Source organism: Poecile atricapillus, chromosome 8, assembly GCF_030490865.1.
Source record: "Poecile atricapillus isolate bPoeAtr1 chromosome 8, bPoeAtr1.hap1, whole genome shotgun sequence".
Taxonomy (NCBI): domain Eukaryota; kingdom Metazoa; phylum Chordata; class Aves; order Passeriformes; family Paridae; genus Poecile; species Poecile atricapillus.
In genome coordinates, this window is record NC_081256.1 from 3,084,739 (window position 1) to 3,154,716 (window position 69,978).

The window sequence follows — 69,978 nt, forward strand, 5'->3', positions numbered from 1 at the left end:
GGTTTATCCCCTAAGCCTCTGACTGAAGGGCCTGGAGCTGGAGGTTTCTAACTGAGAAATCTTTTCGTCTGAAACTCGCCCTGTGATAACTTGGGTGATTTTTCTTAATGCTTGCAAAGCCATTTATCCAGGGATGTAATTGAAATCCAGAGATGCCACAGAACGCTGTGGCTGTGACTGAGACCCAATCTTGAAATATTAAATAAGTAAAGATGCTTAACGGTTTACACCCATAATGTTGACCCATTTTATGATTATTTTGACGATTTCCTCTACTTGTTTTGGGTTCATTGTTATGCTGAGAATAACTTGCCTTCCTTGTCAATCCTGCAGTATTTTTATGGTACAGCAGAAGTGATATTCCAGTATTTCAGCTATGCTCACAAATACTGCAAACTCGAAGATTGTTTGAGGCACTTATGCATATTACATATATAAAAGAAAAAAAAATATTCTAAAGAACACGTGAACATTAAGAGCATCCTGCAGGTTCTGTGCTCTCCCTGCACACAGCTCTGCGTGTCCTGGGGGCAGGCTGATGCTGCACAGGGTGCTGCAGTTCAGGCTGTGCTGGGCACGAGGTGCAGATCCTGCAGGGAGGGCAGTGGCTGCCAGGTGAGGTTTCCTGCTGGACAACAGCCAGGCTGGCCCAGCTGTGGGCAGGGGACACCCCGACACCTACACTCCAATGGCAGTCTCAGATATTTGATCAGTATTTCTCCCCACTTGAAACAGGAGATCAGTTGTGCCCTGGAGAGGACCCAGGCTGATTCAGCAGTTGACCTGATGCAAGAAAGGGCAGAGTCACACTGTCACTGCTGCCTGCTGCTCGCTGCTGGCTTGGCAATGGTGTGATGCTCTCTTCCATTTGTTGGACTCTGAGGAAATCAATAGACAAGTTCTGCCAGGAGCCCTGCTGAACATCAAGAGCCTTGCGCCTATTTCTCTCATTATCTGTCACAAATGATCTAAATATTAGGAGAGGATCCTTTACTCTCCTGACTGCAGGCTTGTCCCACCACTCCCACAGACTGACTGACTGAGGGTGAGGGCCAGAGTCACATTAGACATAAATGGAAAGAACAAGCCCCAACTTTCTTTAACTTCTGCCTTTAAACTGAAGATTTTAGTGTCAAGCTTTCTCTGGTTGTATCAGGGATAAGACTTTGTAATCACTTCTCCTCAGCTGCATCCTGCCTTTAGGTTTCTTCTCAGTGACAAGAGCTGCCCAGTGGGTCCTGGGCTGGAGGAGAGGAGGTGACACAGTGTTTGTCACACAGAGGGCTACCCCTGAGGAAGAGCGAGCTAAACAACCTTAAAAAAGAGCAGGGCAGGGCCCAGTCTGGGCAGCAGGTTGATCTGGTGGATTGAGAGGGACACAAGGGGATTTCTGCCCTATTCTGGACATTTCCTTGCTCTAAGGCTACATATGAAACAGGATAAATGTTTTTAGAAGAGTTCGAATTTGCCTTACAGCTTTAGTCAGGGAAGACCCTGGCGGGCTGTCTCCCGGTTTGCATGTTGAGTGTGAGATGTTTGAATCTGGCTGTAAACACTCCCATTTCCATAACCTCAGGACCATCTTGGCTCAGTTTGAGCTCCTGAAATTAGAGGCTATTGTGGATATGCAGCCCCTTATCTCTGTGTGAGATAAAACTTGCAATCCCTGTGTAACTTCTATCCACAGGGTGGGAGGCTGGGAAGACCAAACAGCTCCAAATACTGAACAATGTAAGTCAGCACTATGAGCAACTGTTGTGAGTCAATGTTGAATCCTTGCCAAAGATGCCTTTTACAAATAAAATTTAGCACTAATTTATCAATGGGTTAGTTCAAAATATGATGTAAAGCACTCAGTACATAATGAACCTGTCTGGATTGAAAGAAAATGCTTGAAACAACTTTATTATAAATAAATGCTATGTTTAAGTGGACAAAATCAATGTAAGGATAGCGCTCCGTTTATCCACTGACAATTTCCTACTTTCCTTATTACCTGTAGCTGGCAGAGAGGGTTTTGTTAATGTTTTTTTTTTTCCATTTTGTTACTTAACAAAACTGTCAACATGTGTTCTTTACTCCTTGCTGTGCTCCCTGCTGCTCCCCAGCCATCATCTGGTGGCACAAAGGCAACCCAACCCTCCCCCAAATTCTCTTCTGTATGCCACACTCTGCTTCTGGCAGACAGGGCATTTTCTGGATCACTGTCTCTTAGATGAAGGTAATCCATCTGTTGTGCCTGATCCTGGGGAAAGGCCACCTAAATCTCTCTGTTCCTCCACGGATTCTGCTCTGTGGCCTTCGGCTGGGATCTCCCAGCTTTCCCCAGAGTAACCCCTGCTCTCTGTACATCTGCTGCAGGCTGATGCATCCTCAGGCTCGGGGCTTGTTGGGTTTTCTTTTGTTTTTTGCCTTTTGCTGACCCGATGTCAGCAGTGCCGCGGGCAGTACTGACCGTGCTGTAGCCCAAGATCCCCGAGGTGCCGCTGACCCCGCTCCGTGTCCCGCAGCCCGGCCGGGCAGAGCGGGGCGTGCTGGGGCAGCCGGGGCCCGGGATGGCTCTGAGGGCTCTGAGGGCCCGGGGCGGCTCTGGGGACCCGGGGCGGCTCTGAGGGCTCTGAGGGTCCGGGGCGGCTCTGGGGACCCGGGGCGGCTCTGAGGGCTCTGAGTGTCTGGGGCAACTCCGGGAACCCGGGGCAACTCTGGGGACCGGGGGTAGCTCTGAGGGCCCGGGGCGGCTCGGGGGACCCGGGGCGGCTCTGAGGGCTCTGAGTGCCCGGGGCCCGCCCGGTGCCCGTGGCGGGCTCGGTGCGCTGAGGGCGGGCGCGGCGCGGCCCCTCCCCGGGGCGGTGCCGGGGCTGGCGGCGGCGGAGCGGGGCCATGGTGAAGATCGGCGTCCAGCAGCCGCCCGCGGCGCTCAAGCCGGACAAGGAGAAGGAGAAGGAGAAGGCGGCGGGGGGCGATGGGGCGGCGGGCACCGTGCTGCTGCCCCCGGGCGCTGTGAGTGGGGCGGGGGCGAGGGGCGGCGGGAGACGAGGGGTGCCGGGGGTGTGATGCTGCTTCGGACGGGCACCGGCAGAAGTGTCCGGCTTTACCGGCGGCTTCGGGGGCTTGGTGGGCAGCCGAAGTTTAGAGGAGCGGGGATGATGGGGCAGGGTAGCGGCGCCGTGGCGCGAGCGGCCGTCCCTGGGCACGGGAGCGAATGTCCAGCGCTCACAGTGGCAGCAGAACTCACCCCTTTGGGTGGTTCAGCCTGCGGGAATGCAATTTCGGATTGGTCACGCATGGGGGGATTTCGAATCCTGACATCTCTGAGGGTTTCGGATTGGCATGGGGAAGAGGCAAGAGGAGGAAAACAGATGGTGCTGGAGCAAGATGAGAAGCGAGGGGCTAAGAGCGCACAGCTCTAGATGCTTTGCAGATGGGAGTTAATACAGTGATGTGGAGTTCCTCTGCTGGCTTCAGGGGATGGGTAGGAGAAGGGGACAAGTGCTCATGGCTGCAGGGGTTGGGAACCCTTTAGGCACCAGGGGAACGAAGGCACTGGAACATCCACAGCAGATGCAGAATATGGGCTGGGGCTGGGTGGAGATGTGTGGGTCGCTCCCGGACTGTGTGAGCTGTGGCCAGGCGCTGTTGGGCAGTGCTGGGCACGTACCAGGGATGGCACATCCAGTGCCTCTCTCGAGTATGGACAGTGAGCTAGGCACTGTTGTGTTTGGCAGGAGCTGGGTGTTTCTGAAGTCTCTGGTGCTGGAGAGCCCCATCTGCCAGCCCTGCTGCGTGGGTGGACCTGCTGGGTGAATTCCACCCTCTGTAATGTGAAGGTATTGTCCTGAGCTGGGCCTGACCCATGGCATCGACTCTGCCTCGTTACAGGCTCCCATTGCAGAGGAGGAGTCCTAAATGGCATTTCTGTATTCCTCACAAATCCCTAGGCTGTGCATGTGGTCTGATCATTTATTGAACTCTAGTATCTCTCTGACTCAAAAAACGATTTGGGAGCTGTGGTTTTGCTCTGTTCCTGCAGCAGTGCAGAGTGTTCCTCCTCGTGTGCCTCACCAAACGAGTGGGAATTGCCCTGGAGGTGCTTTGCAGCAGGGGCTTCAGAAGACTGCTCTGTTCTGCAGAGTTCAGGGAGTCACACCGTGATCATCTCTCCCATCACACACAATGTGCTCGAAGCTCTCGCCTGTGCTGCCAGAGTCTGGCTGTGCTCAGTCTGTCGTGATTGTGATGTTAATCTCATTCCCCTGGGTCTCTGCAAAGCTCCTTGGTGTGAGGCCGACTGTGACCTCGGTGATTTCCTGACTCTATTTCCTAATTACAAACTAAGGTGCTAGTTTTCTTCCTGCCTCTGATGTCCAGCCCTGGAAGCTGACTATCACACTGGACTTCCAGCTCATCCTGCCATTAAACCAGCTTTCCACAGCCAGAAACTCAATTCTTCTGTTGATCCTGCAAGAGTTCAGGCAGGATCCATCTATTTCTCATAAGCACTGTGAGAAAAGGAGTTTAAAAATTGAAAAAGTAACAGAAGCTTATTTCTATCATTAGTGCTGCCAGATCCCAGCAGTCAAAATTATTCTGATTCAGGTCCTGCCAGATGTATGAAATTGGCTTAGGTAGCAAATAATAAGTTTTGAGGTTTTTATGTTGCCTTAGGCCTTTCTCTGACTCCTGGGAGGCTTGGTGGTGTTCTTTTAAGCCCACCTTTGTGAGCTACAAAGGAACCTAAAAACATGAATTTAGAACAAAGACTCCTCAACAGTCTCTCAATTCCAGCAGACAGACATGTAAGAACATCCACATGAGACCCATGAAATAGGGGAAGGAACAGGTTACAGTGAGTCTGTGCAGCATGAGGATGTCCAGGGAGCAGCACATCCACTGACATCAGGTGGCCTCTTCCTGATGATGTGTTTCACACTATGACAGTGGATTCTTTGGTGTGCTTGGGCTAAGCTGGACCTTTACCTTTGTAAAACACCCAACTTGTGGCGTTGGTCTTTCCGTAGCGAGACTTTCTTGCCATACTCCTGCTGCCAATAATTTCTGTCTGTGTGTGTCTTTCTCTAGCTGCCTCGCAGCAAAATGGCATTGGTGACATGCAAACAAGATGCTCTGCATTCCTGTTCTCTTTGATCTCATAACTTCAATCCCAGTGATAGGAGCCAGAGCTGGGAAATGATTCAGCGGCAGCTTCCGCAGCCTGTGAATTTTGGCAGGTGCTGGGTGAATGCAAAGATGCGGCAGGCAGGAAGATGTCTGTGATGCTAATGTGTCCTGAAAAGTAGTAGGTGAGGAGTCGTGACAGCAAGCTTGCATGTGCTGAGCCTTGTTTCTCCCCTGCACAGCTTGGCTTGAATCGGGAAGAATATGCAATTTAAACTCCTGTCAGAAAAATCCACATAATTTTGATACTGTTGCAAGACTTCAAGAGCTTATAGAAGAAACAATCTTGTCATTAGTAGGAGCTGTGGGGATGTAGCAGCCTTGAGCAGAAGGCGGCTTGAGGTTATGCATCCAGTAAAATAATCTGTTGTATTCATTGGAAAATATTTTTTCAGATGCAAAATAGTATTCAGTGAGTTTTAACTGAACTCCATATTTGCAGTCTGAAATGGAAATATATACACAGGCTGTGTCTTAGACTGCTCTGGGAAATACGCTCCTTGTGATTGTGATGGATGTTGAAGTCCACAGGAACCAAACAAAACTGATGGCTGGAGCTCTCCAGTCAAAACATGGGTTGGGGTTTTTGATCCCTTGTGCACCCTTCTAGTAATTGCTCATTATTTGGAAGAGACAGCAGAAGAGCCTTTGGCAGAAGAGCCAGAGGAGAAAGGGTTTCACCAAAATCTTCTGCCTCACCTGGTGTAGATGAAAGTGCTGGAGGGCAGAGGCACCTCTCAGCCCTCTCTCTGTCCAGAGTGGGCTTTGGCTGCCCCTGGCCGAGGGCTGTGTCCGCACTCGGTGCTGCTGGCTGGGGGAAATGGTGCCTTACACCAACACTGCAGCACAGGCTGGTGCTGGGGACAGGGGCTTCAGGCAGTGGGAACACATCCGTGTGATCCAGGGGCTGCTTTCACAGAAACCTGTTGTCCTGCCTCTGGGAAAGGAAGCAGCTCGTGCTTGTCTCTGGCAGGATGAGCATTGAAGGCAGGGCAGTGTTTGCTCAGGTTTGGCTGGTGGGAGAGAAGGGTTTTATGGGCCAAGCAGGACTGGAAGAGCTCTCTCCGTATCCACAGGCCTGGCAAGCCTGCTGGAAACACCTTGGCAGTGGCTCACAGACCCGGGGGCTGAGGGGCTTTCCAGGGTGCACACAATGGTGTCTGCAGGGTGTGACCAACGTTTTGCTCCTGGTTGGTTGCAGTAATACCAGGCTTTGATTTTTGTGCTTTTCATCCCATCTGCATTCCCAAAGTCTTGACAAGACTCAGTGGTCTTTGGATTGAAGCAATCTTCCCTTAATATGCACTACCACATTGGATCACACCCTTCCTGCTTGTGTGGAGAAGTTTCCCACAAGGAGCTGCTTGCTGCCTGTAACCGGATCCATCCAACCCTTCCATGTCTGTGTGGTCTCTTTGTAGCTGCACCTCAGGACCTCTCTCTGGTGGGTGCCTCAGCTCCCGGCTCACAGCTGAGCTGCCTCAGCCTCCTCCCTGTTGCCACAGCTCCCACACCCAGCGTGGTTGCCCTGTTTGGCAGAAAGAGCAGGGAAAAGCCTGGAAACCTGTGGGGAGCACATTCCCTGAGGGCCTCTCTGGTGCCCAGGAAGCTCTGTTCCCTGTGACTGCACATCTTCCCAGTGAGGAGCACGTCTGCTGTGGATGTGGAGCTCTCAAGCAGGCAGATAGTGCCTCACTGCTGGGGCTGGTGCTGTGTCCCTGCCCTCCTGCCTTTCCTGATGCTCAGCTGGCCGCGGTGAGCTGGGAATGATTTGCATTTGCCTAAGTGACCCCAAAGGGATCAGCACTTCATGGTGGCAGCAGGACAGCAGTGCCACTTGTGGCTCTCTGGGGTTTGGTGTACCTCTGATGCTCCAGAGCTGGCTTCCAGCTCACGGGGCAGGTGGAGGAGCAGTGGCTCTCTGGCCACATAAAGCAGAGTCACACCAGCCTGTGGACACTGCCGTGCCAGTGCAGTGTTGGGTTTTGTGAGCGACTTCTTTGCAGAATGTTGTGAGGTGGGAGACAGATGGCGAGGGAAGGGGATGTGAGGAAGAGTCTTTGAAAGAGGCTTTTTCACAAAGCAAGCTGTAAATTCAGAGAGAGGAAGGAAAACCTCGCTGGCAGCAGCGTGGATTGATTGATTGTGCTCATTGACATGTTTGCAGGCTTGAGTCCAGGCTTGAGGATCTTGATCTGCAGGGGCTCTCACCATGTCTAGGCTTAGCTGAATATGGTAGATCCTAATTTTAAGAAGCAGCCTCCTGTAACAGAAGGTTACTCCTGGTCTTTGCTCAACCCTTTTATAACCACATGGACTGAAGTGATGACTTTTTTTGTGGCCTGTATGGAGTTGTCAGCTTAAAGAGAAGCATTGTCATTTGGTTTTCGTTCTCTGTAGTTTGGGGATGCCTTGGAATCAGAGGAGAAGGTCTGAATCGGAAAAAAAATAATTCTCTGGCCCCTTGCAGGATCTGCTCTAGTGAAATATTAGACTTCAGTGTCTTACTGGCCTCCAGACATGAATATTTGATATTCCAGCTGAGCATGACAAAGGATCTGGCTAAAACTGGCAGAGGGATTAGAACAGAGAATATCTATTCCAAGCAGAAACGTTATAAATGCAATGGAATTTTGAAACATGTAGCTGTCTTTCACCAAAGAGATGTAGACTGAAGAGCTGGAGACAGAGGAACTGGAAATATCTGTCTAGAGGTGTGTGTTTTCCCAAAGCTGGGGGAGAACTGGAGCCAGCCTGGCTTTGCATGGGGAGCTCTTCACCTGGGAAGAGCCTGTTGCATTTACCTGCTTTGAGCACAGCAGTTTTGATGGTTTTTGTTTTGTTTTTTTTTTGGTGAAACACAGAAAACCAAGAAATACCTTTAAAAAGAAGAGTTTTAAAGGGTGCAAATGAACCCAAAGTAAGTATGGAACAGAAGCCCAGAAGAAGGGAGCTGCATCCAGCACAGCACTGCAGCCAGGTCTGAAGAGATGGAGGAAGAGATGGAGGAAGAGATGGAGGAAGAGTCCTTGCATGCTGCTCTGTAGTTCCTGATTTTGTGCTACCACATATTTGCTGATTACCAGGTTTACAGGAGATGGAAAAGGCATTTTCACTTGTAGACTTGTATTTTCTGCCCAAGTGATGTGTGAGAACCTAGGAATGATTGGGGTTTGTTTTAATGCCAGTGTTACCATTGAGGGAGGACAGTATGAGGGTACTGGTTGTTTTCATTCATCTCTCTGCACTTGCTTCTCAGAGTTTTCTTTGGTGCCATGCCCTTCCTTTGAAGTCAGTTTGAACAACAAAGAGAAGGGTAAATTTGCCTCCTCTCTCTTGCTGTTGTTAAACTAGACACTTTTTCTTTGTGGTGAATTTTCAAGTGTAGGATTGACTGTCAGAGTTTTCCTATGCTGTTGCTGGGAGAAGAGATAATAGCTGTCAGTGTTCCAGAAGGGAGCAGTGACTTCATTTTATGGTGTGACACTGTGCAAGTCCTGATTTTCAGGGAAGAAGCAAATACTGTAACCTGAAGTCTGGTTCCTTGAAGATGACTGAACTTGCCCTCCAGGAGATACTGGACTCTGCCCCTCTGCTCAGAGTGATCAGTGCAGGTTTCTGGCTGTGGCTGCCCCTCTTGTCTGCAGAGCCAGCAGAAGGCAGGACCTTGGGTGTTCTTGAGCATCTTGGGCATGGCTTGTCCTTTCTTCCAGCTTTTTGGGAATCAGTCACATCTAGAGGGAGAGTGAGGAGGGACAGTATTGGCTTCATTGGCCATAGGCAGACCAGCAGTGCTTGGTTTGTTCTTGGTGACAATCCAGAACGGCTGATCTGACCATCTCTGCCTGCCTTTACTGTGCAAGCTCTGAGATGAATGCTGTGATTTTATATTGCACTGACCCAAAAGCTCTCCAGACATGGAGCTTTCTGGGGGAAGCAGTGTGAGAGCCCAGTGGCAGTGTCCAGGTGAGTCCTGGGCCCAGCTGTTGCTCTGCTCTGGTGCTTCATTAGCATCCAAAGGCATCGCTAGAGGTGAAAATCTTCAGGTGAAAACCTGAAACCTTTTGATGTGTTTTTTTTTGTGCTTTCAGATGTGTTACTGCAGCACCCAATCCTTCACACCTCTTGCAAAATCAGCCTCTGTCTCTCTTGGCTTGTGCCCAGGGCCACTTGCCTGGGTCGGTAGGTGGGTTTGTTTTACATGGGAGCAGTTGTACAATTGCAGGCTGGGAAAAGGGGTGTGTGTCCCGAGGGACAGCTCAGTGCTCTGGTGAGGACACAGGCTCATGGCTTGCTTCTTCCAAGCCCTGCATGATGGTAGAAGCAGACAGACTGCTTTTGGTAGTAGCTTCTCTTCCCTTCACCAGGGAGGAGGAGGAAGACTCAGCTACATCGAGAGCAAGCTGAAAGCTGTTGGCATTTCCTTACCTCAGTTTTGCAGTGTTCTGGAATATTTTTGGCATTTGTGAGAGGTCTTTTAAGGAGTCAGGTGCCTGCCCACCTGCATATGTCTTTACCTTTGAGTCAAGGCTCTCTTTAAATTTGCCAACCTCTCAGTTTAAGAGCTTCCCCTGTTCCCAGAGCAGCTGCTCTGCTTCACTCTTGCTTGAGCTGCCTTTTGCCTTTCATCGCTCTGGAGACCTTTTGAGACCCAGTGCCAAAGCTTAACCTCCATTCTTCTCCTGGGGAAAATTCCCATTCTTTTAATGCTACCTCCCACTTCAGGGAGTCTTTTGTAAAAAAACCCTGAACAACCCGTGGCCTTCACGTGGCTGTGCTGGCTCCTTCCCTCTCCCAGGTGAGGTCTGCCCAGCTGCTCCAGAGCCTTTTAGCTGTGGAGCTGCTCCATGGCAGGGACTGATTTTCCCCATCACTGCAGTGAGTGGCCTGGAAATCAGGCTGTGTTATCAGAATCAGTGTTTTGGCAGTCAGGCTGTTAAATGCCCACGTTGGGATATTTTTTTGCCATTTTGTCACAGCTGTTTATTTTCTCTCTGCCTGCCTCTCTGTTCAACATGATGCTCGGGACTTCAGCTGTGAGCGTGGTAAGAACAGCCTTGTTTTTACCAGGGGCTTTGTTGGCTCTGCTAATGCTCTGAATGGTTGTACTCCTGGGAAAAAGGAGAGGGAGGCTGGAATCATTCCAGCTGGAAGTTGTTGTGCCTCTGCCAAAAAAACAAAATAAAAAAAATATGGAAATTAATTCCTCACCCCTGTGGAAAGAGGGAGGAGAAACAGCCCCTTAGTTCCAGAAAGGGATGAAAAAAAGAGAAAAGAGGGGGATTTATATCTCTCTTGCCGATGAGGGAGAAGGAAAATATGATCACTGAGTGCTTAGGAGCTCCCACATGCTAGGCTGCATTTTTAACATCGTGCTGTCTTTGTCGTATAGCAACAAAGCTGGGGGTTTTAATTAGCCAGCAGTTGTTTTTGATATTCTAATTTCCAGTGCTGTGAAGTGACTCCTGAGGCAGGTGGCTTTGTTGCTGGTCACGTGCTGTGGTGTCGCTCTAAGGTGCGATTAGATTCATTTATTGCAACTTTCTTGCCTTCAGCTGTGATAGTCTCTTAATTACAGGCTTGCTTGTGGGTTTGTTTTTTTTTGCTTCCAGGCATCTTTGAGTCCAAAAGTCATCAGTTCTCTGTGGAAATGCTGTTGGGTGGCCAGTGCAAGCACTGCTCAAGGACTGTGAGCAGGGACTTTGGTTGCCTTGGAAACTGTGTGACATACATACATACATACATATATATATATATGTGTATATGTGTGTGTGTGTGTGTGTGTGTGTGTGTTTGTGTGTGTATGTGTGTTTTCTTCTCTGTCTATGCATGCACATGTTTCCTTTTCTGACCTAGAGCATCAGAAATGCCCTTCAGCCTGGAAGGACTCTCCTTCCATGTGTGAGTTCCTTGAGAGCCCTCTCATTGCTAGTGCAGAGCTTTGACCCCTCTCAGCCAGGGCAGTCTTCCCCCACAGGCTCACCTGGTATTCTCCTCATTTTGCTTCCTCTTCTCTCTCCAAGCATCACTGCTCTTGAGGACAGGACTCATTTTTTTGTTCATCTGGCACAGGAGCCTTCTTTGGAGTGTTGGGGGTGCTTTGATGGATGCCAAGATGCCTTTGCTGTGATATTTTATCTCTGTGTTCCTCTCCCTCTTCTTGTCTTCCTTTGTCTGCCTTTTTCCTGTGTGTAGTCTCTCACCTCCCTTCTGCAGAGCTTGGCAGGTGCTCCAGTCTGGAGCCTGCCTGCCCACCCAGCTCACTCGGGCCATCCCTGGGGGCTCTGCACCACTGAGCCCCCCTGTGCTGGAATTCCTGACTACAGACATGGTTCTGTTTGGGAGGCAGATCTGGATTTCTTCACCTTACAGCTTATCCCACAGACTCTCCAGTGCTTTCCCTGGAGCAGGGGAGCAGCAGTGAGTGCTGGCAGTGCCCAGGTAGAAGGAGTGCTGGCAGTGGGTGGCTGGGTGAGAGGGCTTTTCTTCACCTGCAGAAAGAGCAGGCTCTTGGTACAGGCCTGGGGGTCACTTTCCCAAGAGGTGACACTCAAAGCTGAGCCATCACATCAGAGGAGAGGTCAGTCCCTTCCAGCTCACACTGATTCTAAGTTGCTGCAGTTTTCCAGCAATCAGCTGAGGGGTTTTTCCACTTGAAGTCAGTAGAGATGCCACTATTGCAAGTCTTTATGTTTTATAAAGCAGTAACTGATTTTGCTGTGAATATGGGACTTGATGTGCTGGAGGTAGCAACCTTGAACTGTTTTTTTTTTTTAGTTTTCCCATAGTCCATATTGGCTTTTGGCTACCAGAAAAAACAGCAAGGCAAGTTAGATTGTTCTGATGAAAGTTTCTTAAGTTTGGAGCCTGCATCCTTCGAGGAGGCCATGGCAGTGTCTGCAGTTATGTCAGTGCATCAAACACTGAGAGCTCAGGCTGCTGCTCCCTTGAACAGTGTCCCAGAGAGTGATGACATAGTTTAGATGGCACTGCTCTCCAAACTGCATCCCTTTGCATTGCATTTCTCTCCTCACTTGTCAGTCATCGAAATCACATCTACTATTTTTAGTCACCCCACGCTTCTTTTCCTGTTGGGGGTGTATATTTAGACACTTGCCAATCTCTGTACCCTGTTTGTCAGGCCCTGCTACACCTAAGATGAAAGATTGTGTTTCAGAAATGCAGGAAAAAGGGTTTTTGGAGGACTCAGAGCTGTTTCTGAAGCTGAAGAAGCAGTAAAGGCCTTGAGCTGAGCCCATCTCTGCTGAGGCAATGTGCGACTCAGGAAGGGATCGAGGCGTGACACAACACCTTTTATTTTCTCACTTCTGTCATCTTCAGCAAGACATGGGTGATGAAGGAGCAATAATGTTACATTTCTATTTTTATAACCTTCTCCTGTATTAATGAGAAATTCCAGAGGCAGGATCTCACCAGGTATGGTTCTTGTGAACAGCTCCTCCAGTGCTGTGTCCAAAGGCTTGGTGCTGTGAAGTTGGGGGGATTGGCTCAGCCATGGGTGCCTGGGAGGTTTCCCTGCTCTGACTCACAGGAGCAAATGAATGTTTGTCCTCTGCTCAACCCAGGGAGGGGAGGGAGTGCCTTATGTTCATTTTTGTGTAAAATATGTCCAGCTTTTGGAATATTGTGGCCTTTGAACTTGATTTCAAAACCTCAGACCAGACATTATGCCCAGCCAGGTTTCTATCCACCACCCCCTTGTAGAACTGTTCCTTAACCATTCAGTGCCAAACAGGATAACAGGACACCAGCCATTTTGGTCATGTCCTCAGCAAGACCTGAAATTCCAAAGAAAATCCACAAAGACTGAATTAGGACTTTTCCCCACCCTTCAGGCTCCTTTCAAGCCTCCTCTACCCCATGGTCTGTATCACACCTCCATCCTTTCCCATCTGGGTATTTGCTGCCTGAGCTCTGTTCCTGTGCTGGCCCCGTGAGCCAGCAGAGCACTGAGTCACAGTGAAGAGCATGTTTTATCCAAGGAAAGGAATTCCTTTTTATATTCCAGTGTCCTGTCTGCTTCCAGGCACTGGGCTGAGTGTCTGAAAGCAATCTTGCCTGCACACTGGAGCAGAGTCAGCATGTCTGGGAGCTCAGGCTTGTGCATGGAGCTGCCTCTGACTCTCCCAGCAGAATGAAGGACTAGCAGGACAATGCCAGGTGAAAAAATCAAGATGTGCATGTGCTCTTTGTGATGGTGGATGCTTTCTCCTCCACTGCCCACACAGGGGAAGAGCAAGCTGGGGCTTCCCCCTGGGTTACAGAGCATAAGGAACTCTACCCATGGCCTCTTCTGAAACAGTCCACTGGAAAGGGAGCTGGCCCAGCCCCTTCTGTAGGGTCAGCAAAGTGGCACTGCCAAGGAAAATGGAGCAAAGAAGAGATGACTGAGCTGACTGCGTGGAGTGGCAGTGGGATGCTCTGCAGAGCTGGGGATGTGTCTGTGCATCCTCCCTGCGTGCACGTCTGTAGTGCCTGTGCCATGCTGCCCTTCTGCCACTGCTGGTGCTTTTCCTTCTGTTCTTTCATGGAGAAGCAAATGAATGTTTGTCCTCTGCTCAGCCCAGGGAGGGGAGGAAGGGCCTTATGTTTATTTTTGTGTAAAATACATCCAGCTTTTGGAATATTGTGTTTAAACGACAAAAAGAGGAAAGCCCATTTACTCAGCTGAAATACCTGTCCCTGCCTCTGCCCAGGAATGGTTTTGACCCCAACCTTTTCCATTCCTCTTGGCCAAAAAAAACCCCAAGCTTGATCAAGGCAGAAAATTAATAGGATGGCTTGTTGCAAGCTGTGTGTCTGGTTAATGAATTCTTTGGAATATTCAGCATTTTTGTGTTTTAATATTTTGATTTTTGTCATGTGGAAATGCACACCCTGAAGGCATGAACTGCTCTTCAGGAAAACCTTGCTGCTGAGTCTGATTCTCCCCTTGCTGGGGAGCCAGGCATTCCTAGGCAAGAAGAGATGGAAGTCAGCTGTGATGGAATTTCTGGTTTTTTAGAGTACCCTGTTTGTAAACAATTCTACTGCAGGGAGTGGGGGTCCTGTGGGAAAGGAGGTGTGTAGTGGCATGAGCAGGGCAGCAGCCTGTGGAACATGTTTCTTGGATTTTTCCAGGTTGGTGCAGATTGGTTATCCTGGGTGAAGAGCTGTTAGAGCACTGCTCCATCTGTGGGCTCTCAATGCTGAGGATGCCTCCAGCCCCAAGCCGAGCTGCAGACTGACGTAGCTGCTTTTAAATTGTCAAGTATTCACAGTGATAAGGGTTGGTGGCCTTTCCATCTGCTGGGCTGGGGGATGGAGACACATTTTTGGTCAGGTTTTTCCAGGTGATTTTTATGCAGTATTTTGCAGGGCTGTGCTAACTGTTCCTCCTGGCCTGACTGGCTGCATTTTTAACCTCACTGCCTAAATTGCTGCTCCATCAGAATGCTTGCTGTTGATTTTTTTCTTTCCTCCCTCAGAGTCTGGGGGTTTGTTTAATAACTTCTTCCAGAGCAAAGCTCTGCTTTGCTTCTCCCACCTTCTCCCACAGTGCAAAGCTTGGGCATTTTTCCTGTAGCCAGCAATGTTTTGTAGGGAGCAGAACTCACCTTTGGCAGTGAGAGGTGGGATGTCTCACAGTGTCCTTGGTCATGCAGAGAAGATAGAGCTGCCCTAACAAGTAGCAAACCACTGAGGGTTTATTTGCCCTCTCTGGCATTCTTCAAACATGGCTTTTCTTTTAGTGGGAGTATTTTCTTTGCCCTTTGAGTTGCTGTGTCCTCATGAAGCCTGTCTGCAAGCCCTCCCTGGAGTCAGCACTGGCAGCCCAGGGTGGGAGCAGCAGTGCATTAACCGCCACAGCAACCTGGCACCTTTCGGATATGGTTCACTTGCTGAGCATGAAACGTTTTCTCAGCCTTGCTTCAGTGTCAGGAGATCTCCTTCCTCTTCACCCCCACCATCTGCGCTCCTCCAGTGATGACAAGTATCTGGGGAAAGCTGTATTTGTGAAACACTTGACATCCAGCATGACTTTCTTGTCCTAGCAGTTCATGTCAGAGAGCCTTTAAACTTCCTCTAGTAATGTGATTTTTTGTTTCTTTTTTCTGTTCTTTGTGGCTTGTCAGAGTTGCTGCCCATTGTCTGCAGAAGGAGAGGAAAATGTGATACTCTTCAGCTTGCTCATCCCTTTATTTGCTGGAGGAGCAGCAGCAAACTGATTACAGTGATCCTTCAGTGCAGGGAGCTGGCAGTGAATCGAGGTGCTCTGGGTCTTTCAGCAGCTGGGATGAAGGAGAAATAAATGTGGATTAATTTCTCCTGGAGGTGTGCGGGAATTGTAGATCCCCCAAAGCAATTTGGTCTTGGCAGTTACCAAGTTACCATTCTTGGCTGAATGTGGCTGGGAATAAAAAAGTCAGTATCTGGAGGAGTGGAGCAGGTAGGAGAGGGGCTGCAGGCTCCTGCCCCTGTTCCTGCATCTCAGTGGAGCTCAGGTGCAGGGGAGGAGCAGGGAATCCTCACCTGGCAGGGTCCCCACAGTCTGGGGACTGTGTCCTACTCTGGGACAGCAAGGATACCTCCAAGCCTGGCACTGAACTGCTGCTCTCCCAAGGTCTGCTCCAAGGTAGGGGAAAAGGGGAAAGAGGTGTTTGCTGCCAGAGGGGCTGGGCAGAGCTGGTCTGATGCCACCAGAGGGTGGCAGGGGCCCAAGGGCCTCTCCCGTTTGGGTTTCAGCACTGGCACCACCCTGTGGGTGTTGGCCATGTTATTCTGGAGAAACATCTCTTCCTTTATGAAGTGAGAAACCTTGGAAATGAGAGGCTGATGTTTGCTTTTCAGTCTGCTCCTCCTGTTTGTAGCAGTCTCCAAGCAGCTGTGGAGAGAGTGTTTGTCTAGTCAAACACATCAGATCCCAAACTGCACAGAGGGAGTTAATCTGCAAGAGCCCTCCCTGCTGCCTCTCTCCTCTGCCTGCCTGCTCAACTGAGGGCAGCTTTCAGCTCTTGTGTGTGGAAACTGGGGCATCTCTGAACCAGCTTCTTTCATCTGCTTCTGAAAGGCCTTACATCATCCTGCTTAACGTTTTGAAGGGTTATTTTGGTAGTAAAAACAAGAGCATCATAGGTTGGGATGAGCTGTGTCCAGGAGGTAACCCTGCCTTTGCACTGCCCTCTGTTTTCAGGGCTGTGACAAGGTGAGCTGGCTACTGTCTGTATAGATTGGACAGCACGCTGAAAAGGACAGGTGTGTTTCCTTTTGATGCTCTGTCCATTTTCCTGGGAGCTGTGCTGCAATGTGCTTGAAAATGGAGTTGGGATCAGCGCATCTGTTTGTGTCAGCTCACCCCAGCAGGGCCAGGAGGTACCTCTCTGGGACCAGTAATTCCCATCACTAAAATTTCCAATGAGAGATTCTGCCATGAGTCACAGCATTTCAACAACAACAAAAAAATTGACTATAAATACATAAATGCTGTCACATTCGGTAGCCAGGAATTCTCACCTCCTGATTTTATTTTTTATTTTTGGTCAGTCTTTAAGGCCCATTGATAAAAAGCTTGTTTTAGTTCTGAACATTGGTGGGAAGCTGATGATACATGTCTGTGTATGTTCACACACACACACGCATTTTTCAATACATACAAATATATGTGTATATAATGTATGTATTTTATGGATCTGGGGTAAGGGAGGCAAAATGCACAAGAAGTGTTTTACTGTCACCAGGTGTGCAGTAGCTTTGCAGGGCAGTGCCTGCCCTGTTCACTGCACATAGCACAACTCCTCAGGATGGGACAGCAGGGTGCTGGTGCCCTGGAGCACCCTCAGGATGGGACAGCAGGGTGCTGGTGCCCTGGAGCACCCTCAGGATGGGACAGCAGGGTGCTGGTGCCCTGGAGCACCCTCAGGATGGAGGAGCAGGGTGCTGGTGCCCTGGAGCAGATCAGGATGGGACAGCAGGGTGCTGGTGCCCTGGAGCACCCTCAGGATGGGACAGCAGGGTGCTGGTGCCCTGGAGCACCCTCAGGATGGGACAGCAGGGTGCTGGTGCCCTGGAGCACCCTCAGGATGGGACAGCAGGGTGCTGGTGCCCTGGAGCACCCTCAGGATGGGACAGCAGGGTGCTGGTGCCCTGGAGCACCCTCAGGATGGGACAGCAGGGTGCTGGTGCCCTGGAGCACCCTCAGGATGGAGGAGCAGGGTGCTGGTGCCCTGGAGCACCCTCAGGATGGAGGAGCAGGGTGCTGGTGCCCTGGAGCACCCTCAGGATGGAGGAGCAGGGTGCTGGTGCCCTGGAGCACCCTCAGGATGGAGCAGCAGGGTGCTGGTGCCCTGGAGCAGATCAGGATGGAGGAGCAGGGTGCTGGTGCCCTGGAGCACCCTCAGGATGGGACAGCAGGGTGCTGGTGCCCTGGAGCACCCTCAGGATGGGACAGCAGGGTGCTGGTGCCCTGGAGCACCCTCAGGATGGGACAGCAGGGTGCTGGTGTCCTGGAGCACCCTCAGGATGGGACAGCAGGGTGCTGGTGCCCTGGAGCAGCTCAGGATGGGACAGCAGGGTGCTGGTGCCCTGGAGCACCCTCAGGATGGGACAGCAGGGTGCTGGTGCCCTGGAGCAGCTCAGGATGGGACAGCAGGGTGCTGGTGCCCTGGAGCAGATCAGGATGGGACAGCAGGGTGCTGGTGCCCTGGAGCACCCTCAGGATGGGACAGCAGGGTGCTGGTGCCCTGGAGCAGCTCAGGATGGAGGAGCAGGGTGCTGGTGCCCTGGAGCACCCTCAGGATGGAGGAGCAGGGTTCAGGTGCCCTGGAGCACCCTCAGGATGGGACAGCAGGGTGCTGGTGCCCTGGAGCACCCTCAGGACGGGACAGCAGGGTGCTGGTGCCCTGGAGCAGATCAGGATGGGACAGCAGGGTGCTGGTGCCCTGGAGCACCCTCAGGATGGAGGAGCAGGGTGCTGGTGCCCTGGAGCACCCTCAGGATGGAGGAGCAGGGTGCTGGTGCCCTGGAGCAGCTCAGGATGGAGCAGCAGGGTGCTGGTGCCCTGGAGCACCCTCAGGATGGGACAGCAGGGTGCTGGTGCCCTGGAGCACCCTCAGGACGGGACAGCAGGGTGCTGGTGTCCTGGAGCACCCTCAGGATGGAGGAGCAGGGTGCTGGTGCCCTGGAGCACCCTCAGGACGGGACAGCAGGGTGCTGGTGCCCTGGAGCACCCTCAGGATGGGACAGCAGGGTGCTGGTGCCCTGGAGCACCCTCAGGACGGGACAGCAGGGTGCTGGTGCCCTGGAGCAGATCAGGACAGGACAGCAGGGTGCTGGTGCCCTGGAGCACCCTCAGGATGGGACAGCAGGGTGCTGGTGCCCTGGAGCAGATCAGGACAGGACAGCAGGGTGCTGGTGCCCTGGAGCAGCAGCTGACAGTGCTGTGGTTGTGTCCCTCAGGAGGAAGCGGGCCCCGCGGTGCAGGGCCGCCGCTCATCGCTCAGCGGGGTGTGCTACCTGACCATGGGCCTCCTCGTGCTGCTGCTGGGGCTGGTCTTCGCATCGATGTACGTGTACAGATACTTCTTCATCACCCAGGTAGGAGTCACTTGGGGAGCACTTCTGGCTCCATCAGCCCAAGCAGCCAGACTGCCTTTGAGAGAGGTGCTGCTGCTTTTTGTTGCCCTGCACTGTGGTGACTCAGGAGCCAGGATGGGGGGCACTGCAGATGAGGCATTTCTTAAGTGGTAGGCTCAGGCTGACCTCCATCCCCCATGCCAGGAAGGGCATTCCAGAAACCCTCCCCTTCCCTTATGGCTTTGTTTTACTTTCTTTTTAACTGCATAAAAATAGCCTGCCAGTTGTACCTTTTAACCCCCACATCACTGCTGTCCAGGGTACATTTTGGAGTCTGAAAGCATGGCTTGTGAGGGGAGAACAAACCTGGAGAAAACAGGGGGGTACAGGCAAGGGAGAAGCTTTTTGCATTAGGTTTTGTAGGCTCTAGCACAGAAAAACTCTGTAGGTGTGACAAAAATAGGTGCTGCTATTAATAAAGCAAGCAGAGAAGTAAGAACTAAGTGGGAGATGATGTAGAAAGTGAGCCCTCAACCAACCTCTATGAAATTCAGCACCGTTTTTTCCATGTAGTCCTTGCAAAGCCTGGCCTAGCCTGGCCAAGGCACTGGGCTGGCAGAACTGTGGAGGGTCAGAATACAGGGAATAAGACAAGGCAAGGCTGCTTTTTAAGGAGGAAACTGCTGAGTTCTGGCTTGCTGACTGTTTAGCCAAGAAACCCCAGAGCACTGATTTGCAACGGAGCTCTCATTGTGCTGTGGAGTGGCTATTAGTGAATGAGTTCTCCCAGGACTTCTGCTACCTTCATCTCTGCAGCCAGCACTTATCCACTCAGCAGAACAGTCTTTTTATGTACTCCTTTTCTCCATAAATTTCCTTGCTGTCAAATTAATTTGCAGTCTTTGTTTCAAGAATCATCAGTGCTTTATTACCTGCTCTAATTTACACCTGATCTGGAAATGCTGCTCCCCCTCACACACAGCCCAGCCCCAGGTGAGGGTACCTGTCACAGTGGTGGACACACTTCCCTAGGAGGGGAGGCCCTGGCAGGGACATCTTCCAGGCTGCTCAGAGAGCAGCAGCTCCTGTTTTGCTGTGAGGTGAATCCACTTTGTTTTGCTGTATTTAGCACTCCAAACTACAAGGGCCTCTAGAAATTACGCTCTGCTCAGCCCAAGCTTCTATGCCTCCTGTAGAAAAGTGCAGCTTCTGGAAGCCATGGCTGTGGAGGGATGTGAACAGCCTGGTAAGGAAATATCAGAGCTTGCAGGCAGTCAGTTTGCCTTTCTGAATTACTCCTCATGAAAACCAGCAGGGAATTCTTTATTCACTTTGGACCTGCCTAGCATGAAGTGAGATGCGACCATTTCACAAGGGTAGTTTGCACTAGGTTCACTGAGAATGTTTCCTGGTAAAAAGATTGATCTTAAAATACCTTCAAGCATCTGATGTTTCACCCTGCCCATGTTTGCTGTGGCTGTTGGGGTGTGTGTGTTGTACCCTGCCTGGCTCTGTCCCCACAGCTGCCCCGTGAGAGCGTGTTCCACTGCGGTGTCCTGTACGAAGACTCTCTGTACTCGCCCTTCAAAGGGCAGCTGGAGCTGCACGAAGATGTCAAGATCTACATTGAAGAGAACTACGAGCAAATCAATGTCCCGGTGCCCCAGTTTGGAGGGAGCGACCCTGCAGACATCATCCACGATTTCCAGAGAGTAAGGAGCTCCTGGAGCCTTTGGGGGCACAGCATGGGGCAGAGCTGGGTGCACCAGCTCCGTGTTCATGGTCTAGCACTGTCACTGCTGTCACACACATCCATGGTGGTCTATTCCTGAGATGTGCTCCTGCCCAAGGCCCTCTCTGGGTTTTTCCAACCCTCTCTCCTTGCATGGGGCAGGAGGTTTGTTTAATGCAGTGTCCCATCTTCCCTGAATTCCCTCTTCTCACACATTTTCACAGTCACAGTTTGTTGCAGAAGGTTCAGCTGGGTAATTCCTGTGCTTGGCACGCAGGGTCTGACAGCGTACCATGACATAACGCTGGACAAGTGCTACGTCATCGAGCTGAACACCACCATCGTGATGCCTCCTCGCAACCTGTGGGAGCTGCTGGTCAATGTGAAGGTACAGCTGCAGCCCTGCTTGTTCTGCATGCTTTCCTTGAGTTGGCTCCTGGGTGCCAGCTGGCAGCTCCTGGGAAATCAAAACTGCTGGGGAAGTAAGCCTTGGCCCTGAGTCTTCATGTAGAGTGAAGGCTTCAGCAGGTTTGGCTGAAATACTGATTGTGCAGACAGCACAGTAATGCTGGCATGATGGTCAGCCTGACCAGAAGAAGCAGCAGATTCCTTCCCTCTGGTGTTTACTGATTGTAAGAATCAAGGGAAAAAAGAAAAAATTCTTTCCTTTCACTGTGCTGTGGTTTGCACTGTGCTTTGCCAATTGCAGAGCTCTCAGTGTCCCTTGGGAAGAAGCAGGCCTTCAGCATTCACCTTTCTGGGGGGGGAATCTCTGCTGCCCTCCCTGCTGTGCTGCAGCACCAGGCTTGGGCTCATGCAGTTGTGCTCACAGCCAGCATTAATTTAGGTTTAGTACCAGCGATTTTGTTCAGTTCAGAAGCCTGTGCTGCTGAAAACAGTCATCTTAAAATAGAATACTATTTAATCTTCACAGCAGGAAAAAAACACAGGATTTTTCAGACTGCAAAAGGTACATATCTGTCTCAGTCTTCTGCAGGTAAATCAAGGCACTGAGCCTGGGTCTTTTATCACTCCTGTGAGGGTCTGTTCAAAAGAAAGGGGAAAAAAAGACAGTCTAATTGTTACTCTTTCTTCAATTTCCTGTGCTCGCTTTCTGCTACGTGCAGTGTGGTGAACTTTGCAGTGGTTAAGCTCAGAGGCAAACAGTTACAGCTGGAGAGATGCTGATCTCCAGTCCCTGTCAAACTCCCAGAGTGTTACCAAGCAGTCCCCACAGTTTCATGCACAGTGACTGTCTGGAAAATGTGCTGGGAACCCCACCGGGGTACAACACACATTTACAACTCGCTCCAGACCTGTCACAGCTTCTGACTGTGGCAGTGACCAGTCCCCAGGGCTCCTCAGGGAAATGGAAAAGGCAGAATTGCACAAGCTGAGAAAAAACAATGAGAAAAAACAACTGAGAGATTGGGAATGCTGGTCACATCCTAAAATAACAGATAAAAACTCACAGTCAGTGAAAATGATGCACTGTCATTGAATATAAAATGGGGATAACAATGCAATTAAAATTGTCTGACGTGCTTGAAGAGCCCAAAGCAGGTGTGGGTTTAAATAACCTCCTGAGTATTGAGATGGGTGTCCAGTAGTGTCCAGTCTGTCTGTGGAGGCTTTAACCTGTACCTTGGAGACAATGTTTTAAAGTGGTTAGCTTGGTTTTGAGCTCAGATTTTCACCACGAGGACAGTGAAGCAGTGGAACAGGGTGCCCATGGAGGTTGTGCTGCCTCCTTGAAATTCTTGAAGGTTTCAAGACCAGATGGAATAAAGTCCTGAGGTCCCTCCCCAGCTGTGATCCTGTGGGCCTGTGATCTTCATGGCTTCATGGCCTTGCTGGTGAGGCAGAAAGCTCAAGTTTCTTCCTGCTGCAGGGAGGATCTTTATGACCTTATTACTTGCCCTGCTGCTCATAAGTGTTGCTTTTTGGATTCTGGGTGAGCTTTGTTGGTCCTTGGACTCGGAGACTTTTGCCTTCTGTGCATCTCTGTATGCAGTCAAGTTCCTAATGAATGAGACCAATTTCCAGCAGAAAGTTTCATTTTGGAGCAGTTCAGTGACTGCAGTCCTGTTTCTAGAATCAAATCACAGTCCAGCAATTAACCCCACTGGTTTGCTTCAGCAGACAGGGGCAGCACAGGGAGTTTGGGAGCCTCCTTTACTTTTTTCTCCAGGCCAGCCTGGTGCCAGGGTGCTCCTTTGCAGAGTGGCTGCCACATGCCCTGCATCTGCTTCTTTCAGGCTTTATTCTGGGCAGGTGTGACAGTTCAGTGACCAGGCCTGCATCAGTGTCTGACATAAAAGGATGGAGGGATGCTCCCCCCTGCAGCAGCAGGAGATTGGAGGTGACCCAGTTAAATGATGGATGATCCACATCTCCTGCAGAACGCAAGATGCTCGGTGCTGTAGCTTGCTGAAAGTTCTTGGCAGAGACTTGAAGGTATTGTCCTTGTTGCACAGTCCTGCAATGGAGGAGAGGTGATTCCCCCTTCACCTGCCACAGCTGTTTCACTGAGTCAGTGAAGAAGGTGCCTTGTGTGCTCCTGTCTGTCTCTGAGCCCTCTCACCAGGCCAAGGGTACAGCACATCCTGAGCCCCAGCCCTGGCTGCCACCGTCACAGCCCCTGCCAGGAACTGCACGTATCTCACAGCCCCCCTGCCTTCCCCCCTGAGAATCAATCATGGAATTTCTTGCAGAACTGTTGTGTTAGTGCAGTACAGACTGGCTCTAATTGTCTAAGGACAGCCTTACTGACCCACCTGGCTGTGCCAGCCCAGCAGCATAGCACTGAGTTAAAGTACTGTTCTTTCCATGTTTGTCTCTGTGGAGATAACCAGTCCTGGGAAACAGAAGAGCTGATATTTGAAATGGTGTTGCTATTGCTTGCTTTTCACCTTGATTATGCTTACCTTGGCCCCAGGGTCTGATACTTCTTTTATCTCTTTGGCTCTTCTTAAGGAAAAGGGACCAGAGGTGATTCTTTACCTCATGATCTAGTTAGCATCTACTCACAAGTGCCCTCTGACCCAAGCTGCACTTGTTACACAGCTTTTTGTTGCTACAGCAATGTCCAAACTTGAAAGATGCCCTGAGCATCTGGGAATGAGTTTGCAGGATCTCCAGTGCTGAGCTGAACTCTTTCCTGCAGGGAAAGATGTGGCCTCCATCTCTTGGGGGGCACATAGAAACCCCATTTTCTCCATCCCCTGGTAGCTTTCTGCTACCTCACTCATCACCCTGGTCTGCATAGTGGCCTCTATGCCAACAGCAGGGATGTCACTGCCCCAGATGTTCATGGGGCAATGAATGTGTGTGGAGAGCCCAGTTCTTCTCTGAATGTGCTGCCCATGACCCATCTCTAGTCCCCATTCCTGTGGGCAGTAGGGCCAGGAAATCATTGTGGCTGTGCTGAATGGACCAGAGAGGAGAGGGGAATGTTGGAATCTGAGCTGGGCTGGTAGTTTTGGGGTTTGCCTTCTGAAGTAAATGTAGAGTGCACATTTCAGTGGAGTTCCTGGAATTTTGGTTAAGCTTTTTATTTCCTTCCAGATGGGTTTGTTGTACTCTCAGAGTTACAGTTTTTGGCATCCTGCTGTAAAATTTGGGTCAGTTTATAACAGGGTTGATCCTACACTGACTTCACCCCTTATGTGAACATTCCATTTTTGGATCTAATCTGTTTTGTGTGCACTGTGTTCGTAGCAAGGGACAGTTTCCTGCAAGGACAAGCACGTGTTAACTGCCCTCAGTAAGTGGAGCTTGAGCCTCAAGAGCGAATGAATTTTCTGTGGTTTGGTTGTCCATGGTGCTCTGCATTAAACAGTTCTGTTCAGGGAGGAGATGGTGGCAGTGTTTGTGCTTTATTTTTGTTTCAGAAAGGGACATACCTGCCTCAGACGTACATAATCCAGGAGGAGATGATCGCCACCGAGCACGTCAGTGACATGGAGCAGCTGGGCTCCTTCATCTACCGCCTGTGCAGCGGCAAGGAGACGTACCGGCTGCGGCGGCGCGGCGCCCGCCGACGTGAGAGCCCTGCCTGTGCTCCTGAACCCCATCACAGCCATGTTATGAGCTTCTGAACCCCATCACAGCCCTGTTCTGTGCTCCTGAACCCCATCACAGCCCTGCCTGTGCTCCTCAAACCCATCACAGCCCTGCCTGTGCTCCTGAACCCCATCACAGCCCTGCCTGTGCTCCTGAACCCCATCACAGCCCTGCCTGTGCTCCTGAACCCCATCACAGCCCTGTTCTGTGCTCCTGAACCCCATCACAGCCCTGTTCTGTGCTCCTGAACCCCATCACAGCCATGTTATGAGCTTCTGAACCCCATCACAGCCCTGCCTGTGCTCCTGAACCCCATCACAGCCCTGCCCTCGCTCCTGAACCCCATCACAGCCCTACCTGTGCTCCTGAACCCATCACAGCCCTGCCTGTGCTCCTGAACCCCATCACAGCCCTGCCTGTGCTCCTGAACCCCATCACAGCCCTGTTCTGTGCTTCTGAACCCCATCACAGCCCTGCCTGTGCTCCTGAACCCCATCACAGCCCTGCCTGTGCTCCTCAACCCCATCACAGCCCTGCCTGTGCTCCTCAACCCCATCACAGCCCTGCCCTTGCTTCTGAACCCCATCACAGCCCTGCCTGTGCTCCTCAAACCCATCACAGCCCTGTTCTGTGCTCCTGAACCCATCACAGCCCTGTTCTGTGCTCCTGAACCCCATCACAGCCATGTTATGAGCTTCTGAACCCCATCACAGCCCTGCCTGTGCTCCTCAACCCCATCACAGCCCTGCCTGTGCTCCTCAAACCCATCACAGCCCTGCCTGTGCTCCTCAAACCCATCACAGCCCTGCCTGTGCTTCTGAACCCCATCACAGCCCTGCCTGTGCTCCTGAACCCCATCACAGCCCTGCCTGTGCTCCTCAAACCCATCACAGCCCTGCCTGTGCTCCTGAACCCATCACAGCCCTGCCTGTGCTCCTCAAACCCATCACAGCCCTGCCCTTGCTTCTGAACCCCATCACAGCCCTGCCCTCGCTTCTGAACCCCATCACAACCCTGCCTGTGCTCCTCAAACCCATCACAGCCCTGTTCTGTGCTCCTCAAACCCATCACAGCCCTGTTCTGTGCTCCTGAACCCCATCACAGCCCTGCCTGTGCTCCTGAACCCATCACAGCCCTGCCTGTGCTCCTCAAACCCATCACAGCCCTGCCCTCGCTTCTGAACCCCATCACAGCCCTGTTCTGTGCTCCTGAACCCCATCACAGCCCTGTTCTGTGCTCCTGAACCCCATCACAGCCCTGCCCTCGCTTCTGAACCCCATCACAGCCCTACCTGTGCTCCTGAACCCCATCACAGCCCTGCCTGTGCTCCTGAACCCCATCACAGCCCTGCCTGTGCTCCTGAACCCCATCACAGCCCTGTTCTGTGCTCCTCAACCCCATCACAGCCCTGCCTGTGCTCCTGAACCCCATCACAGCCCTGCCTGTGCTCCTCAAACCCATCACAGCCCTGCCTGTGCTCCTCAAACCCATCACAGCCCTGCCTGTGCTTCTGAACCCCATCACAGCCCTGTTCTGTGCTCCTGAACCCCATCACAGCCCTGCCTGTGCTCCTGAACCCCATCACAGCCCTGCCTGTGCTCCTCAAACCCATCACAGCCCTGCCTGTGCTCCTCAAACCAATCACAGCCCTGTTCTGTGCTCCTGAACCCCATCACAGCCCTGCCTGTGCTCCTGAACCCCATCACAGCCCTGCCTGTGCTCCTTGACCCCATCACAGCCCTGCCTGTGCTCCTGAACCCCATCACAGCCCTGTTCTGTGCTCCTTGACCCCATCACAGCCCTGTTCTGTGCTCCTGAACCCCATCACAGCCCTGTTCTGTGCTCCTGAACCCCATCACAGCCCTGCCTGTGCTCCTCAAACCCATCACAGCCCTGTTCTGTGCTCCTTGACCCCATCACAGCCCTGTTCTGTGCTCCTTGACCCCATCACAGCCCTGTTCTGTGCTCCTGAACCCATCACAGCCCTGTTCTGTGCCTGGTGCAGCCGTGCTGGCCTCCTTATGGCCAGAGTGGGGTTTCCTTCTGGAGGTTTCCCTTGAGCTATTTCCCATCCAGTTGATGGAAACACAACTCCAGGATGCTGACTGCCTCGTTTCTGTCATCCATCAGCCTGGCAGAAACTTTGTAAAAATGTTTGCAGGAGCCAGCAATTCATTTACACGTGGGCTCCTGGGGCTGAACTAATAGCAGTGCTGTTGGGAACTGTTTGGAAAATTTCCCTAATGAAGGCACCCGATTCAGTGCAAGCTATTCAGAGCAGATTAGATCTGCAAATTGCCTTTAATTAATTAAATTCCTAATAGTATGGAAAATGTTGTGAAGAGGGAACATTGGACTGTGTAAAAACGATTTCATGGAAATCAGCAATACATACCTTATATTGAAATGCATTTTGCTGCAAAATGCTCTTTAATACCAGTATTTGTATTAATTTGCTTTTAAGATATACTTAAAGGCTCACCTGGAACATGGACCTGCAGTCAGTTGGGTTTGGATCTCTGGGGAAGCTGCAGGGTGCAGAGGTCCCCATGGCTGTAGCTGATGGTACTTTCCCAATGGGAGCTGCACTGACAGGAGGAGCTGCTGGCACACGCTGGGAGTTGCTCCCCTGGGGCCCTGGCATGGTCCTGCTGGTCACTGGGGCACCATGGGTTTGCTGTAAGGGGGCAGGAGCTGCCAGCAGAGCTGCCCAGAGCTGAGGAGCTGCATTTGAAGGGCATGGGGAAGTATTACCCAAAGAGAAGTGTTACCCACGGCTGAGGCCACAGCAGGATCACGCATGCAGGGATACAAACAGCCAGAGAGGAAGTAGATATTTTAAGCACTTCTTTGCTTCATCCAGTGCTGTGCTCTGTGCCAGCCTGTGACTTCTGCTGATTTCTTGAGCCTTTCTGGTCCCTGAGATAACACTGAGATGCTGTCAGGTGAAACCAGCTGTTTCCAGGTGACTCCTTCAGCCCACAGCAGCTCTTAGTGCAGGACTGTATCCTAGAGATTATTAATTCTTCCACAGACCAGATAATGCTGCTTTCTTGTCCTTGCATTTCAGTGTTAAGAAGTTGCATCTCATCTGCTTTCCTTCCCCTCCTTGCTTTGGTTCTTACAGATTATCATTTGTTGATTCACCTCTCTCCTCTCTTTAAATCACTTCTAGGTATCAGTCGACGTGAGGCTGGAAACTGTCATCGTATTCGTCACTTTGAAAACACTTTTGTGGTCGAAACTGTTATCTGCCAAAAATCATGAAGCCACTCTCCAGATGTAACCTTCCTTGGCTTTGCTTGCACACACATGCACACACATGCTCTCAGCCCTCTCTTTAGACATGGTAATCTGGCTACTTTTTATACTCCCCTCAGCTTGTGCAGCTCTAATCTCTGGGGTCCTTTGTGGCCTTTTCTTCCCTGCTACCTACCCAAGACATTTGCTGGGCTTAAATTTACACAGTGCTCAAAGATAACTGGGGGTAGATGCAGCTTCTTCCACACCACAGGATGGAAATCTCTGTTGGGAGCAGGTTTGAGTAGAAGGGATGGCTGAGAAATAGGAATGCTGGAAATAGGTGCTCTTTTCCTGGCTGAGCAGTTTCAGGCTGGGATATTGCTCTGAGGCTGCCTTGGCACTGGGACAGAGGGTGTATGCACAAGAGGAGGATTTCCATTTTGGTGCAGATGTAATGACCTAAACCAGGTGCACTTAGGAAAGGAATAGTTGTGAGGCTACAGACAGGGCAGTTTGAGAGCTCAGCAGAGGCAAGGTGGTGTCAGCAGCAGAACTGGTAGTTACTGGCAAGTGAAGAAGCAGGTTTTTGAAATCTTTTAACAGTGTGTGTTCATGTGTAACTCCTCCAGTGAAAGCTGTTCTGACAGTAATCACTGTAATCCAGCTGTGTATCTTCAGCACCAGTGGAGTACAGATACTGATACAAGGCAAGATTGAGCTGATCAATATACTGCAGAGAAATTGCTTGAACAAAACTGCATTTCTATTGAGCATCAGACAGAAGAATTGCAGAGTAATTAAATATGCTTCCCTCTGTTCCATAAATGTAGTTAAAACTAATTAGGTTCTTGAAATGCAGGCAGTTTTTTGGCTTGAAAGAATGGGGTGAGTTTCAACTTGGCACATTCTTGTTAATTGGTTTCCAGCAAATCTGGACTTGTTCACCATCTGTTGAAATGAGCTTGTTGTTTTGGAAGAGGAAGGATAAAGTAAATGCAAGTACAATCATTAACTCAGCAGAACCAAAATGCAAAGTTCATACATTTTAAACTTTTGAGTGTTCATTCTGTGGGTTATGTGAAAACAAAACAGGATCTCAGGATGGTCATGCAATGCAATAGGAATTAGTATGTCCTTAGAGACTGAGTAATTATTAGTTTATATAAACATAGTCAGCTATAAACATCAATTTCTGTCAAGTAGAGGAGGACACTTCAGTTTCATTCTGCTTTAAGCTTGATGTAAAATGAAGAATTATGTGCACTTCTTGCAGGTTGGTGTGGAAAGTTTCCCACTGCCAGATGGGTATTTACTTTTCTAGCATTGTGTTTTCCCAGCAATAACTTGCTGCTAGCCCCAGCCTTTAATTGCCAAGAGGATGACAAGAAGTGGATCAGAGAATTGGTTCACTTCATGGAAGTAACTGGTAAATTTAAGCCCGGTGTTTCTCTTCATTTCTAGAAGCCTGAGCCTGCACTCAGGTGACCATACAGGCCTCTTGCCCTCCCCTCTGGTTCTGCATGATTTAACTGGTCATTGGATATGCTACCTGTGCAATCCCGCAGCTGTCAGGACAAACCTTGGTTCTTTGGGGTCAACTAATGTGGTTGCTGTTCCATAGGATGAGAATGCAGTTGTCTAGAAAGAAAACATAAGATGCTTTGTATATTTTGTCTGGTGGGAATCTTACTTCTTAGGAAAAACCCATGGGATAATAAAGTCTTTTACCTCTGACCTGTGAAGTGTTTGTTTGGAATGGGAAGCACGTGCCCTCCACCCAGCAGTTGCTGATGGGAGGCAGCAGCTGGGGAGTCCAGCCCAGTGGGATGGAGGAGTTGAGCAGCAGGAGGATGCTGCAGTGGGGAGATCCTTCCCCACAGGGATGGCAGAGATGTGGCTGACCCAGCGGGGAGCTGCCCATGCCTGCTCTGGAGGGCCCTTCCCCTCTCCTTGCACATCCCTGGGACACCCAAGGGCCGCCTGTGTGGGGAAGTTGCCCAGCTGAGATCTGTGAAGCAGCCAGAAACCTCCTCTGCTTGGGTGGCTCGTGGCCATTGGATCTTTGTGCTCAGCCTTGCTTCTCCAGCTGCTGCATTTCTACACAGAAATGTGTCCAGTGTGTCCTAAGCTTGCAGTTACCTTCTGGCTGGCTCTGCAGGGCTGGCCTTTGGGGTTTTTCCTTTCCTCACTACACACAGCAAAGGGGGTCCCTTGCTGCCCTCCCAGGCTTTCTCCCTGTTTCATCATTCAGGCAGAGAATATAATAATATTTTTCCTGAACTTGACTGTTCCTCTTTCCACAATTAGTCTCTGATTAATCAGGGAGGAGGTTCATGTTTCCCTCTTTACAGTAGTTTTTGCTGCATTTTGCATTTAACTCTTCAGTATATGGGAGCTCTTTCCATCCCTGGGTTCTGAAGGGAGCTGCACTTTCTGTGACTGTGTTTGCCAAAGCCTCTTCTGCCAGGCTGGCCCAGCTGCCTCTGCCTGGCTGCCCTCTTCTTCCATCAGCTCTGGGCTGAGGAAACAACTCTGCACCACTCTGTGGGAAACCTGAACCTTTCAGACATGCCTTTTGAAGGCTGAAATGCTGATATTAATAATGTGATTGATGCATTCCAGTAAATCCAGTTAGCAGTGAATCAGCCAACTGAGACTTGTCCACTACAAAGAAAACCAGCTTGTGTTGTAAATATTTGCATTTTCAAAATTTCCCTCTTGGTTTAGTTTTTCATTTTCTAAGGTTGTATTTGTTGTCCCTTGCTCTTAGGAGAACTTAAGTCAGTTCTTCTTCCTAATCCTGCTCACACTCTGCCAGAAGGCTGCTTTATTTGATTGAATAGTGGCACGTATAAAAGCTTGGCAATAAAACCTGCTTTAGGAAGACTGGCAGAGATGCAGCTGAAACCCTAAAATATGGGTCATTGTGATAATGGCTGGCATCTAAGATAATTTCCTTTCTAATACTTGCATATCACAGCATGGCTCAGACAGTTGTTTAGCTCTGCCAGGCAGTGCACAATAAATCAAAGTTGGTCTAACTCTGGGAGAATTCACTTCCAAGCTCTGGGTTTGTTATTGTTTTTTAAAAAAAAAAAACAAAACCAAACTGCTGGAAAGTTATTAACTTAGCAGTTGGGGTGGGTACCTCAGAGTCTCCTCTAAAACATAAATGAATTTTTTTATTTGCTAAAAGCTCTCTGCAGTTGCATTTACAGTCTAGTCCCATGCTGGAGTCAGAGGCACAGAGAGTGTGCCCTTATCTCTGATACCTGCCTCTGACATCCAAGAAAGCTCTGAATTTCACAGAACACCCTGAAAACAACTGTTAAGGTTAAATAGAAAAGCTAGGAGTGTAAATGTGTAAATTAGAGAGTTTCTTATGTCACTGGGTGAAAAAGTTAAAAGTTTGGAGTTTAAACTGGTTTAGAGAACAGAAGACAAGATGGAGAATTTAGGGTGTTGTCTCTTGTCCTTTCTTCTTCATCATCTTCTCCTAGAGGTTTTTGGGTAGCAGTAGGTGATTGGATAGAGAATGTCACAGTGCAGCACACAGGTGATGGGTCATTGGGTCACTAAGAAAAATAATTTACTTGGCACTTGTTAATTGGGTAAATGGACATATAAAAGACCCTGAAGAAAATCCTTGCTAGCCATTTTGTGCCTTTCTATCTTAGTGCACATAGCTCCTTGTACCCTGTATCCATGTAAGGCTGATAAGAGAAGAATAAACAACCAAGTCTGAACAAGAGAGAAAAAACAGCCTCCCTCTCATCAGCTTCAGTTCAAGGGGAGAAGAACCCAACCACGAGGTCCATATAGGGACAGTCCCATCCCATGATGTGCAGCCCTTTGGGATCTCTGCAGCCTTGGGGCAAAGAGTGTTCAGGCCCTGATGGACGATGTAGGTGCTCCAGAGAGGAGCCCAGCAGGAACAGCTCTCTTTTGTGATTTTTGTGATATTGTGATTCCAAGCTAAGGAAAGCCTGTTCTCCATCCTCTACATGCTCGTTCGTGTATGTGCCTTAGGATGTGCGAGTTGTTCCCAAAGCATTTTGCTGCTCTCCTTCTGAATTCCACCCAGAGTGTTATAAGAACAAGTATTGTGGATGCTGTCACACCTTCCCAGAGAAAAAAAGGCATGTTTGGACAGCTGTGTGAACAACAAAAATAGCTTCCCAGGTCTCAGGTAAATGCCTGTCTCTTGCTCTTCTGGCAAGTACAATTCTTGATGTCCCAGTGAAGTCATTGAGGTGCTGCAGCTCCATCACAGGGAATGTTTGCTGAATTAAATGAACAAAAAGCAGAGTGTGAGGGAACAGAGTCTCTAACACATATGGGTCGAGCTTTAAAAAAAAAAAGTCATAGCAAAAAAGGGGTGGAAGCAGCTAAACTTCCTGATGTTAAGCTAATGCATTTAACATTTGAGTAATTAAATTGTAATTTCTTGTTTCAAAACAATTTTTATCCAAAAATGCTGAATTAAAATGGTGAAGGAATGTGAAGAAATGAAACACTGTTTATTTTGTGTTGAAAGAAACATTTGTGTTGACTGAAATGTCTACAAAACTGTCCAGCCTTACTTGCCAGCAGGGCCCTATGAGACTGGGAAGGGAACTGGAGCTTGAAGCAACCTTTGGACCATCCAACTTGTCATAGTTAATTTAGGAATCTTTGTTTCTGGAGAGTAAGGACATCTCTTGAGGATGCCTTTGAGTGCTCAGATGAAGAGTTCCTGAGTCTCTTAAGTCAGACAACATGAACACCCTCGTGTGTCAGGTACTTTGAATGAGTGGAATTTTCTAACACAAGACTGACTTTAGGCCAGGGTGACACTGGCTGTTGCTTCTCCTGGCTGCTGTGTACGCAGCCCCTTGTTGTGTTTCTCTGCTTCCTCAGGAGGAAGCTGGCTCTGAGCTGCTGTGTCTGCAGGTAAGGAGGGGAGTGCTGAGCAGAAATGGGCATCCCTGTGTGGCTGCTGCTTTTGGTCTTTATTGAATGAAAGGAAAATCTCTTGATTTAGGTTGGAGTTACCTCCACAGCAGTTTCAGCTGATGACTGTGACCTTCCCCATCATCTCCTTTCATATATTGTTCCCTTTCCCATGAGGTGCTCATGGCTCACATGGGTCTCACGTGGCAGAGCTCTCCCAGTTCTAGATGAGACCAGAGCAGTGCAGCACATCCCAGAGCCTCAGCCCCTGCCCTGAGCCTGTCACTGGCTGTGAGTGAATTCCTGCTGGAGGCAGCAGGAGGATGCTGCAGAGGTGACACAATGTGCAGGGCAGCCTTGGCACCAGGACTGATTTACAGGCTCAGGCTCCTCTCGTGCTTGCAGCTCACATCAGAGGAGGAGCTGGAGCTGGTGCACCGGGCAGGAAAGAGCACAGGGGCTGCTCATCAATTACCAATTAACTCCTTCTTTCTTATTAAAATCTTTGAAGAAGTGGGTGGGCTGAAGAATCAAGAATCAGCTGTTTCCTTAAGTTTGCTGAGAAAATTTGCTCTGGGAATATTATTATTCATGCTGGATATGGAAGGTGTTTGTGCCAGCTCTAATTAACTGTTCTCACTAGCACAAAGATGTTCTCCAGTGAAAGCCAGTGTGTTACTCTATTCATTTGGATTAATTAATGTGAAAAGGCCAAGTATGTAATTTCGTACTTGAACTTTTAGATCTGTATTTGAATTAAAATCATGTTACGCAATGATTGAATGTTCTCCTGGTCTGACTGGGGAAAGAAGTTTCCAAAATGAAGACAACTTTATGTTGAAGAAAACCTCTGAAATTAAAATTTGTCTTCTTTTCAAGAGATTTCTCTGGAATGTCACTCTGATCCCCCAACTGTTATTCATGGAGTGACTTGCTCTCCTTGAAGTAACAGGAAAGGCTTTGGATCAGGCCACATCTCATTTCTTCCCTTTTTCAAATGGTCATTATGTGGTTGCCACTGCCAGAATGACAGTCAATCCCCTAAGTCATTCTCCCTTCTCCAAAAATTGCAAGTAAGACTCAGAGAAGCATTTGTAAGCTGACTTGCTCTGGTACTGGGGATGCCCAGAGCTGCCATCTGGAAATGCCCAGTGTCAGCAGTGCTGTCAGAGCAATACCTGCTGCAGAGCTTCTGGGAGCTGCAGCCTGGCCCTTCGGTACCTTCTCCTGCAGTGTGCCTGGCTCTGGAGGAGCTGAGGAGGCCTGGGAAGCACCTGTGGGCAAGTGAGAAGTGGCTCAATGAAATTTGGCCAGCTGGATTTGAGAAATGAAGGATTTACAGCTCAGTGGTTTAAAATGTACAGGAGACATTGCAGCAATTAAACCAGCAGCATGGTGTTAATGGTCTCTGGGGGGTGTGTAGGAAAATACAGGCCAAGGCAGTTACCCTTTAGAGAAAGGCTTGGACCTGACACAGCTGTGGGTTTGGGTTTGAAGGGCTCAAAGTAGTAACTTGAGACAGCATTTTATGACTTTGAGTTCAGCTTTGTTCTCCAAATTAGACTGATCATTTTGTAGGTCAAACATTTGAGAGCAGCCTAGTAAACTGCTGTATTGTTGTTATACAAGCTAAGAATAAACACTGGAGGTCACTGCATAAACATCCAGAAAAATAAAAAACCAAAAATCCCAGGATGGAATAAAGCATGCACAGACACCCACATGTACAGGCTGGATTTAGAGGCCATCTGCAGCCCCAGCTCCTAGGCAGGGAGGCAGGGGAGGCTGTGTGGGTTGGCAGCCCCATGTTCATGTCTCAGGTTGTGCAGCTGATTGCTTTTGGTTTTGTAATAACTTTCACGAGGCCTCGGAGTGAGATGGAGCTGTCAGATCAGCTGTGGGGACAGAGCAGGAGGGGGCTCAGTGTGTTGGGGTGGATGCTGACTCCAAATTTCTGAAAGCACTGCCCATCCCTGGCCTTCTCCAAGGCTACTGAAGAGTTCTTGGATTATAAGGAGCTTTATACATATGCCAGACTGTGGTGGGCCAGGCCAGGTCCATTGGTCTGACCCAGGATGCCACATCCTTCCTAGAGAGAGGTCCCCAAGAGACAGCTTCAGGGGTCTCTGGCAATCCCTGACCCCTGCAGGAGACAGCTTCAGGGGTCTCTGGCAATCCCTGACCCCTGCAGGAGACAGCTTCAGGGGTCTCTGGCAATCCCTGGCCCCTGCAAGAGACAGCTTCAGGGGTCTCTGGCAATCCCTGGCCCCTGGGTAACCTCAGCAAGGGGCAGCCTGTGGCCTGTGAGTGATTTCAGCTCACCCTGTGAGGTTCTCCTGGGCCAAGTCAGAGCCAGGAGCACCATGTGGCAGTTCCACAGAAACAGCCTTTATTGTCCAGCAGCTCTGCAAAGGGGAGCCAGAACCAGGCAGGAGCTGGGGTTTTTATGGGGGAAAGCCAGGGTGGTACCAAGGGGGAAAAAACAATGGGTTACAAAGAATCAACACAGGCATCAAAGCATGGTGGGGCAGCTGGAGCTCTCACCATGACAACAGAGGATGGTCTTGTTCAAGAGGTACCTCTCCAGAAGAGCCTTGAGATACTTAGACCTTCCTACAGGTCCCTCAGGGCACATTTCTCCAAGGGAAAGCCTTTACAGGCTCATCTGCCTCCACAGCAGATGGGCTTTTGGCTGTGCACAGTCTGCACACAATTGCCATGGGGCACAAGTCCTTGCTGAAGGGCTGCAGCAGCTGCCTCTGAGGCTGCTCACTGATGTGTGAGAGGCTAACACAACACTCTCCTTCCAACAGCATGCCCAGTTATTGAGCAATGCTGGAGAAGTCCCAGGGCACCACTGCAGCACCTGTGGTGTGAATGTGGCAGACAATGAACGGCAGGTCATGAATGTGGCTGGGAACAGCAGACAGGTGATTTCCCACACCCACCTCTGGCAGGAACTGTTTAAATGTGCCGTGTTTCCCTTTGTGGGCAGGGCAGTTGTGAAACTGTCCCCCAGGTCAGGGTCTGGGTCAGGGGAAATGTGGTTAGCCCCCAGCTGGGAGCTGTTTGGATGGCCAGGAGATTTGGGGCACATTTGCCTTTGTCATGCTGGACTGCGATTGTTGGGAATGAGCACCGAGCTCCATCCCAAGCCCCCAGGCCTTGTCTGTCTCTGTGCTACCTCTTGCCAGCGGCAGACATTGCTCTAAGTAGGTCCTTATCAAGCTCTTAGCTGTATTTTGGGGACAGCTGCCTGTTTGAAGGGTCACAGCTGTCAGTCTTGCCTCAGCTTGAGCCCAGGACTTGGCAAGGAAATGAGGGCCAATTAAGCATATTCTGTCTGCTGCCCTATTTTGGTCTCAGGTCTCCATTCAGTTGAAGACATCCAGGTCCCCGGCACTGCAAGGAGGGGCTCCTCTCTTGGCAGCAGCAGGCTGGGGAAAAAGGATTGTCTGATCAAAGAGCTTTGAGAAGCATTTTGCTGTATTTGGAAAGGAGCTTCTTAGAACTGACACTCATCCCCCTCTCCAAGAAAAATGAATGCTGCAGAAGTACAGACACTTGTAACGTAGCTTGAGCCCCTGTGAAGCATGAAGCAGGTTTGCAATAAGCCTTTTGGACCATTTCTTTCTGCGCTTTATAATAGCTTTAAAAAAAGTTTCAATTAAGATGTCATGGATAGAAATGCTTGTTCTTTCTCCCTGACCCAGTATTTTAGTACTAGCCCATGAAATGCATAAGCCAACAATAAGTAAACTCAAACCGAGTTGCCTTTATAACAGCAGCTACCAAATATCGAATGGCTGGCTGAAATGTTAAGTGGGAAGAGGAAAGCATGACCATTCTCTAATAAGGTTTGCAAAGGAAATGTACTTTGCTTTCATTCAGTACTTTTGATGAAATTGTTTAATTGCACTAAAAGGTAAATATTTGGTATTAATCTCCTTGACAATTTGAGTTCATCTGGTGTAGCTGCTCCTGAAGCACCGCCTCTGCCACAGCAGCATGTTGTGTTCATCCATATGGGGGCTGGTGAGGCTTTACATCCTCAGTTTGCCTCTTTCCCATGATTTTTCATTAACAGCCACTGTTCTTGCACTCTGACTGCTGGACAGGCAGCACCGTGCAGGGCTGTCTGCAGGAGCTGTAAAACTGACTAAGACCTTCTAATATTTGTGTGTCTCAGCACATTCCGTTGTGTGCTGTGACCTGTCGCCCTGAAAATTAAAGCCTTCTGATAATGTTTTCATAGTTTTAGTTTCTTTCCCATGAAAGTTCTATAAACATAAGTTATTGATCACATTCCTTCTAAGAAATGTCTTTTGATGGTCATTTTGCATGACCAGTGTGCTTGGGAAGGTGGTAACTTAATTATCCAATCCCTGGTCATTGCTGAGAATCTATAAATACTGGAGTCAGAAAATAAAGGTGCTGCTTTTCTGTTCTGACACTGCGAGGCGTTTGTGTGAATCATTTCGTGTCCTTTAGTGACAGTGACCCTGTGGGCAGGGTAATCTTGGCCCCACACAGCTGTAGTGGGGTGTCCTGGCACTGCTGACATCCACCTGCATGGCCAAAAAGAGTGTTTTTTCCAGGTGAGGAGAAGGCTCTGTGTCTGCTTGGTGCCTTGGGGTGGCTCCCTAGAACAGAGGCCAGACAATAAATAAGAATAAATAAGAGAATAAAGTGGGGAGTTATTGAAGGCCTTCAACAGGCACACCTTGGGCAGTCAGAAACTTCCCAGAGGCTGCAGCCAAGCTGGAAGATGGTCACAAGTTTCTCAGACAATTACAAGTTTGGTCCATTTCCATCTCAGGGGTTGATGCTCCAATTCCAGCTTCAGCTGATGAAGTCATTTACCCCCAGTTTGTTCCCCCCAATTCACTTTTGTTTATTCTTTCAGGGCCTGAGGCTGTGGGGTGTCCTTGGGTTCCAGGCCCAGAGGAATTGTTTTATCTGACCAAACTGTGAAGACAGTAGTTAACACTTTATATGAAGTTCAGAGTTATGCACTAATGCAACAGAGGATTTGAAAAACATAAAGGTTAAAATCTTAAATCATCATTCTGCCTGTTCCTGAGGCCACGGTGACTGCTGCCATGGTGGCTCCAGGCCTCCTCAGCCAGTGAGGCCAAGGGCTGCCCAGTACCAGCGAGTGCCAGGGTTCCTGCTGGAATTTCCCTGTTGTTATCTCATGGTGGAGCCCAGGTTTCGTGGCCCTGCTGCTGTCACTCGCCCCAGGCAGGCAATGGAGGCGCTGGGCGATGGCCGAGGGTGGCAGCGCTGAGGGGAGGCAGGAGCTGCACGTCCCCCTCACACGGGGCCTGCTCTCACTTGTGGCCTGTCCTGGCACTCACCCAAATGTTAAGAATAATTAGAAGATTGTTAGCCATGTTACAGTTACAGTTTGTAAACCCCTTACCTTGTACCCCTGTCCCAAATTGCTGTACCCGTGTTTCATGTTCCGTGTTCAGCCAGGCCGTGTCCCCACTGCTCCCAGACTCCCATATGCCAACACTGTACCCCTGCCCCAAGCTGCTGTACCCTGTTCAGCTGGGCCCTGAGGAGGAGGAGGATGGCATAAGGACTTTCATGTAAACGAGAGAAACCAGAGACTCATGGGACACACCCAGACTGATAAAACACCCCAAGACAACGAGCCACACAAAAGGAAGGAATAAAAACAGCACCATCGAACGAGGAAGACTCAGAGGAGTCCCCTGACTTCCCTCCAGAGGCCGACATAACCACGAGGGGACTCGACTGGGATGACACCCTAGGCTACGAGGCCAAGAAAAGGAGTCTTCCTGGGGACTCCCGTGAGGAAGGAAGGCCCAGCTCTGTCCTGGTGCCAAAGCTGCACGGATCCTCCTCTTCTGCGGTGTCCAAGTGGGAGCAGTGGCGGTGTGTGTGACCCCTCGGGCCCCCACCCCAGAGCTGTCCTGTTTAATAAAGGCCTTTTTAAAAGGAGCTGGTCTCCTGGCCCATTCATAACACCAAACACATGGGAAGTGTCAAAAGCTTCAATTAATAATGTCCCAACATGTGTTTTTCCCTCACAGAGATGAGGCGCCACAGGCAGCGCTTTGTCTCTGGACTGTGACTATTTCTGTGCAAAATCCTCCCAGGCCACCAGATATATTTAAAAGTAACATTGCTTTTCTGACCAAAACAATTTGGCAAATGGCTTTGAGGAGGAGGAAGTTAAATACCCTTTGCTGTCCATGTTTAATAAAACTTTTTAATGTTTTTTTGGTTTTTTTTTGTTTTTTTTTTAATATATGCTGCTGCATTGAGTCTGCCCACAGCTGGGGGTGCCCTCACCATCCCCAGAGCTCCTGGGTCATTGCAAAACAGGACCCTGGGACACCTTGTGGAGTTGGAATCCTGCATGTGGTGGGGAATTTAGGACAGTATTTGAGGGTGGAGGGTTTTTTTGAGGTTTTTGTTTGTTTGGTTTGGTTTGGTTTTGGTTTTGTTTTGTTTTTCAAACCAGCTGTGTGTGATGAGCCACATCTGGACCCACATCATGGGGAACGATGCATCTTAAGGGTGGGTTGTCCCACCGTGGTGGCAGGAGATGGAGGAGAAAGGGCTTAGGCTGCAGATTGCACTCAGGGATGTGTGGCATCATGAAGGGTGGCATTGTAATTGTTTTGTCGTTTCATAAAATGTAGTAAAAGTGACTGGCATGGCTGGAGTCAAATGCTGGGCAGCAGTGAGCCCTTCATGTGTTGGGTGTGATGTGCTCTTGGTGTGCTCCTGTAATAAATGAAACTAAATTGTAACTATCTGGAAAGTTGTTATTAGAAGTAATCAAAAGAATCAGTGTTACAAGGCAGATGTACACCTTTACAGATATTACATGTTAAAATTGAGGTACAGGATGGAGTTTAGAAGATCAGTGATGTCCCAAGATGAAAATGGCCTTGAGATGGACAAAATTAGAATGACTTTAAGCATTGGGTCTAAAAATCAGTAAATATCAGACTAATGAGTAGACTTACATAACACAAAGCTTAGTATGCACATGCAAACCTGTAAGGTTATCCAAAGGACAATGAGGAAGAGGAGAAGCCTTCACCAAAAGACCCCCCAAAGAAGACTGAAGACCCCCTAACAACAGATGAAGCATGTGCTGTGAAGAAAAGTGATGTCAAGTCAGAAAAATCAGAAATAGGAGGAAACATACGGGAAACATGAATGAATATGTTTATACATATGTCTAATTTCATTTATATATTGTATGTTTATACATATAATATATAAGTTTAACTTGAATTGCTTTGTTTTGTATGTGAGGCAGAGTGGGGAACCCCCTCCATACCCCAGTCAGTTTTGTACATGAGGTGGGGTGAGAAGCCCTCCCCATACCCCAGTTGGTTTTGCTTGTGCTTTAATCATACTTAATTACTGTCAGATTATATATATAAATTGTAATTTTTTGCTAAATTATATTCAAAAACTAAACTGTATTCTTTTATACCAAATTACTATTCAATTTACTAAATTGTATTCATTTTTAATTAAACTGCCATTAACCCAAAGGACCTAGTTGTCGAAATTCTGGTTTCATTTATAGCACTCTGGTGTCAGTGGAGCAAGAAAACAACAAAAAACCAAACCAAAAAGCAAACAAACAAATAAACAAAAAAAAGGTGTCTTCTGTCACCAAGGCTTAGCATGGAAAAATTTACAAAGCAATACCTGATTAATCATGATTTATTCTAAGAACTACCACGGCATGCACCTTTTCCTGACACTTTCCCTGTGTGATAGTTGAAGGCTGGAGTTTTCCCCAGGGATGTAGCAGGGCTGTAGGCGTCACCCCTTGCTGTCCCACCGCTTGCAGCTCTCTGTGCCTGTGCCCAGGGGCTCCCTTAGCCCTCCCTTGTCTCCCACCACCCTTTGCTGGGGTCTTGCTGCCAAGATCTTCCCAAGGAGCCCCTTTCACAGTCAGCACCTGCCAAGGAGAGCTGCTGGCACTGCCACCCTTCTGCTTTTCACAGCCGTTTGCTTTCCTCCTTTTTTTTTATTCTTTCTTTCTCCTTAAGAAGTTTGGTAACAATTTGAAATTTGTTCCCATCTGAGGATTTGAATAGGACCTAGGTGGCAAAAACAAAGCAAATTGGACACTTGCTTTTGGTTGCATCTAGCAACTCCTACCCAGGGATGCAAAAGCAAATACAAAAACCCTCTGAAATCTTGTTAATAGTTTAAGGAGCAGCTGAGACCTCCTAAAAAACTTCAGACCATTAGGATTCTGTTGCTTTGTCTGACTTCTCTTTACTTCTCCTTCATTGTCCTCCTAGTGAATGCTATTTGCATGAAAATGGGGCCTTTTTTTTCTGAAGAGCTGATCCATCCCTGCTACTTATTCCTCATTTGAACACTGACCATTGGAGCCTGAGTCTGTCCAGAGAGTGCAATTAACTCTGCTGCTCCAGACTCTAATCCTCTGCAACACTGGGCTCGTTTCCACAGCATCTGACTGTGATATAGGAAAGGGTTTCTCACTTCAGGTGGATTAAGTATGCAGCAGAGGCTGAGCGAACGTGGTTGTAATGGAGAGTGGGGTGCAGTAATACCACAGATGAAAGTTCTGTCAGTGGAAGTTATACCCTGCTGACAGGAATTTCCCCAGAGTCCTCCAAGGGCCAACTGTATCTGTTAAATTAAATTTTCTTGTGTTGTTTCCAGCTATGTTTGAAATCCCACTCTTTCCCTGGGGGCTGAGGATCCTGGAGCTGCGGGCACCTGATCTGCTGCCCCTTTGTTCCAGTGGGTCACTTGCAATGCGGCTCCAGGGCTGCTTTGTCACTTGCAATTGTCTGTGGTGCTGCTGCTTCATCTTGTTTGACTGGAGAAACTTTCCTTGGTTCTTTGGCTGTCTTCATTAACACTCAAAACATCACAAGACTTCCAGGTGTCCTTGAGCTGACCAGCAAATTCCATCCTTCCTCTTGGCTCCCTGACAGAATGACATTCAAGCTTTGCTGTTCTGACATTTTGTATATAACCAAGAAAACAATTTTTTTTTAATCCTGAGCAATTTTGCCCAAACTTTGATAAGAGAGACTGTGACCTACGTGATTCTCTTTGTTTAATCTGTGTTTAACAGACATGATTGTAAACCTGTAATGTGACTGGGAAGAATGTTAGGGATAAGGTTCTTGGACACATGCAGTGGAGCTCTAGAAAAATAAATGCTTCATCTAACGCAAACAAAATAGTTTTCAGTACAGGAGTCTGGCTGCTGTGATGTTCAAGTTAAACAATCTGATAGCCTGTTAGTTAGAATGGGTGTATTTACCCACAGCATTGGTTTTTTGATTGGCAAAAAGTGGGAGAGAGATTTGGGACATCTTCTAAAGATGTTTTGTGACAGGTGTATGTGGGCATCCCAAGGCAAATGACACAGGCTAATTTGAGAGAGCAATAACCCATAATAGCATAGAGCATAAAAGTTATCTGAATGGTGTGATTATGTACAGAAATGAAATCTGGGATAAGTCATTGCTACTGCTTGGTTTCTGCCCTGTTGTTCCAAACCAAGGTAACATTCCAGCCTCAGTATTTTGTGTTGCAAAGGGAAGGGGTGTTGAAGGTCTCACTGATGCTGAGAGTGTGTTGAGGTTTTTCTTACCATTGTAGCACGGAGTGGGTTACAAATGCAAATGTGTCCATGGCATTGCTTTACCTCCTCCCTTTCCTGATGGCCTACGTGTGGTTTTTCTGAGGAATTCTAAGGCAACAGTGTGTCAGGCTGTGGGTTTGATTTAGGGGTAATCTGGCTCCTTTTGTGTGATTTTTGCCGTGAGAGATGGGCAGAAGTGAGATGGACCAGGACTAGTCATCCCTGCTCAATTCTCCATTGGAGGCTGGTTTGGGTACCACAGGGCAGCTCAAAAGGGAACAAACTCCCCTCATCACACAGCAGGGTCCCACCCCAAGCTCTCTGTGCAGTCCCAGGCAGGAGCAGCAGCTCAGAGTGAAACAGTGTTTGATACCTCAGGCTTCCTCTTGTCTTCCCACTGCCCAAACAAAAAGGCCTAAATAGCATGTTTATTATTAATACCAAGTTATTTTGCTCTGCATGAAGGAAACAAACCTACCTGCAGGGCTTTTACTGCTATGCCGAGCTGGATCTGGCAAAAGTCTCAGTCCTTTTTTCTTCTGCCCCCTTCCAGCTGTGACTTTTTCAACCACAGCACTTCCTATCAGTATGAATGAAGTCAGTCAGGTCTCTGCTGTCTGCAACTTCTTGTGTTTTCTTTCCTAAGCTCTTCTTTAAACTGATAAAAGCTGTGTCAGACAGTCCTTCACTGTCTCAGTAGGGATGGCAGGCCAAGCAGGCCCAGGTTAAATGCTGGGCTTTGGGAGGTGGCTTTACTTGTGGTCACAAAGTTAATACTTACCCTGGAATGGCTGGGATTCTTGTGGTGCACTTCCAAGTGTAATCTAAACTGGATTTCCTGGGTTTGTAATGCTTAGTTTTGGATTAACAATTGCCCACCAGTGTTTATAGCTCTAAACTGCTGATGCTTGCTCTCAAACACAGTCCCAGTTTAATGCCCTCTTTGTCTTGGAATAGAGAGAAGGATTAATAGGAATCTGTAGCATACAGCTGATGTGAGGTTTTTCATGGTTTGATGTCTGCAAATGGCACTGATTCAGCTCTTCTGCCAGGGACACATTTCTAATTTCTCATAGATTTTTCATTTTAACGCTGTCCCACAGCAACATTGGAAAATATGGTAAAAGCCATTCTTATCAAGTGACAGTGTAAAAAATCAGAATAATAAGAATAACTAAAATGAAGGAAGTTGTAGGCGTCCTTTGCATTTCCCAGTAGCTAAAGACACTGATTCATTAGTTTGTTGCTATGGTAGACCTTTCTCAAGAAACCCAGTGGAGGGAAAAGTCTCAGCTTTGCTGAAAGGTTCAGTACCTCCAAAAAGCTGAAGGCAGAGGCTTGTGAAAGGGAAGGAAGGATGAGGACAGGATGAATAAGGCAAGCTGGAGTATCTGATTGCATCGTGGCTTTGCACTGGGCAGCTGCAAATCGAGGAGCAAACTGCATATTCCAGGTGTGAGATCAATCCTCCCTCCAAAACTGGAGCCACATCTGCACATCCCTGGCACACCAAGGTCAGCCCTGGCCATTCTCCACCCTCTGTGCTCCCACTTAGGACATTTTTACTTTCTTGTGAGACTTCTGCCCATAAACACAGCAGATGGAAAGAGCATGCAGACAGCTTTGCTCTGTGGGGAAATAGCTGTGAAGGGAGCTGGGGTGTGATTTGTGTCTCTGCACTTCACTTTCATGACAGAATTAACTATTTCACTTCTCAGAGGGCTTCTGCCTACCATCTACAGTGCTACAAATTCATCTTTAGGTCATGTTGCTGTCCTTCTAAGAGAGAACACAGGGTAATTTAGCAGCAGTAAAAATGCCAAAACATTTAGAGAGAAGTGAAGCATAAGAAAATCTCTATAAAACTTTTTATTTCTGTTGAGAATTACTTTTCTGAAGCTTTTTCTCATTACCACTGATCACAGATGTGATATTCATGGTGAATACTTTTCTCCATTCATTGTATGTGAACGTCTTTCATAAAATATATAAAGTGATTTTTTTTTTTTTACTTTTTAGTTTTTTATTCCCAAAATAGTGAAAACTCTGTAGAATTTTCTGCATGCCTTGTACCTATGTTGATTCTTTCCATCTGGGAGATTAATGCTTTGTTTGGGATTTCAGCAGTTATTTGTAAATATCATTGATGATGTTTTCTTTTAAACCTTTTATTCTTTCCCCAGCCAAACAGATGCTTCCTGAGCCTGACACGTAAGACAAGAAATTTGGAAAGCAAAGGATGTGCAGAGTTAATCCAAGTTTGAGCCTCACTGCTTTCCCAGGTGAGTGAGGCTGCAGGGAACAGAGCATTTGCTGCTGAAGCACATGCCTGGTCTCTCAGTGAAAGCTGCAGAGAAGTGAGTGGGAAAATTGCTAATGTGAACAGCATACAGGCTTGAATGTCTGCAACACTTGGCAAGAAATGTGGCAGCCTCAGGGTGCATTTTTGAAAGGCCTCTCAATTGAAATGCCTTGCTTGGCCCAAAGGGTGAAGCTCCCCAGCAAAGCAGCTTCATCAGCTCCCATCACCCACTGTGCTTTCAGTGCTGGTTCAAACCTTTTGCCTTTCACTACCCAAATGCAAAGCCAAGTGCAAGTAGAACACATGCTCTATAGCAGCTCTCTAGCCTCCACTGCGTTTTTTTAGAATAAACTAATGATTTTAAGCTAAGAACTGTATGTATTAGCAATGATTCTTCTGTTCTTGGGGGCAAATTGTTTCCAAACAAATCCTTTCTTTTTCTTCATGTGAATTTCAGGTTTTCAGATTTTTTCTCCTTTTATTTCTTAGCACTCTACATCTTTTACTATTCTCTTAGTGATACCCCATGTGATGGTTTAGATAGAAATGCCTGCCAATGAGCAAGCTGCTGCAGTTACCCACCTGAGCAAAGAAAGGATCAGAGAACACTCCATTTGACCTGGACAGTGAATGTTCAGAGGCCCAGAAACAGCAAGATCCAGCAGGGAACTTTTGAGTAGAAAGTGTTGGCTTTACAAAATTCTAATTTTTGCCCAGGAATGGATAATTAAAGTTATTCCTGTGCCCTGATCATTGGTGCTCTCTTAGAGCTGGCAGAGGCACTGGGGCCATGTGGAGAGGCAGGGAGCTCAGACTGTGCTTGGCTCTACCCTGTCCATGGACAGCTACTTGCTTTTCCATACCTCAGCCTGTTTGTTTCTAGAAAAATCAGTGGCCAGAATCCCTGGAGGAACAGAGAGGAGATTCTCAGGAGAAGAAGAAATACCTCAAGGATTTTTAACTTGTCCTTTGTACAGTGTTAACAATGCTGGTCAACATCCCAGCCCCTTCTAAGCAGTATGTTATAGCTGAGGGAAGGTAGCCTAGAAGCCAGAAATTCCTAAATTTAATGTTCACCTCCCTGCTGTCTACCAGCACTCCAAATTAAATTACAGTGCAAGTTACTTTATGATCTGTGGGACCAAGGACAGCAGGGTAACAAAACAAAGAGGTGTACCCAGAAAAAAGCTGACAAACAGAGGAAGCATAAAACTACAGGTGAGCTTCTAGTCTCAGTTATTGCAGTGTAAGCCCAAAGTCATGTCAGTGAAACTAATGGAGCTGCCTGAGGCTGCAGAAGAGCAATTGAGATCAGTTTTCTCATACACTTTGGCATTTTCTGCCTCCTGAGGTACTGACGCAATCCCTGTTCCCTCTGTTCAGGCACTGTCGAATAACTGGAGGCCCTCTTGGCATGGCCTGCTGCTTTGAGATGTAAAATAACTCTTTTGCCTTAGCACTATCTTCTTCTATGATTTGTTAACTCTTTTTCCAAAAGGAGCCTGAAGTTGCAATGGTAAAATCTTGGTGCCTAATGAAGTGAAGTTAGTTAAGGGATGAGTGAGGACATGATGAGTATTCCCTGTCTGCTGGCAGGGAATTTCAGCCAGATGGGCTGAAGTTACTGAGGGAATCAGTGGAAATGGCCATTGCTATGGGGAGGGAATTCTTGCTGGAACATCCTGGTGGATTTTATTTTCAGGCACATTTTCATAACCAGGACAGAAGGTAAATACACAGTCCATGCCTTCTCAGAAGCACAAGTCATCACCTCAGCACCGAAAGGACTCTGTTAACAGCAGCACATACTTGGGTCTGTGTTGGGTCAGTGTTCCCAACTGGAACTGGATTTCTTTGGTTCAATCTCATACATAGATTCACTTCAAAAACATTCAGTGACAGACTGGAGCCCCCATATGTAAATCTCCAGCTCTGGGGAGAAATCAATGCACAGCTTGTGCATTATCCTTGTCAAAAGTGTGTGGAGAAGAGACAGTTCAAAGGCTGGGATTAGTATCCCTGACTCCAAGAGGTACTGCAAGGATGCAGCTCAGCATGAATATGAAAACTCTTTGGCTTTGGTTGCTAAATCAGCCTCATCCCTCAGGAAGGTGGCAGCTGATTGCTGGGACAGTGTCCCAGGCAGCAGTGGGGGTGGCCCAGAGCAGTGGGCTGCCTCTCTGAAGGATGGCTGCTCCTTGTCTTTGGCTTTATCTGTGCCTGTGAGCGCTGATAAGAAGTAACTGGCTGGCATGTTAGGCTCTCGCTGCTTGATTATTTTTTATTGCCTTGTTTGCTTGGGGAATGGTAGTGCTCAGCTTGCTCTGAGGTCCAAAAGGTTGCCTTCCCCCAGGGTTCTGTGTGTTTCTGGCTACTGCTTTAGGGATCAGGGCTGCTCTTATCTTAATCCCTCATAAGGTGGGGGTCATTCCTTCAGGTTCATGTGTTTGCCACTACATTGCACTAGGGGGTTTTATTTCACACTCTTGTTTGGTTTGGCTCTGTTCATGAAACTGTAACCAAGCAGGAAGGAACAGATGTGAAAAGCCTGCAAGTAGGAGAGGAGCTTGTGAGGAAGCCTGGAACTGGGGGAGCCAATTAATGTGTGCTGGGTGGGGATTTGAGCATTAGTTAGATGTGTGATGAGGTATCACAGCAGCTGTCACTACAACAAGTGCTGCACCTTGCAGAGCAAGTCAAGCCATGGGGGAATGACATGGACATCTTGCTGTACCCATGTGAACATAAAGCTGTCTTTGCATTGGGTTACAATCATTATTAGTATTATTTTTAAATAGCATGTGCAAGTCTAAACCCGACAGGCACGTGTGTGTGAGGACAGGTGTACGTGACCAGGACAGGGGAGGCAACAGAATTTAGTCTGAAGCTTTTCACCATGAACTCTAAATCTTTGTTTCTTAACAGACCAAGTCTGTAGTGACTAAAGTTTTGAGGAAGGTTTGCAGGTACAGTATGGACAGAAAAGCTGAAATGTGCTACTACATATAAGTGAACATTTTTTCCTTTTCAAATTAAAGAATCACATCCAAAGAAATATACATCACTATCTACATGAATAATTAAATTTATTTTTTACCCATAAATAATAAAAAGAAACATTATGGAAAGAGATAAAAAAAGTTAGGAACAGTCTCCTGGAAATGGATTTAGTTCTGGTTTTTAGGAAATATTTTCAGCTGTGAATATTTAAAGCAAACTGCTTAGGCAAGAAGTTCAGAACCCTGTACTGTCCACAAAAGCCTCTCCACACATCATCCCAAGTAATGAACATAAATCAAGGCTTTTCTGTGGCTCTTTTTTCATTGTTTTGCAACGTGTCTTCCAAGGACTCCTTTAAAACAAAATAATAACACACCCCATCAAGACAGCAGTTCAGGTTTGCCCAGCAGAGCGTGACCTGAACAGTGTCTCGTAGCACGTGTTGAAAACTGATGTGGATGATGTTGTTCTTCACCAAAAAGTATAAGAAGTATGCCAGGTGGTAAGGTGTGAAACACACCAAAAAGGCCACCAGGTTTGTCACCACGATCCTCTGTGCTCTGGTGCTGTGTGTCTGGGGGTTGTCTGGGTTTCTGTGCCTTCTCAGGCACCGGAGGGTTTGGGCAGTGCAGAAGGTCACGGCTGCCATGCTGCCGAAGAAGATGATCTGCAGCGTGCTGAACAGGCCTGCGTTCTCCCACGTGCTCTTGGCAAAGTTATGGAAGCAGGATGAGATGTTGTGGCCCTTTCCATGCAGTTGGAAAGTAGAGACTGTCCCCACAGAGGTGCCCAGGCAGATGAGAGCACAGACCATGGCAGCTTTCTTGATGGACCTGAGGCTGAGGGCCACAAACGGGTGCCGGATCGCGATGTACCGGTCCACGCAGATGCTCAGGGAGATGAGGATGCTGCCGTACATGTTCACAAAGTAAAGACTCTCCAAGGTGGAGCAAAACACAGACCCCAAGTTCCAGTTGTCCTGAAGGTGGTAGGAAATTATTTTAAAAGGAAGAGTAAACAACAGCAAAGTATCCAGGAATATAAGGGCTATCATGTAAACTGTAGATTCTGACAGCTTTTTAACCTTAAAAAACAGGAATGACAGAGCCATTATGTTGAACAGCAGTCCCAGGATAAAAGTGGGGGTGTACATGATGAGCTGGAACAGTTCCACAGCAGCACTGATATTGCCCTTGCCATGGGTGTCATTCATATCTCCAGGTATGCTGGAAGAGAAGAAAATCACCACAAGGAAGCATGAAGATCAAATAGAAGACACAGGATAAAGGCTAATAAAGTCTCTATGTGTCTACAGTCTTGGAAACACTTTTTTCAAAGGCTAATAAAGTCTCTATCTGTTCACAGTCTTGGAAATCCCTTTTTCCCCTCTTGGACTGCTGTGTGCTGAACTGCAGCTCCTGGTACCATGGAGCTGCTCAGTGCCCATGATTTTGGGGCAAGAGGGGATAGCCTGGTGTCCAAGCCTCACTTGCACTCTTACCTGTAACCCCAGACTGTGCTGTCCTGTAATTTAGGCTGGGCAGAGTATGTGACTGCACCACCCCCTGGAGAGATCCAATTTCTTTGCAGAACCAAGGTAGCAGACCCTGATTTTAGTGTTTTTAGGATTTTGAGGGTGAAAACAATTACATGGATCCGGTTTCCTGCATCAAGCCATCATAAGAGATCTTGGGGAGCCAAGAACAAAAGGATCCCCCAAATTCATTAATGTGGAGATTCCATACAGTCACTGCCATCCTCTCCCACCACCCTTGGGCAAAGAGGGACTGTGAGTACCACTGGCCCTTCTAAAAGCTGTCTAAAAGCTGCAGGCAGGAACCTTGCAAAGGGCAATTTCTAGCAGAGGTTAAGTCTTTAGTAGAAGGATGAGATTTTGTCTAAATCAGCCAGACTTACCACAGCAGAGACAGAGGTTACAGGAAACATGCAGCTGAATTCTCCTCTGCAAAGAGGGGACTAAAAGTGTCGAGGCAGGGACTCTCTGAGCTGGGGTCAAGAAGTAATTATCTTCTTTAGAGGAAAGGTTCTGGCTTGATCCTGCCCTCAGACTCTGCTGATAAGGACTAGGAAGGTGCTCATTGGTTTCTGCAGTGCTGTAGTCACTTAAAAATGCAAATGCCCAGGAATACTTGATCCTTTCCTCCAGCCAGTTCCATGATAGCAAATGGAACCTGTAAATAAAGTCTGTCAGAGATCTTTCTGTCAGCACCCAGAAATTACCTTCTCCTGCTGTTCTCTAGTTTTCACTTCAAACTAGTGCCTTTCCTACATGAGTTGCTGATTTTGATGCTGTTCCATTTTAGATTTGTCAACTGTTTGTCAACTGAGTCAGAGTTTCTGTCCTGCAGATCAAGTCACCCCCTGAGTATTTCACAGGTAAACTCTCCCTTGCTGCAGTTTGAGAGATTAAAATCTCTTTGAGTGAGATTAAGATCAGCAAAAAGGAAATTTTTAGTTCTTTGCTCCTTAAGGACACAGCAATTGGCAGGTAAATGAGATTCTGTAAGTTCCTGGCTTAGACAGAAGTAAGAAAAACATCATGAAGCACTGTGAGTGTGGTGCTGGGAGGGAGCCCATTACTGAGAGCCAAAGGGAGCAAAAGTTAATTACAGAATTTCTGAAAAGTAGTAAATACTGACAAAGTTCTTTACTTCAATGCCTTTGTAGGAGATATTACTACTCTCCTTTTACTTCAGTCTTGTTTTTAATTTGTTTGATAGTGTGTCTAGAAAATTCCAGAGAAACAGAATTTCAGCTTCTCACCAAGATGTTTAACTAAGAAAATTCTTGCTACAATTAAAAGACATTTCAGACTAGGGTCTGTTGTGCAGATTTATTAAAAAATAACGGGAAAAAATATTATATAAAGCACAAATTCAAAGGGCAGTTTTGTTCAGTCATTTAAAAAGTTAGCTATGCTATAAGCAATGCAAGTTATGTAAAATATAATTAGTTTTTGGATCTCATGACAAGAAGAAATCTTTTAAAGCAAGGTTTGGCTATAGTGAAATATCTTTTGTGATCTTACCTTTGGGCTGTCTTGTGCTCTGCTTGTTGACTTTTTCTTCGTCTCAGCTTGTAGAATTTTGCAGTCTTGTGTTTTCTTTTAAGGCAGTGGCGTGAGCTGCATGCAAAGCAGCTGCTGGTCAGAATGTCAGAAAGCACCAAGTGCTGCTGCTTTTTGTTTCATCACAGATTTCCATGACAGCATGGGGCTCCCCACGCCGTGTCTGTGTGCAGGCACTGTGTACATGAGATGTCACACAGCTCATTCTATCCTGTAAATATGTGGCTCTGTGGGACTCACATCCCCATGAGTCACCCTTGAAAACGAGGTTCCAGTGACACAAAAAGAAATTCTGGCTCTACAGACCTTTCTTTCTTTTTTATTTCCCTCCAATACAGGATTCTATTGATTGTACATAGCATCCACAAGGTAGAGTGTTGTCAAAATGTGCTTTGAGCTAAATCCTGTCACTATTTCCCTTATTTTTCATGATATCAGAAAGGAAAGAGAGATTGCTGATTTTCAGTGGTGATTTGGTATGCTCACTTCAACTTGGGTGTTTCAAAGGGGTCAAGGGTTACTCTGACATCTGTGCATACTCCTGGGGAGCAGGGAATATACCCATGGAAAGTGTCAGGTGGGGATTTTGTTCAGGTAGGAAGGAGAAAAAAAAGTGGGGGTTTTGGCCATTGTATGCACTTTGCAGTGTTCTTTCCAAAAAAGGAAAAGAAAGGCCACAGATGTGGTTTTACTTGGTCTTCTGCATACTCCTTAAACTTGAGAACTGAGGATTATATTGGCTAAATTAAAACTATATCTGAGAAGGAAATGGGGGATAGGAGATGAGAGAAGAAATAGTCCCTTGGGGTTTCCCCATGGTATTTTAGTTGAAATGATTTTATTTAAGAAAAAAAGAAACACCACCAAAGGAAAAAAAACAAGTTTGAGTGAAAAGTTCCTTATCTCATTCCTCAGCTAGGTTTCACTTCTGTCTATCCTGTGGTGGTCTTGTGACCATGGCTGCATTCTGGATGTGAGCAAAACCCACACACACACCATGAAGGGATATTTGGGGGTTGTGGGAAGCAGGGCTGCCACCAGCACAGATGTGCCAGAGCACTCTCTGTGCTCCTGCCCCGCTCTGGGGTTTGCAGATGCCCCTTCTGAAACTGCTACCAATGCTCAGAGAGGATGCTCTCTCTTCCCAGTCAAAGCTTTCCCCCCACACTGTTGGTGCTCCTTCTTCTGCCTCATTTTCTCGTTGACCCTCATGTTCTGAGCCACGTGCCCATCTTGCTGGAGGCTGTCCCAAACCAGGGGTCCCTGGGCAAGGTGTCCCCTTGGAGCCCTGTGAGACCCCACATCTGGAGAGAGATGCTTTGGGAAAGGCAGGATGAGGAAGCAGCAGTGGCAGGGGTGGTTTAGCCACCACCAGTGAGTGATCTGCTTTTTTTCCAGCAGTATCCTTGTGAGTTTTTCAGGGCAGGAATTGCCAGGAAGGCGTGCACAGGGGTACAAATGCACTTGGGGCAAGGTGTGAAGGCTGCTCTCCCTTCAAAATGGAATGGATGAAAAAGTGATGCTGAGGGCTGAGGGAGAGGGTAAAATGAATCTGAGTGAGCAGCAGAATGGAAAGGCTGGGACAGCCCGTGAAGAACTCTCACACTGTTAATGGGAATTAATGGCTTGCTTGGGATGCAGTGGGGAGAAAGCAGTGGGCAGCAAGGAACCTTTCTGTTCTCAGGCTCTACTCTGTGCCAATGGGATGTGTCTCTTCACAAAATGCACAAGTCCAAGTGTGGGTTCCTTTTCTTGGAGACTTGGGAGCAGAGAGCCACCTCTGCACATTCTCCTCTGTCCTTGACACTTCTGTGTGTGTCACCAATGCCACCAGTGTGTGAAGCACCTCCTGTTTCATGAGATTTCAGATGCTGAATGCATTATCTTGTGCCTTTCCCCTGATGAAGGAGCTGCTTCACATGCATTTTTTTTGTTGGTATTGAGGACTTTGCCATCAGGACACACACACATCCCTCAATGGCAACCAGGGAAGTTCTGCTGATTCCCTGTGCTTGCCCTTGAGGCTCCTTGCAGTGCTGGGCTCTCCTGCTGTCAGTCCTGGCTGATGGGAACAGTGTCAGTGTGGGGCTGATGCTGCTGTCAGCCTTCCAGTTTTCATCTCAGTAACCACACAGGGCTGTGCAGGGAAGCCATGGTGAGGGTTTTTTTATTCTCGATTTAAATCATAGCCTAAGCAGTGAGAAAAGAGTCCTGCTTGAGAAGAGAGAGCATCCACTGCTGTGATCCAGAGCTGCCTGGAGCCTCTGGGTGAGTCAGGAATGGGATGAAATGTCCCATCACCTTCATCTGCTGGCTCCTCAGGACTGTTTGTAACTGAGTTGCTCCATCTCGTGGCTACAGGAGAAATGATGAACTCGGCTTCAGCCCTGCGATGTGTCTGTCTGTCTGTCTGTCTGTCTGTCTGTCTGTCTGTCTGTCTGTGGTGTGTCACCCAGAGGAACAGCTTATTGTGTAGCTCAGAGTTCATCCCAACCTGTCCAACCCAGCTCAGCTTCTTGTCCTCTTGTCCTCACTGGCTCTGTCTGCCCCAGCATCCTCACCCTGGAATGATGAGCAAGGAGAGCCAGAAGGTCTCCCATCTTTCCCAAGGATGGTTCTGGGTGGAGAGGAGCAAAAACCTCTCACAGGAACAGCTGAAATGAGGCTTTTTTGAGGAGGAAGTGGCCACAGGGACTGAGCGTGGCTGGGGGAGCCGAGGGGCAGGGCCAGGAACTGCTGTGCCTGATGTTTGTCACTGATGTTTGGTGTCCTCTGGAAAGATTGAGGGAGGCACCAGCCAACCTTGGCTGCACAAGGGTGCCCCAGGGTCCTTTCAGTGCTGGAGGAGCTGAATCTGCTGCTTGGGAGAGCTGCTGAGCTGCTCTGGCTCTTTGAGCCTTGCCATGTTTAGTGTTGACCTGATCTGGCATTTCTGGGGAGACATGTCTCAGTTTCCACAGAGAAATCATCCTGTGAGACTTCTGAGTCCAGATCAGCAGGGTGGACATTTTCCATCTCAGTGCCCTGAGATCTGTCTCTGGTGTTGCAGATTTTGCACTTTCAGTTGTTCTCTGGCTCCACAAAGCAGGTGTTCCAGCAAGGCTCACACAACCCAGCTGAGGGCCCTGCATAAAACATCACAGCCTGTGTGTCTCTTCTGCTCGATGGCTGAGTCATTTTCACACTTGTAAGGTATTTTTTTTCCTATTTAAACCATTAGCTACACTGGTCTTCAAATTATCATTACCATTGAAAGACTCGAGACGGCATTTTCGCAAATCTAGTGTTTCCTGAGAGATCATACAAACTTCCAAAGCATATGACTGACCTGGCAAATCAGACAGGCACTTCAGCTGGAATTCTGCAAGGTGAGGAAAAAAAAAAAAGATCAGTTACTGGAGATGATCAAGATCTCATTTTATTTTTCACAGTTGTGAATTGTACATGCAGCTCTAGGAAAATAACTGCACAACTGGACCTCCTTTCCAAAAGGAACTTGCAGTCAATTTTGAGGCAGCTGGGCTGCTGAGATGGCTGAGGTACTGTGTGCTGCCTTGGTGACCACAAGAGTCTCCCTCAGACCCCACCTCTCATGGTTCCATTTCTTCTCAATGGGAAAAGTCAGTTTTCCTTGCCTTGTTTCTGGGTGTGTAATTGCACAGAGTGTCTGTGAGGATCTGCCAGATGTATTTAGAGCAGGGAGGGATGGTCACTGAATGTCATTTCATGACAAGAAAACTATGAGCAGAAGGAGAGCCCAAGAGTCATTTTGGGCAAGAGAAAAAGTGTGTCTCAAGTGGCTCAAATGACTGGAGCCAGCAGTGGATGTTTAGGGGAAGAGTTAAAAACTGTGAAGAGAAGAACTTGAGTTGGAAGCTCAATTATGATTTCCAGTGTTCCTATGGTAGCACAAATTGAAAGACAGCAAACCTTCAAGTTTAGATAATTAGCATTAAGAGATTAATTAGTTAGCAATGCAGTGACAGCAGTGAGAAGCTGACAAATGTTTTTCTGAATTTTTATAGATAAGATATTCCTCAAGGGAAATATTCTTACAAAATTGTATGTTTGCAAAAAAGCTGCTGGGGGGGGGGGGAAAGGAAACTTTTTAAAAAGGTTTTTAACTAGAATTCATTTTGCTTTCTCTGTGTTCTGCTCTATTACTTCATTATGTAAACTGTGTGTACCATTGTTGTGCCAAACATCAGCTCACAGTCTATTTTAATGTTAACAGGCCAGCAGCAATGCATGTGTTTATGATATCATGACATACCAGCAGAATGCAACTTTTTATCAGCAGAGGTAGAGCACACAGAGGATGGGGCTGCTAATGAAAATCTCTTTCCTCCTCTTGTGTGCAGAGTTGGACACATCAGTTTGCTGCTTGGCTAAACTTGATCAATTTAACTTTGTTAAATTTGATAGACAGCCTGTTTATCAAATGCTATCCCTGCTGAATGCTGTGCTGATGAGGTGTGGTGTTTGTGCCTGCACAATCCACTTTCAGGGTGATTTAGGATGATTTAGGTTTCTGCACGGGACATCTCAATGCAGCATGACAGGCTTTGCCTGCTGGCCACAGCCAAGGTTGGGGTTTTTGTTCTCTTCTCAATGTTCTGGTCTTGTCCTGCTGGCTTAGGAAGGGTCTGGGGGTTTTTCCATTTTATGTGTGGGAGATTGAAGCAGAGATAATGAGAAGGATATTCCAAAGGTTATACAAGACTCCTGCAATGGAGTGCAGTTTCCCAGATCCAGATATCCAAGACCAACACACAATTTTTTGCCTGTTCCTCCCTGGGGCCCAACTCTGTCTGCAGCCCAGGAGGGACAACATTCCATCAGTTATGGCTGGATGTTCACACCCTTCTGGAAGTCCTACATTCTTCCAAAAACCCTTGTCTGTCTGCCCTTTCCTATTCAGAATTAACTACTCTCAGGTGGTAAGTGTTGAAACTGTGTTGATAGTATGTAGTAACAAGCAAAAGAAGTTTTAAATGATGCTGATTTATTTCATCTTTTGTATGTATGTGATCACCTCATTAATTTGAATCTTTCATCCTTTCTGATTGATTTCAGTAACATTTCATTTGGGGTGAGGCTGTGTGAAGTAGGGCAGGGAGAGCTTGGTGCCAGCCTCTGTATCTACAGGATGCTCTCTGTGTATGCACAGTTAGAGATGTGGTCCCCAGAGAGAGGGGCCCAGTGGCTCCACCCTGGCTTTCAACCAAAAGAAGGGAGAGTTTCTGCTCCTGCCCTGTCCCTGCATCTCCTGCCCTGTCCCTGCATCTCCTGCCCTGTCCCTGCAGCTCCTGCCCTGTCCCTGTAGCTCCTGCCCTCTCCCTGCTGTCCCTGCCCTGTCTCTGCTGTTCCTTCCCTCTCCCTGCTGTCCCTGCCCTGTCCCTGCTGCTCCTGCCCTGTCCCTGCTGCTCCTGCCCTGTCCCTGCAGCTCCTGCCCTGTCCCTGCAGCTCCTGCCCTGTCCCTGCAGCTCCTGCCTTGTCCCTGCCCTGTCCCTGCCCTCTCCCTGCTGTCCCTGCCCTCTCCCTGCTGTTCCTGCCCTCTCCCTGCAGCTCCTGCCCTGTCCCTGCTGTCCCTGCCCTGTCCCTGCTGTCCCTGCCCTGTCCCTGCTGTCCCTGCCCTCTCCCTGTGCCAGCTTCCCCCTCCTCTCCCCCCTCGTTCTCTTCCCTCTGAGGGCTGGTGTGCACAGACTGAGCCTACACCATTCTCTGCCTTGTTAAAATGCCCCTTCAGTGAAAGGTTTAAAGGGTTTTTAGTGAACAACATCCACTGTGAGTTTAAAAATGTCCATCTTTTTTCCTGAAAATGGAGCTTGGTAGCTGCTTGTCTGGTGACACACCTGCACTTCAGACTTGTCACAATTATCAATTTTCAGTGGAATCAAATTCAAATGAATAAATATATGGCACTGATGAAGATGTAACAAGCATTTATCAGGCCACATCCTTTTCCTGTTGTTTTCCTGGTAAACGTTTCTAAAGTCGAGTATTTAAATATTTTAACATAAAAATTTCTCTGGTCTTGAGCATTTTTTTGTAAATAACCACAACCACTGCAGCAATACTAAATAGGGCTAGAACACTGATGCTGATTTAGCAGTCTGGTTTGTGATCTGAATTAAGTGGGGAGAGGGAGAAAGTGTTTGAATATATTTTTCTTTAACTAAAAGATCTTTATTTTTTTAATACTCTTGCCATAATCTGTTTTTTGCAGAGATGATGCTTGGTTCATGTTTTTCGGTGTTGACACCTGGTTCTTTGGAGTAAATTGTTCCAGCATCCAGAATACTGTTTCTACCATTTTTTCTGATCTCATAAATTTGTGAAAAGTCAGATCAAATTTGAGATGAAGATGAGCCCAAGCTTCTAGAAATGCAGTTTAATGACACCTACATAACCCACTGCATTTCAGCCAGATCGCTGCCTGAAACTGTAACTGATGGTTTAAAATTTGTTCCTCTTAGAGGAACTTTAGCTACTCTGAGAGCAGTTAAGAAGACTAACTATTTTTTGTGCTGGTTTTCTTCTTCTTTTAACCTGGCCTGGTTTATCAAACTAAGAAATATTGATCATTTCTGTATAGGATAGCTCTTATGATTCTAGATAGAGGAGGAGATAAATGTTTGGAGGGAAAGCCACACACATTAATTTAATTGTAATTCTCCCCCAGACAAATGGATGCACTGTGTAATTATGGTTTTTACTCTTCAGCACAACAGCACCTCCCACACCAATGTCCAAGGAACTCCTGGTAGGGGCAGCTGCTGCTCAGCAGGACAGAGGTTTTTCAGCCAGGTTTTAACAGCATGTAAGCAATAAGGTTTGGGGGGAAAGGTGTGTGATGCTGTTATATTTGTTACCTTGATTCTGGTTACAGCAACACCATTTTTATTGTATATACCAGAACCACACAGCGAGCGTGAGTGCTGGGTTTTGGTTTCATCCAGCTGAGTTTTCACAGGCAGGTCCAGCAGTGCTGGGGTGCAGAGCCACTGAGGAAGCCCAGCTTGCCTTCAGCTTCATTCCAGCTGCCAGGGGCTGCAGGAGCTGCCTGCTGCCCAGCAAAAGGGGCTCTGGCTCTGGGGGAGCCTCCCTGCCACCCTAAGCCCTCCTCCTGCTGAGCCATGCTCAGAGATGGGTCATCTCAGAAATTCATCTGCCTCTGGTGAAGGGCTGTGTTTTAAGGGACTCAGTATTTAAAGGTGTTTTGTTTCATACAGGGCTGTCTTCCCTCAGCCTTCCTAAGGTTGAGGAATTACTTTGCTGGGGGCAAACCGAAAGCTCTGGGTCCTGTGCAGTGAAGCTGTCAGCCAGAAGGAAACCAGGCAGCATTTCATGTTCGTGTTCGTGTTCTCTTCATGTTGCACGTCAGTCATTTCATTACCCCCGGTTCTTCACCCTCAGCTTAGCACCATGTGCTCCAGATGTGCATGAGATCTTCAGCTCTCAGCTCTCTGACTCAATCCCACAGCTTTCAATGTACAGGAAAAAGCAGCTTTTTCTCACTGCTGAGGGAAATCTGGGGCACATTCTCAGAAGAGTCCCAGCTGTGTCTGGCAAGCACCAAACCTGGGAAAGGAGCTCTGGGGAGGGGTGGCTGCCAGGGAGGGGGAAACACAAAGTCAGAGTGGACAGAGGATGCTGAAGGGCAGGAGTGAGGGATGGATGCTCAGGGTGCCACAGGCAGGGCTCTGCTTTCCCTGCCTGTGGATGGATAAACTTCCCACTTTAGGTGGAGGTAAGAGGACAAGCAAAGTAGCAAAGTGGAAAGGTTTGTAAAGGAAGCTTATTCAGTTTAAGCAAGTGAGACACAAACCAGGTTTGAGAACTGAAAGGTAATGCTGAGGAGCCAAAATTTGGGTGCAAAGTTCAGGAATGGAAGAGGGTTTGAATTACAGTCGAGCCAATGGTCAGGGACAAAAAAACATGTTGCCCAGAATGTTAAAATTTAGAGTAATTGCTATTATTTTAGGATCTGGAGAAAGATTGTGATGTATTTGGTACTTTAGATGGTACAGCCACTTGGAAAATTAAAGATTTTGTTGAAGAGCAGAACTAGAGCCCAAAATTTGGACTTTCTGAGAGTCTGAAAGTGCTCTGGGTCACTACCAGTGTGTGTTGGTCCTCAGCTGCTTGTGGTGATGGGGAACAGAGAGTGGTTTATTTTTATTGCTTTCCAATATATATCTATTTTTCTGACTTTCTGACCTTTACAAAGGGATTAGTTTGAAGCTGTGTGCCAGGTCTTGTCAATGCAGTGTGTGTGTGGTTGTATTAGAGAAATATGCAACCACATGACAGAGTGGAGTTAAAATCTTGAACAATTTGAAGAAATGTCAGATGATTCATAACAGCCTGCTCTTAGGTTTAAACTGGCATGTTTAAAAGCACCACAGCTCAGCTGTGAGTGTCACTGTCACGACCCAAGGGGCTCTGCAACATCTTCCTCATGTCCAAACCTTTGGCTGCAGACCTGCCCAGGCTCTCCATGCTGCTCCCAGGCTCAGGCACAGCAGGATTCACCCTGTGGCCACTGAAGCTGCCAGGTGCAGCCCCACAGCTGCTGACAGCCTGCCCAAAAGGTCCATGGCAATGCCTCAAATTTGGCTGTTTGGATGGTTAAAAAAGCTGAGTGACACTTCTGATCTTGGTAGATGGTGATTGTAGATCTTTGTGGTAGACTTTTGGTTTCTGAGTTCTAGTTACAGTAAGAAAAAACAAAAAAGCCTAACTCTGTAGACACCCACTCTTAAAAAATATCAACTGTTTTAGAAATACTTTGCAACTTACAGAAGTCTGAAAATATTTTAAAATTGAGGTGCCCTTTTGTAACGTATCTCTGACCTTTTGGCATTTACAGAAGCTTATGGGTGCCCTCTTCTCCTTCCAGTCAGAGGAAAGGAGAAAACATCTGAGTGCTCCTTTTACAGGGACAGCTGCAAAAGCAAGGTCTCCTAGACCAGACTAATGATGCTGATACCCTGCTGTGTGTGTCACTCTGACACTGGCAGTCTGATGATGGAATCAGGCACACTAATTAATGTTAAAGGCATTTGGTGTTGGCATTGAAGAAAGTTTCCATCAGTGGGTGAACTGGGTGCAAACAACATGAAAGATTTATCTGGTGATACTTTTGTATTTTTACAAGGGCTAAACTGTAGGAAGAATGCAGCAGAAAGTAAGAGGCAGCAACTTAAATGTGGGTGACAGAAAAACCAAACCATGGCTTTCTGTGTGTTTCAGGGGCAGAAGGCTGGAGGCAAGCTGGGAGACAGTGCATGATGTATGTTCTTTGTTGAAAAATTCTATGTTCAATCTTGTCAGCTTTCCATAGGGGGGAACTCTCACTGGTTGCTGTGCTGGACTGAGGCTGCAAGTGATGGTAGTGAATTCTGTCCTAAAAATCACCATGAACACATTTTTATATAATGGACCTGGTACTTGGTCAAACTAGGAAACAGCAGAATATTTGTCTTTGTTTTTGCTTCTCTTTTTCTCCTGCCTGCAGTATTGAGCCAGCACAGAGGCAATTCCCGCTGAGCTGGACTGAAATCTGTGAGTGGTGACACTTGAAGCATCAGGCTGAGCTCTGAATGAATAATGGTGTAAGAGAGAGCTGAGCTCTGAATGAATAATGGTGCAAGAGAGAGCAGGCATTTGCATTCCAGCAGGAGCTGGAAAGGGAGCAGCGCTGGTTTTCACACTCAGCATCCCTTGGTCCCTTCTTCTGTCTGTGTGTTGCCAGAAAACATCTGTGAAACCAGAACTTTAGCTGGCACAGAATTTGTTTGACAGAGATAAAGAGATGAGAGATGATCCAGCTGAATTTCCCAAGTTGAATTTCTGGCGCTGGAAATCAAAAGAGAAGAAAGGACAGAAGGTTTTGCTGTGTAAATTCAGCAAATGTGGTTTGGAGTAATTTAGAGAAGTTTGTGACTCAGAACAAGTCACGCTGTCTGCTTTCAAGAGAAAGATTTAATTCTCAGGATATCTTTGTGTTTTTACTTCTAAAGCCTGAAGAGAATCAGGTTTTAAAGGTGATACTTTTTCTAACAATTTTACTGTCTTTGTTTCATTTAGGGATTGTTGTTACGCTGACAAAGAACCAACAAAAAAAACCTAAAAGAATGAATTCAGATTTCAGTGTTTTGTGCTGCCAAGGGATCTATGGTTTCAAGGCAATTATGTCACAGGGCCCAGCTTTGCAGTGTGATCTCAGTAGATTAGAAAGAGAGAGCTGGAAACATGCAGAGATCTCTGATTTTACTGGAACTGCTGCATGCTGGGCACACCTAAGACAACCCAGTGCAGTGGAAAAAGAAGGACAGAGATTTGCAAGAATTCAGTGCAGTTATTTCGATGACTTTGCAGTGTTTCATCAACTTTTTCAGCTGTTGTAAGAACTGAGAGCAAGTCTTGCCTTCATTGGGTTGAATTGCTTGCCCTTGGATAAGACTTGGTGTAGTAGGAAAGAAAAGACACTGCCTGTAAAAGGTTCAAAGGGGAGTTTTTGGGATCTTTTAAAAGAAATGGCACATTCTTTTTTATTATTATTATTTTTTGTATGATTCTATGAAATACTGAGATAAATTACAGAGCCAGTGTCAACCTGAGCCAAGGGGAAACAAGCCATAGTAACGTAGCAAATAAACAGATCAAAGGTATCAGCAAAACACCACAAGCTTCATTTTTTTCCAGTAACACCAGGAAATTAGTAGATTAATACAGAGACTAATGGTTGTTTGAACTCTCATTAACCTACAAGGGCAGTCATGTTTCCAGAGCTCAGCTAGCATCTGGCATAATTATCAGCTGCATCTTTTTCAGTAATGAGTTGATTGGGGTGGCAGAGACGCTTTATAACGTCCTGGTTTCATCTGCAGGATTCAGATATCCAGGTCCACAGAGAGCTGATCTGAGAGCCCAGATGTCTGAGCTGTCCTTGGGGAGGGCAAGGCACAAGTTAAAATACCGAGTTTCTTGCTAGAGATGCCCAAGGCTGTTCAGGGGCTGCTGAGGGTCCCTCACTCATTCCTGTATTTGACACTGCAGGATGGGGAATTGCTTGAGGTGGCAGCAGTTGTTTTCCTCAGACAGGGCAACCTTTCCAAAGTGTGGCAAAGTGCAGCTCTGAAATGCTGAGAGCACCTCCAGGAAACTGGAGAGGGGCACTGAGCGCTGGCACCGCTCTGCCAAAATGAAACTTGGGTTTCATTTCAGTACGCTGCACAAAAGATGAAATATATGCATTTTTAATATCTAGCTCACAGGACCAGATGACCTGCAGCATTTCTCTTTACTCTGTGTTAGCTTTGACAGGAATGTCTCATGGTTTTACTTGAAATTACATTTTTAAAAGGGGAAAACAGTGGGTTTGGATTGTGATTTGATGTGGTGTTCATGGGCATCCGTGATGTTTGCAGTTCCCAGAACTACAATTGGACGTCACCTGTGCACTGAACTGGGTAAATTCCATCTTGGTTGGAATGAAGATTAACTGTGGAACAACGTCTCTCACTTACAAGTGTGATTTTCCAGGCATCAGAGATATGAAAATGGAATTAGTAGACTCCAGCCTTAATTTGAACAAAAAAATGCGTTTTCCCCGATTCGTTTAACGTGGAAATCCAGCTGTCCTTGAAGCTGTTGTGCTTCAGTAAATGGGGGAAAACACTGATTTTCACATCTCCCACAGGGGTAATGGCTCACCAGCCCTGGGCAGCACCACTGGGGTGCCATGGTGCAGACTGCAAGCTCTGGATGGGATTTCTCATGGGAAATCTCATTTCTCGTGCCCCTGGACACTCCTCACCTCATAGGAAGTTGGCCACTGCATGTGAGTCCAGAACTGGGGCTTGAAAACCTGGCTAAAGGAAACTTGCAGAAGGACCAGGCAGGGATGAGGAGAAGATAAACAGCAGGATGTTTTTGTTTCAAAACACCTGCCTGATGGGCAAGCTTTGAGACTTGCCATGAGGTCTGCAAGTGTGCCCTGCCTCCCCACAGCGCTGCCTTTCATGCTTTAAATGAGTGAGCACTGGGACCTTCAGCCCAGGCAGCATGGACAAGGACACTGGCCATGGTGTGGAAGTGCTGCCAGATGCTGGGTGTGAAAAACGAGGTTCACAGAATTTTTATAGAATTTAAAAGTTTAATAAAAAAAGGCAATTAGGAGAAAAAATAAAGTGTACAGATACTGCCAGGTGTCTCTGCATTCAGCCAAGAGAGCACACCTTACTAACAAAGGATTGTCCCTTAAAAACAGAATCCCACTACAGATCCATAAATTCTCATACAGACTCAGACATTCTTCTTAGGATCTTTGGTGTTCTTCTGTTTAGTTTTCTCTTTTCCCCTTCCCAATAGATCAATCTTCTTGGCACCATCAAGATTTACATTCCCTGGTAACAGAAATGCAATAAATTCCTCCCCCCAGAGTTCTGGTCACTGCTGTCTTCATCTGGATAAGATATTTTACAAATGCAGGAGTTCTCCAGCTATTTTTTTTTTCTTCTCAGTCTTTTGGGTTATACAAACAAAAGCAGTTTTTATTTTAATTCTATGCCATAGCCTAACATATATGTATTATACCACTATTTCTAAATTTCATCAATAACAGAAATAAAGAAAACTATATTAATACAACAAAATTTTCCAATCTTATACACATAACATTCATTTTAATATTTGTGAAAAGCCAACAATATAAAATGTATCCATAACACTGGGTGAGGGTTTTTTTGCAGTGAAATGTGTCAGGTGGTGTAAATGAGATGATGTGGATGCCATCCTGGTGCCCCTTTACAGAGGTACAGCAGGTCTGACTCGGTTACTGAGCTCATTCCTGGCAGGATGAGTCCTCACCTTGGAGCAATGGGTGCTGGACAAAGCAGTGCCATTCCTAAGACCTCTTGGTGAGGCAGAAATGACAGTGATTTAAAAAAGAATGAATTAAAAATCCACAGGTCCAGCATGGATTTGGCTCTGGTGAGCCCTCTGTCATGCCATATGCTGCAGTGAGTACTGCCAGCATTTCTTTTTTTTATATATATTTTAAAACGAAACATATGAAAGCAAAACTTTCGACAGGGCCAAATTGTGCCACTCCAGGAGCACAGAACCACCTTGCAGGGCCTGAACTAGACCAGCTGCTTGGCTGCTGCCTACCTGATTCACCTTTTTGCTTCCCACGTTTGTGGCAGTGGCAATCAGCTCCTAGGAGTGATTTTCCAATGCAAATAGCTTTCTTGCCAACAGAAAATCATTTAATTATGTGTTCAGAGGCAGCATGGGAGCCTTCACCTATGGCAATTGTCTCCATTGTCTAATGTATAAATTAAAAAAACTAGGTGGGTTTTGATTTCTTCTGTTTCCCCCACACCTTTACAGGAGAAATAGTTTCAGCTGTTTACAAAAGGAGTTTACAAAAGCAGCTGAAGAGGTCACAATGTGAGATGCAGTGGCCAAGGGTACAGGGCAGGTACACACAGCAGCTTGGGGAGATCCCCAAGGAGGGGTCCAAGAGGGGTTTTCTGTGCTTCACGTGATTTTTGTTCTGGGAGCAGGTTTGGACTGCAGCCAGCTGGGGCTGCCCAGGAGATGCTTACCCTGCCAGCAGGCTCAGCTCACCCTCTGTGCAACCACACATGTCCTGCAGCATCCTCTGCTCCTCTTCCTCTGGCCTTCCTTCCCCCTGCACACACAGCAGCTGAAGAGCAAGAGAAGTGGCTGTCCCCTGTGGTAACTGAGCCTTTGGCTCTTCTCTCTGGGCTCTGTATTTTGGCAGTGCCAGGAGAGCAGCCAGAGCACTGTGTGTGCAGTTTGTGTTTCTCCACATCTTTAGTGAGCACACTAAAGCCAGCCAAGCCAGCTTTCTCATTTGTGCTGTTGTGTAAATAACACAGGCAGGTTTCTTTGCAGTTTGCTCAGGGCAGGCACATTTCTGCCCTTCTTTGTGAAGACATTTCCTTGGGAAATCCTTGGGAAACTTTTTGGTGTGTGGCAGCCAAACTCTCTCCATCCCCTGGCTCCATAAAGGGATTGTTCCAGCTGCTGTTATTTGGGACTGTGGCGCTGAGCAGGTCCCTGCAGGCTCCCAGGGCAGGTGACAGTCCCCTCAGGAGCTGGGTGCCATCTGTGTACCCCTGCTGGGCTGGCAGGCTCCCAGGGCAGGTGACAGTCCCCTCAGGAGCTGGGTGCCTCTGTTTACCCCTGCTGGGCTGGCAGGCTCCCAGGGCAGGTGACAGTCCCCTCAGGAGCTGGGTGCCATCTGTGTACCCCTGCTGGGTTTGCAGGCTCCCAGGGCAGGTGACAGTCCCCTCAGGAGCTGGGTGCCTCAGTTTACCCCTGCTGGGCTGGCAGGCTCCCAGGGCAGGTGACAGTCACCTCAGGAGCTGGGTGCCATCTGTGTACCCCTGCTGGGCTGGCAGGCTCCCAGGGCAGGTGACAGTCCCCTCAGGAGCTGGGTGCCTCGGTTTACCCCTGCTGGGCTGGCAGGCTCCCAGGGCAGGTGACAGTCCCCTCAGGAGCTGGGTGCCTCTGTTTACCCCTGCTGGGCTGGCAGGCTCCCAGGGCAGGTGACAGTCCCCTCAGGAGCTGGGTGCCTCGGTTTACCCCTGCTGGGCTGGCAGGCTCCCAGGGAAGGTGACAGTCCCCTCAGGAGCTGGGTGCCTCGGTTTACCCCTGCTGGGTTTGCAGGCTCCTCAGAGGAGTGGGCAGTGCAGCCTCTGCCTGTGCACGGCTCCTCTGGTTTGGGTGGAAGGATGGAGAACGAGCCCAAGACTCAGAGAAAAGCAATTAGTCTAAAGTGGAAAATTCTGAATGTGGGGCAGGGAAACCTCAGCAAAACCACTCTTGTGAGACAGACAGAAGTCTGTACCTTTGAGTAGCCTTTGTTTGTCTCTTGTTTGCGTGTGCTTGAGCCAGGCTGAGTTGTGGTGTTGCAGAATAACCTGAAGTGAAATACCTGTGAGGTTTGGGGTGATGTCTCTCTGAAGATCAGTTTCCATCTTCCAGCCCATTTCAGCTTCTTTTTGTGATCTAGAGGCCGCCTCAGGCTGTGAGATGGCTGCTCTTCTCACTTTGAAGTTTCCTGAACACTTGAAATTACTTGACCTGACAAACTACTAGAGTGACATTTAGAAGGCTTTCTTCGTGGTTGTTCATCCTCACATGAAAAACTGTCTGGTTTATATTTTTAACCAATGTATTTATTCACAGTGAGAAGATGCTGGACTGACACTGCAGGTCTCATGTCCATCTGTGCTCACTGTAGCCCCTTGTGAGAAGACAGGAGACTAACAGTGCTTGGATCTAGGCTTGGACCTTCCTCAGCTGCCTTCAAGATCATAAATCATGTATCATAAAAGCAGTATTATGAAGGCTAGAAAAAGTTCATATATTAGATCTTCTACTTGCTATTAAACAGTTGAATTTTCTTTTTTTTTTTTTTGGAGTCGTTGTTGTTGAAATTCTTTCAGAAGGGACTTCTTGGACAACAAAACTTTTGAAAAAGTCCAGAATTATTTTGATGGTCCTTTTATAGCATTAGAAATTAGTGCAGTGTCACTGAGTTCTGTGCTCAAGCAGGGAAATGAAGATGATGTAACCCACCAGGCAAAGGGGCAGGAAAAGAATTTGGAGAACAAATCCTGTGTGGTTTTGTCTGCTGGGAGTTTTTGTTTGTTTGTTTTAATTGGGAGTTGGGCTTATTTCCCCTTTTTTTCCAAATTACTTTTATGCTCTTCTGGCTTTCAATTTTGTGAGTCTATAAAATACAGCTTGGTGAATCACACTGATGGCTGAACAAATGCTAATTGTGGAATGTTGGAGTAATCTGCCGTTGATAAAAATGCCCTCAGGAAAAATCAGCTCTCTTCTATGTTGTGAAGAGCTGTGTGGTTTGGCACAGTTGGAAAAGTTCAATTGGATAAAACCAAAACTTTTGTTTGGAGAAAATTCTCACCGGTGGCCTGAAGTGGCCTTGTCCAGAAAAATGAATGTTAAACACAGTTTCCTTGTAAGGGCCGTGGTTCATTGTGCAATTGTGGTTTTGTTCAATTCACAGAAGAGGGCAGAACTGAAAATATAATTTTTAAAGGCATTGTTTTTGGTGTTTCTGGTTAGCACTTGATTATTTTAATTTTTTTTTTCCATTAAGACAGAGCTTCTTTGACTTTATAGTACAGCTGAGGCAGTGGGAGGAGACCTGAGTATGTGAGGGGTTCACATTCAGGTTCCCATAACTTTTCTCTGTATGAAGAATGACATCAAGAGAGAAGAAACTGCTTCTCTTGCACTGAACCTGTGTATCAGCTCAGGAAGATTTGGGTTTTTAAAATGTCAAGTGCTTTTCAGTTTTGTTCATCATCAAAATTGCTGTGTCTCTTCTCAGGCTGCTGAAGGATTTTTGTCTCTTTGTCCTGCTATAAAAATACAACCAACTGGAGATGCTCCAGAGTTAACAGTGGATTTCCCACAGCAGCCTGTGTGCAAAATCCTGCTTTAAAAAGAACTCTATTCTTAGCTGCTGGTCAAAGGCAGGACTTAAGTGTATTATTTGAATGTAAGTTCATCTTGAAAAGCACTGAATTGAAAGTGACACCATCTTTCTCAAAATACCTGTGCTTTTTTGTGCTAAAGAATAGGACTACTGTAGCAGCCTGTAAAATCATCACAGCTGGGCTCTCTTCCTTCTTTCTCTTAATTTCATTTGCATTTCATTTCATTTCTCAAATTTCAAGCACGCTTAGCGAGGCTGCTCTCATTTACTTATACAACAGGCAAAATTTAGACAAATGAAATGACATATAAAAACACTTTAAACCAACAGAGAAGTGGCACTGGTGGCAATAAATGGCAATAGTCCAGTTTAACTTCCAGATTTTGTAGTCTGGGTTTGCAGCCAGGGGCAGATTGAGCCTGAGAGCAGTGGCTCCCACCCCTGCCCATTATTGCAGCTTAATTAACCCTGACTTTAATAATCCCAGCCTTGTGTGATGGGCCACAGTTGCCACTGCCAAGTAATTTTTAGGCAGCTAGTGCAGGTAGGGGAGAATTGCATTCTGCTGTCAAATCAAAATGTATTTTTAAATATGCACACTTCATATGTACAGTTTATTTAGTAAAACTTTAGTAAAACTTCTTTCTCACACACATATTTTGTATGCAAAGTAATGTGAAAGGTGCAAAGAAGAAAGGTTAACCCATATTGAAAATCTGTAAGTTTCTGAGTGATTGAGGCAGTAACAAATAATGTTTAGAAAATCTGCAGTTTTGGAAAACTCTTCCTCTTGCTCCTTTCCAGAAAGCAGCGAAGGTGATGATACAAATATTTTTCCCCTCAGCTGTGCTCATAGTTTTAGTACTAACAAGTTTTCAAATGTTCATATATTAGGCCCGCTCTAAGGTATGTGCAGCTGCCTATTTGCACAGTCAATCTTTTCTATGGAAATTGGTGGACAGCAAATTGTATTTTCAAAACCAGACCCCTTTCTTTTTATTTTGCCGCAGAGAGTAAGTAATTTTTTTTTACATTTTTAATAAAAGGAATACCTGCCCAGAAACCTGACTCCCAGCAGTCTTTGACTTTTTTCACAGCTGTTTTAGAAAGGCAAAGAAAATGATTTATTTTTGTGAAAGCAATTCTGGTTACGAGCATCAACCATGCCCAGATAAGGGTTCAAGAAATGTTTGTCTTAAATTGCAACAAAAATCCTTTAGATTAGAGACAAAGCCAAACTTGTAAATGGCATTAGGGTGGTGACAACCCAGAATTGCTGACCCAAAGGGTTCAGGCAAGCCCAGAGATGTTTAGAGAAATGCACAGTACAGGCAGAGGGGCTTCCCTAAGGAATGAGCTGGAGAGAGCTGGAGAGAGGAGAATATCAATCACTCCCTGATTTGTGATGCAGGGCTTGCCTTCTTAATTCCCCTGCTCTGAGAAACAGTGAGAAGACAGGCAGAAGAATTTCATACATGTGTTATATCTTTGATGGAAATGCATTGATGTAGAAACACAGTTCAACACATTTCTCTGAGTCTCCTATTTCAATGGGTTGTTTTGATTTAGATGGGCAAAACCCGTTTCAAAATTGCAGAAGAAAGCCACGGTGATTCCTCAGCACAGGGAATCAGGAAAGTTTGTTGATCAAGAATGGCTGGTACCTGAGGTAATCCCCTGGATTTCTATTCTGGGCAGCATGTCCTCCATGCAAGAGCAAAACCTGCTGTCCCTCACAGCAGCCCTGAGCAGTCTGTGAAGCTTCCAGGAGGGAGGATTCCCTGCTGTCCCAGGCTGGCCAAGCTGTCCAAAGCAGAGAGCTCCAACACTGACCTTCTGCAGGGTCAGATCTGCCTGGATGCTGCTTTTTAACTGCCAAGACACCTTCTAAGTCAGAAAGGTTGTGAATAGTTTTTTCTGTGTTTGCTCTTAGCAGCACCTTTCTGATCACGGATGTAAAAGGGAGACTGGTGCAGCTGTGACAAAAGCTGATGTTAAAAGGCATTCCTGTGATCTGGTTACTTCCCCTCTGGCAAGCTTTTCACATTTTCTAAATACTGTCAAGGCTAATGCTTTTGGTGTCAGTCTGTCACTTTGCTAATGCTGCTTCATTAATCTAACTTTTCTTCCCTTCATCTTTAAAGGGAAGAAAAATAGGGAGCAGGTTTGCATTCACTGGAAACACATTGTCCTTGTCGCTGTGGCCGTGCCAGGCGCGGCACCGGCGCTGTCCTGGCAAGGGGAGCTCTCCCAGCGCCGGCAGAGCCAGCCCATGGCACAGGGGTTAAAGACAGGACACAGCTCAATCACCCTTCTCAGCTGTGCTTTCTTACAGAATTCCTTCGCAGCAAAATAGTAGAAGATGGCATCGAGGCAGCAGTTGAGGTTGGCGAATGTCATGGACACCTGGAGGAACAGGCTGATGGTCTGCCTCATCCTGCAGCCCACGATCACCTGCTGCTTCACCAGGCACTGCAGGCAGATCCCGAGGTGGACGGGTGTGAAGCACACCAGGAACACCACGAGGTTGATCACGATCACCCGCAGGGAGCCGCTTTCTTCCACGCTCTTTTTGTCGTGAGTTTTGTGATTCAGAAGAATCCAGATGGTTTGAGCAGAGCAGAAAACCATCACCGCCAGTGGGATCAGAAACCCAAATATTTCCACAGAAACGATGAAGGGAACGCTCCAGGTCTGGGCTGACATGTTGTGA

General features: G+C 47.5%; 3 protein-coding genes across 3 annotated transcripts in view; 1 reads left to right on the forward strand and 2 right to left on the reverse strand.

Annotated features, from left to right (window-relative positions):
* Positions 1–2,857: 2,857 nt before the first annotated feature.
* ITM2C (integral membrane protein 2C) lies at positions 2,858–29,521 on the forward strand. The gene is made up of 6 exons (XM_058844439.1): positions 2,858–3,000; positions 18,631–18,768; positions 20,271–20,459; positions 20,757–20,867; positions 24,373–24,523; positions 27,720–29,521. The coding sequence occupies exons 1-6, from the start codon at positions 2,881–2,883 to the stop codon at positions 27,809–27,811; spliced, it is 801 nt and encodes a 266-aa protein (XP_058700422.1). The 5' UTR covers positions 2,858–2,880; the 3' UTR covers positions 27,812–29,521.
* An 18,242-nt stretch (positions 29,522–47,763) lies between these two features.
* On the reverse strand, positions 47,764–54,019 carry LOC131581621 (G-protein coupled receptor 55-like). The gene is made up of 2 exons (XM_058844098.1): positions 53,997–54,019; positions 47,764–48,887 (listed from the first exon to the last, which is right to left on the reverse strand). Exons 1-2 carry the CDS (start codon positions 54,017–54,019, stop codon positions 47,957–47,959), a joined length of 954 nt encoding a protein of 317 aa, XP_058700081.1. The 3' UTR covers positions 47,764–47,956.
* A 15,397-nt stretch (positions 54,020–69,416) lies between these two features.
* The window catches only part of LOC131581745 (G-protein coupled receptor 55-like), a 4,049-nt gene continuing 3,487 nt past the window's right edge, over positions 69,417–69,978 (reverse strand). Inside the window, exon 2 of the mRNA XM_058844333.1 lies at positions 69,417–69,978. This exon is cut by the window's right edge and continues 489 nt beyond it. Within this exon, the coding sequence (XP_058700316.1) occupies positions 69,438–69,978 (541 nt within the window). The 3' untranslated portion in view covers positions 69,417–69,437.

Excerpts from the sequence above, each read along its gene's own strand:
- ITM2C (XM_058844439.1), top strand. The coding sequence starts at position 2,881 with ATGGTGAAGATCGGCGTCCAGCAGCCGCCCGCGGCGCTCAAGCCGGAC. Across the intron at positions 3,001-18,630 it reads TGCTGCTGCCCCCGGGCGCT|GAGGAAGCGGGCCCCGCGGT; the intron begins GTGAGTGGGGCG and ends TGTGTCCCTCAG. Across the intron at positions 20,868-24,372 it reads AGCTGCTGGTCAATGTGAAG|AAAGGGACATACCTGCCTCA; the intron begins GTACAGCTGCAG and ends TTTTTGTTTCAG.
- LOC131581621 (XM_058844098.1), bottom strand. The coding sequence starts at position 54,019 with ATGCCGTCTCGAGTCTTTCAATG. Across the intron at positions 48,888-53,996 it reads CCGTCTCGAGTCTTTCAATG|CATACCTGGAGATATGAATG; the intron begins GTAATGATAATT and ends CTTCTCTTCCAG.